The sequence below is a fragment of the Microcebus murinus genome, chromosome 7 (assembly GCF_040939455.1).
Source record: "Microcebus murinus isolate Inina chromosome 7, M.murinus_Inina_mat1.0, whole genome shotgun sequence".
In the NCBI taxonomy this organism is placed as follows: Eukaryota; Metazoa; Chordata; class Mammalia; order Primates; family Cheirogaleidae; genus Microcebus; species Microcebus murinus.
Window position 1 is genome coordinate 13,027,174 of NC_134110.1, and position 72,089 is coordinate 13,099,262.

General features: G+C 37.6%; 1 long non-coding RNA gene across 2 annotated transcripts; it reads right to left on the reverse strand.

Moving 5' to 3' along the window:
- Positions 1-22,870: 22,870 nt before the first annotated feature.
- LOC105871249 (uncharacterized) lies at positions 22,871-40,643 on the reverse strand. 2 transcript variants are annotated; one of them, XR_012920011.1, is made up of 5 exons: positions 40,521-40,643; positions 37,255-37,352; positions 27,712-27,771; positions 27,386-27,544; positions 22,871-23,911 (listed from the first exon to the last, which is right to left on the reverse strand). It is a non-coding gene; the product is annotated as an uncharacterized LOC105871249 (long non-coding RNA). The 2 variants fall into 2 exon arrangements; XR_012920012.1 differs by lacking the exon at positions 27,712-27,771.
- Between the last annotated feature and the right edge of the window lie 31,446 nt (positions 40,644-72,089).

Consider the following 72,089-nt stretch of genomic DNA (forward strand, 5'->3'; position numbering starts at 1 on the left):
TACTAATTGAGAAAATCCGTGTAAAGTGACCATCACTCAGCAAGCATCAGAAAAACAAACTGATTTTATGTGAAACTAGAGAAAATTAGCCATTTGATGGTGACATGATTTCCCATAAACCATGAAGAAATGATCTTAATGTTAACATATAAGTTTTTTGTTTTCCATAACCAATTTTTAGTCTAACACTGGTTGAGCACTTAAAATGGAGAGGTGTTAATGGAATATAAGATAAACAGCATGGGCCTTGTTTTGAAAGAACCTGCAGGTTGGTGAAGGAGACACAGGGTACATGTAATGTGGAAATTGATGAAAATTGAAGGAAAATAGTGAATTTGCCAATGAGAATGCAACAAGAAACTGGCAGAAGTTTCTAAGTGGGAATAAAAGCTTTAAACTATAATGATATTTTCTGAAATAAAAGTCAATACATATACTCTGAGAAAAGCAAGCATGGGAAAAAAACAGGGTCAAATATTTGAAATCTGGACTCTCCTACAAAGTTCAACATTTATAATTTTAATATATATTACATCATAGTAATCATTACATAAGCCACTTTGAAAATATCTGCCTTATAACATCCATGCAGCTGAACATACATCCATATTCAGGCCAGGTTTTCTCTAACAGAAACCCAAAAATATACTTGGCTGAGCCCTGAATTTGGAGTGCTTATCTGAACTAAAATCAAAACTTTCAAGTTTGTCACTCGGCCATTATTAATGGATGTTTAACACCCTGCTAAGCTGGTCTACCACTCAGCTGTTTTGTTAAAGTTGGTTGAATAACTGGTATTCTTCCTGCTCACAAAGTCTTTGTTAATGTGCATATTGCAAAATCATCCTAAGTAAACAGTCTGTGTCATCTGTATTGAAGGGAAGTTATGTATGGATTAGTGTATAATAGCTTGGGTTAGGGAGAAAAATGAGTCACAAAAGTAGCTGGTTCAAAGGAATAAATAGCAAAATCATTATCTTGATGCCTGACTTAGGAAGCTTTAGCTCTCAAAGGCATAATGTCTAAAATATAAAGACTATTGTGTAAACTCCAAGTCCCATTATGGACTGTAGTTTGGTAGTTTATGATGGAAGACTACAGACCATGCCTAAGTTTAACAAAACATAGCATTTGGAAAAAAAAAAATGGAAAGAAGCTATGATGATATTCAGCAAATTTCTTGTTGCCCAAGGGTAAAAATCAGAAGCCATTTCCATGAAAGAGATATGGTAGGTAGGAATAAATTGTTTTGCGTATCAAGTATAGATATTAATAGACATGTAACCATCTTCCTAAAAGGGGTTTTACCCATCTGTTGTGTCTGTTCTATGTACCTAGTGAAGGGAACACATGGACAAGATATGTCTATTATCAGTGACATTGCAGTCTGGAGCAGAGATGGCAAATAGATGTTATGGATATGTCAATGCCAGTTGGTTAGAAGAGGCTACCTGTGGCACTATTTTGAGAGGTATCCTGAGTATTGTGCTATCCACAGCACCCACTGTTCTCAGCAGGAGAGTTCTGTGATCAACTAGTCATGCCTGGCAGGGGTGCTGTCACGGAAGTGAAGACCCAAGTGCCAAGTGTTTGATCAAGAGGGAGTGGCAGACATGTAAACAAAGGTGTACAATAAATGCTAACATAGCAATGTGCAGGAAGTGCTGTGGGGACACACCAGAGGTGAGGTGAGGGACAGGGAAGGCTCTAAAGGGGAGATGAAATGTGATCTGAGTCTCCAAGGGCCATCAGGTTTACACCAGGGAGATGACTGTGCAAAAGCCACTCCTGAGGAGCCCCAGTAATAGACACACAGACAGAAAGGTGGGAAGGAGTATGGAGTGTTCAAGTACTCACAAGCAGCTTGGCCTTCCTGGAGAAGAGAGTACATACAAACCCAAGTTCCCACGACCACTCTATCCCCAATTCCTGTTAATTTTATTTCCTAACTAGTTCTCAGACATATTCCATTCCCTACATGGAGGGAGCCATCACCTTTTCACCTAAGCTATCACAGTGGCCTCCTACCTTGTTTCTTGCACATCCTCATTTTATTTTTCTACCTATTTATTTACTTATTTATTAATTTATTCATTCATTCAATGACTTTATTGATGAATAATGGTAGCATAGGCATTGCTGTACAAGTTTTTGTGTAGCCATATGTTTTTTATGTTTTATTTTTTATTGTTTGCTTAGATGCCTGGGAGTGAAATTTCTGGGTCATAATGTAAATTTAAGACACTGCCAACTATAGAATGGCCATACCATGCTTTTCTTCCATCAACAATATGTGTAACATCTCCCTCTCCAGTTATTACTTCACACTGTTGCCAGAGGGTTATTTTCAAAATTCAAAAATATCATGTTATTTAACAGCTCTAAAAGATTTCTTGTTGTTCTCAGAGCAAAGCACTACATTTTTAACAGAGCCCATGAAGTCAAGGTAGAGCTCTGGTCCTTATTTACCTCTTCATGTCACCTCTTTATGTCTTCATATTCCCTCCTTTCAGTGCCAGGCACGTCAGCCTCCTTTCAGTTCTTTAAGTACAATTCACTCCCATAGCAGAGGCTTTGCAAACACTGGCTGTGCCCAAGCCTTGAATGCTCCCTGCCCCATTTCCATTTCTGTTCCTCTTCTATAACACCTACCCATCTTTTGGATATCAGAGCAGATGAAATTTACTCAGTGAAACCTTCCCTAACTCTCCAGACCAGGTCAGGTTTCTTCATGATATTTTTGCATTTTATTCACCTTGGTTTATAATTTTGCCTTTATTTATTTAGTATCTCTCTCTGCCAATAGAATCTAAGCTTCCTGAAGAAGGGATCATGTCAGCCTTTGCTCACAATAGCACATAAGAAACATTCAGTAAACACATGTTGAATGGAGGAAAACTCTCCTCCACTGTCACCACTTCTATTGAGCATAGTACTGGAAGTCCTAGCCAGAGTAATCAAGCAAGAGAAAGATATAAAGGGTATCCAAATTGGTAAAGAGGAGATCAAACTATCACTTTTTGCTGATGATATGATCTTGTGTCTAGAAAACCCTAAAGTCTCCACCAAAAAACTCCTAGAATTGATGGATAAATTCAGAGAGGCTCAGGTTACAAAATCAATGTACATAAATCAGTGGCATTTCTATATACTATTAATAATAACAGTCAAGCTGAGAATCAAATCAAGGACTCAATACCATTCACAATAGCTACAAAGAAAATAAAATACCTAGGAATATACTTAACAAAGGAGGTTAAAGATGCCTACAAGGAGAACTCCAAAACACTAATGAAAGAAATCGCAGATGACACAAATGGAAAAACATCCCCTGCTCATGGATTGATAGAATTGACATCGTTAAAATGTCCATATTTCCCTAAGTCATTTACAGATTCAACACAATTCCTATCAAAATACCAGCATCGTAATTCACAGATCTAGAAAAAATAATCCTAAGCTTCATTTGGAACCAAAAAAGAGCCTGAATAGCCAAAGCAATCTTAAGTAAAAAGAACAAATATGGAGGTATCACATCATCTGACTTCAAATTATAGTACAAGGCTATGGTGACTAAAACAGCAGGGTACTAGCATAAAAGTAGAAATATAGACTAATTGAACAGAATAGAGAATCCAGAAATAAAACCATCTACCTACAACCAACTGATTTTTGACAAAGCAGACAACAACATACACTGGGTAAAGGAAAACCTAGTCAATAAACAGTGCTGGGAAAATTGGATAGCCACACGCAGAAGAATAACCAAGGACTCCTCTCTCTCTTGACATATACAAAAATTAATTCAATATGGATTAAAGACTGGAGAGAGATGGTTGGAGAGTTGATGCTGGGTCAGATCACTGAAAAGCCTCAGACATCTTATGATGGAATTTGCCCTTTAACTTGTGACTGATGATCAATTGAAGCACTTTGAGATGTATAGAGACATAGATATATGTTTAAATCAGCTCATTGCAGCTTCTTTATGAAGAAAGTATTTAAAAAAGTAAAGATTAGATGCAGAAAATCTGCTTAAGAGGTGGGCACTGAGAGAAGAGTTCACATCAAAATAGAATTAAGATGACTGTTAGTTTGCTAGCTTGGGTAGATGGGTATAAGCCAGTCATCGAAACAGAGAGAAAATGATTACTGTACAATTGAACTTTTTAGTCTGACACTCAAAAAAGAATCCGGACTGGGTATAAATAGCTATATAGATTACCATGAAAACCATAATCACCTATGAAAGAAAAAGTACAGAAGAATAAGCCAAAAATGAAACCTGGGTGATCCTAACATGTGATGAGTCCCAAGGGTAAAACAAAACAAAATAAAAACAAGACACCAAGCCAAGAAAACCAGGGAGTCAAAGGAAGAGTATTTCAGTAAGGAGAGAGATGATCACTATCACCATATGAAGACTTGGCTCTCAGACAAGGACTACAAAAATCCATGGTTTTAACAAGAAAAAAAAAAAGTAGGTTGACAGGATTTTATCTAACAAAATGTTGAAGCTAGTGGTACAGGATACTTTATGATTAATTTTCTGTGGTTTAGTAGATGCTTTATTTTGGGTGCCCCTAAGAGTTTTTAAGAGATAATTTAAAATAAAGAAAAACTTGAAATGAAAAAGCTAGACTTCTTAACTCTTGCCCAAGTTTTTGTCTTTCTTTCTTCCTTCCCAATCTGTTTTGACATCAAGACTACCTTGTTTTGTCAACTGTGCTGGAGACAGATAAGGATGGCAGGTATGCGGCTTACTATTCATTAAGTCTCAGGTTGTCCTGACATCTGCCAATAGCTAAAACACTTTATTTTTAAGGCAGAATTATCTGCTCATTCACTTTTCTTGCTTCTCAAGTTTAGAGACACAGCCAAAAAATACCACTATCACCAATAACTCAACTGCATTGTAGGAAATAGTCAATGCATTCTTTCAAAAGCCAAATTACTTTCTATTTAATTTTACTTTTTATTTACTTATAAATTACCTTTAAAGAAAACTTACTAGGCTAATTTAATCAAGTTTATATTTAATATTGTTTTCTTATAAACTATCAAAAATTAAAAATCTTATAGCCAAATAAGTGATAATAAATTTAGGATGGGACTCCACAGACATTTCAATAACTTACCTTGATTGAACAAAACTTAGCAAACCTAAATACCAATAATGTCCTCATAAGTTGGGAAAATCTCTTTAAAATATGAAAAAAAAGTTGAGATTTAATTGACAAAGGCTCTTTTAATATAGTTGCAACTGATAATTTTATAGATGTACTATAAAATTACATAGGTAATATATAGATATTTTCTAGCTTAATAGAATATTTAAATTAATCATTAGGTACAATATAAATTAGACAATTATTTCTACAAATCAATTATTTTTTCAAATTTTTAAAAATTCTTCTCACTAATATTTCTCACTTTGGGAATCATACTTCTGAAAGAAATAGTGGTAAAGTATTCTTTTGAGGCAGAATTTAAAAGTACAGGTAACCATAAAAAGTTGGAATAGGTATATTTCAACCCAGTTGGCAATGAAATGAAATTCAAATTTAGATTTTTAAATGAAGTCATTATAAAAGTCGACAAAAGATGCCCATATACCTAGTCAAAGATTTCTTTGATCCAATGATGATCTGAGAAGCAATACATATATGGGTAAAGAACTTGTGTGCCCAAACCAAACTACCTGAGTGTGAATCAATCTCTCTCTCTCTCTCTCTCTCTCTCTCTCTCTCTCTCTCTCTCTCTCTCTCTCTCTCTCTCACACACACACACACACACACACACACACACACACACACACACACACACAATCCAAGCACCCAATAGCCATTTAGGCAGCAAAGATAAAAAGGAGATAAAAAGGCTAAAATTCCAGAGGTAAGGGAAGCACAGAAAAATCAGCCTCTCATTTGACATCACTTTTCTCTTTCAGGCAATTTCTGATTCCCAAGAACAGTTGATAAGCAGAGCAGAAAGTGACAACTGAGAACCTGAGAAGCTGAGCAAAACTTCCCACCGTCTTTAGTAGCTGGGGTGACATTATTGAAGTACAGAGACCATCAGGTAAAGGGGCTGTGATTAATAGCCAGGGTTCTCAATTAAGACCTCAAAAAATATAAGCCCTATCGTTAGTGAGGAACTGGAAATAAACTATTTCTTACAAAGACCCAAGCTCTACTTTAAAACTGCACAACTGATGATTGGATGAAATGAAGATAATATTCCACTTCCTAAACTGCTTGATAAGCAAAAAATAAAAGAGGACAACACCGCACAGAAAGAAGACGACACCTTCCAAAGTTTCAGATCGTCTCTAAGTTTTTAATACATGACATTAAGCATTCACTTAAAAAACGTATTAGGTGCACAAAGAGATAACTTACAAAAATCCAACAGAAAAAACAGCATATAATAGCAATGGACCCTAGGAGATTCAGATAATGGTGTTACCAGTCATGAATTTTAAAATAACTACTGATAACTGTTAATGTGTTCAATATTAATATGGTCAAGATATTAGATGAAAAGCTAAATAAAAATTGGATAAGGAATCAATATAAATTCTATAAGCAAAGGATAAGATAACTAGAATTAAGAACTCGAATGATTGGTTTATCTGCAAATTGAATACAGATGAAAAGAAGATTAGTGAACCAGAAGATAGATTAGAAGAAAATATCAAGATTGGAATACAAAAAATGAAAAGAATGAAAAAGACAAACCAAAAAGAAAAATAGTGTGAAAAAGATATGGAGCACAATAAATATGTTTATCACACATGTAACTGAAGTGCCAGAATGGGGCAGAAACCATAATTAAAGAGATAATGCCTAAGAATTTTTCAAATTCTTAAATAAATTAGGAAATTGATTAAATAAATCAAACCAAGACATGATAAATACAAAGAAATGGCACTTGGGTACACCAGATCAAAACTTCTAAAAGTCCAAAGCAAATAAATAATCTTAAGAGACGCCAGAGAAAGGACATAATCTTTAAAGAAGCAACAGTAAACCTGAGAACAGACTTCACAGAAACAATGACATCCACAAAACAATGGACTCAGATCTCCAAATTACTAAAATAATATTTCAAGTGACAACATAAAATTTTACACCCAGTGAACTGTGCTTCACCATTGAAAACAAAATAAAGACAATCTCAAACAAAAACAGAAAATTCATTGCCAGCATGTCTACCCTAAAGCAAATATAAAAGAAAGTTCTTCAGACAGAAGAAAAATGAGCCCAGACGGGAACCTTGAAATACAGAAAAAATGACACCAAAAAAGGATAATATGTGGGTAAACAGAAATGATTATGAGTTACATAAAATAATTATAATAATGTCTTGTTGGATTAAAAATATAGGCTTAATTTCAATACATCTCACCCATTACACAAATAATATATAACATTAAGTTGACATATTCTAAGTTTCTTGAATGGTTCAAAAAGTGTTAAAAGTACAATTTTTATTAAGAATGTATGTTGGTATGTCTAGAAAACCACAAAGAAGATAATTAAATAATATATAAGAAATATCCGAATAGGAGGAACATGGAATCATAAAAAATAATGTAAAAGAAGGCAAAAATAGAGAAAAAGGAGAGAAAAATTGAACAGTATGAAACAATATGAAAAATAAACAGCAAAGCATAACAGCTAAATTATTGTAAGTATAATAAATGTTCCAAATAAAAGATGTTTGTCAAACTGTAAGAGAAAATTTATATATGCTGTTTACCAGAAATGTCATGCCAAAAGGGACTCTTTTAGACCTATGTATAGGCTTCAGAAAGGAAGAAAGGCTGAAAAAAAAATTTTAATCTTTATACACATCATAAGAAGTTATACTGGGAGGCTGAGGTGGGAGGATTGCTCGAGGTCAGGAGTTCAAGACCAGCCTGCGCAAGAGCAAGACCCCATCTCTACTAAAAATTAGCTAATTAGAAAGAGATTAGCTGGACAACTAAAAAATATATAGAAAAAATTAGCCAGGCATGGCGGAATGTGCCTGTAGTCCCAGCTACTTGGGAGGTTGAGGCGGTAGGCTTGCTTGAGGCTAGAAGTTTGAGGTTGCTGTGAGCTAGGCTGATGCCACAGCACTCTAGCCCAGGCAATAGAGTGAGACTTTGTCTCAAAAAAAATAAAATAAAATAAAAAAGAAGTTAGAAAAAAGTAGAACATTGTACCAAGGATTGAGAGAACAGGAAATAATAATAATAATAATAATAATAATAGCATTAACTAATAAAATAAAAGTCACAGAATAGAATCAAACCAGCCAATTGTTGCATATTTGAAAATAGTGTTAAAATTAATGAAATCCTGACAAGATTGATCAAGAGCAAAAGGGAGAAGACACAACAATGAATATGAGAAGTAAAAATGAGACATTGGTACAGATAGGCACCAAAAGGCATGTTTAAGAATGTCATAGAGACATCATTCACAAAAGCTCCAAACAGGAAACAATCCAAAAGCCCATCAATAGGAAGGGTAAGTGAGTTATGGAATATTCCTATAGTGGAACACTATACAGGTATGAGAATGAAAAGAACTGCACATCTTGTTTCATGGATGAATCACATGATTATAATGATGAAAAACAGCTGACATAGAATAATACCTACTGTATGACTCCAATATATATACATTTTTTACTAATAAAAAACTAATCCATGGTTTTAGAAGTTTGGTTACCTCTGAAATGGGACCAAGAAGTACTTACTCTTCTTTGATGCTAGGAATGTTTTATGTCTTGATCTGGGTGATGGTTACATGAGTGATTTCTGCAAAAATTTACCTATGTAATCACTTACGATCTGAGGATTAGTATGAATTTAAGCTACGCTTAAAGAAAAAAAACTTTAAGAAAACAAATCCAGAATACTATGCTTATTTTAACAGTGTGACATGATAACTTTCATTGTTAAAAATAAGAAAAATGTACAAAATCCATTTGGCAAAATTCCACCTCAATTCACACTCCAAACTATCATTTGAATTGTTTCCAAACAACATTATAAGTATGATTTTAAAGCCAAGTAAAGTATCATTACAATTGCCATTAAAGGAAACAATACTCCCCAAATATTTTTAAATACTCCCATATTTGCTATTTGTTCAGTATGTTTAAAGAAATGCAATATATGATCATGATAAAAATCTACATAATCCAAAATTATATATGTGTATATACATGCATTATATATGTATGTTTATATACTTATATGAATGCATACATATGCATATGATTGATATGTATCCATACATATACACTCTAAACTGTATGTGCAAACGGTACAGTAACATGCCATATTCTTTATTGCAACTTGTAATTTTCACTAAACAAATTCTTTTAAAATTGTTCTTGTCAACTGATGGAGACAATCTTCATTTTCACTTTTACTGATGTATTTTCCTGAGGTGGTGGGACTTTAAATATCTTCCTCAGTGGCTGGGCCACAACAGTCACTGGCCTTCTTTAGTGGTGTACTTAATCCCATTTATCTCTGCTTCCTCTCCTCCCCTCACAACTCCCCTCTCTAACCACAAACAACCATTCTTTTTGTTTGAAGGTTTATAGCAAAATCGGTACTGCTGCATGCCAACAATGTATTTAAGATTTACATGCATTCTAAATTTACATAAATAGTGTTTATGATACATCCCATTCAACACCTTACTTTTTCACCTCCGCACTTGTTTGGCATCATGTTTCTGCATGTTCTCTCTTCTGTTTCTACCTGGCACTCCTTGGCGTGCATCCACCACATCTTTCCTATTCACTATCACAGTGAGAGGCAGCCGGAGACTGCCTCCAGCTTCTCACACCACAAATAACAATGGAAGAAACACACTTATGCATATGGACCTGAATATGAATTTTCTTTAGTATAAATGCCTAAGAGCAGAACCACTGGTGTATGTGGAATGATTATATTTAATTTATCTACATGACATCAGATTGCTTTGCAGAATGGCAATATCAGGCCATGTTCCCACCAGCAGGTCATGAGGGCTTCCATATCCCTGCATTGCCGTTCATACTTAGTATCACCCAGCACTCCACACTTCGATGATTGAATAGGTCAAGTGATACATCACTGTTGCTTTAATTTGAATTTCCTTAACTTGTAAATTTTTAGATTTCCCCTTAGAAAATTTGCCTATGTATATCATGGTCTATCTTCATCTTAGGGTTGAAATATCTTTTCTTGTTGATTTGCAGGAGCTCCTTAAATAGTCAAGGTACTATTTTTGTGAATGTTTAATATCGTAAATATCTTCTGTTATGTTGTTATCTATCCCTTATCTTTATGCATGTTATTGTTTTTTAATATCAAATCTTTATTTTTCTGGTACCTAATCCATTTTTTCTGCTTCATGATTTCAATGTTTTATTTAAAAGTTATTCCATATCTCTGAGTCACAAAGATTCTCATATTTTCTTTCATTAATATTTATTAATATTTCATATATTTATCATAGAACATATGTGTTACCTATATGGAGTCTGTGTGGTATAAAAATATGAATCTTCAAATGGTTATTCTTCATTCTTCTAAATGGTTAAATAATGTCACATCAGACGAATACACTTCAATTTATTTAACAGGTATGCAAAATTTATGGTTCACATGACTTTTTTAGACTTTATTATTAACACTTTGTAGTTGCTAGATCAATGTGTATATATTTTTTGCACATTGGTTTCTTTGAATCAATATTGCTGAACTGCCCACCAAAGTACAGTTCCAACGGTGATGTTTAATAAAAGTGCATTTATGTTAATATTTCATGGATATAAATTTATATACAATCAAAAATTATCCACAATTTTACATTATCTTGTGCTATTAAAGATTCTTAAGTTATATTTTATTTCACCACTCATGCTGGATGGTTAGTTTTTACTTGAGATCCTTGAGTTTTTCTTGACAATTCTTGACATGTCATATCATATTATATTTTATATCATTTCCCATTTTACAAAAGGGAAGATAGTGGGGCAATGATGGTAGAAGTGTTACCAAAAAAATAAAAAAGAAAGAAATATTTTGAAAACATAGTAATTCATGATTATATTCCTTCCCACGGTGGGGTATAAATAAAAATGAACATCTGAACACTCTATATTGACATAAGAAATACCACTTGCAAAGCTATTATCCAAACTTAATCATAATCACAATTAATTTTTGTAAGTGTTTTTACAAAGTGCTCTTATCAAATAGAATGATGGTAATTATTACCAAATATTTTGGAGGTACTTGACTATAATTTTGGCCCAAAACACAATATTGCTAAAACCAGAAAGCACTTAGCAGTTGGTTCTATTCTGAAAGACAGATTTGAAATTATTTTGTGGGGAAAAAATATACTTGGCATATAAACATATCACTAACTAACTCATTTTTAAGCAAAATCAAACATCTTATTTCAGGATAAGAAAAACCTCCCATGTGAATAAAATATTTAGTGGCTGAGTTAAAATGAGCCTACTGATATATTTTTATTTTTAACAGCACATTCTCTAGCATGGTAGGTGGCAACTGCTGTCATTAATTGCTGGTGAGGCTGGAAAATAATGGAAATTCTCTGGGCTATCATTTGGCTGCATGTCCATCGCAGTAAGTATAGGATGTTGGTTACAAAACCGTGGGGTAGTTATTCAACGGAATGTTCTGTGGTATTATCAAAGAGAATATTTATATATGTTGAAAAATCATCAAAATTTGTCAGTGAAAAAAGGATTAAAAAAAATTTAATGTACACATTTTGCCCTTTCTTGTGCTCTTCAGTGATTAGAAGGTTATACACCCTGCCTCCTCCCTACTCAATCCTGAAACAATATTTATACCCCAAAATGTGCCACTTGTCTATCTTGTTTTTATTTTCTTCCTTCCTTTGTGCTTCTTAATAATTTCAGATTTGAAATCTAGATTATCATTGGTAAATTATTTTTATGTTATTTATCTTCCCTTTCAAGAATTATTTGTAACCTGTTAATTACATTACAGTGCATATTTGAAAAATATCCTAAGGTTTATGAGTTTCATTTCTTTCTACTCTCTCGTTTATATTATATCTTCTCAGTTCTTGTGTCTGTTATTTTGATTCATGTCTCATTTGGTTGGAATATGTCCTTAGGTAATTTTTTTTTTTCACAAAAGTTTCAAATGATTTCTGAGACCCTGTGGTTCTGAAAGCATCACTTAGCTCTCATGTTTGAAGGAGTCATAGTTTCTCTTACATGTGGAAACCTTGGGTCATAATTTTTCATCCTCAAAGCAGAAGAATTTATAAAAAGGAGAAGTTTATTCAAAACTTATCTCTTCGCCCTTTTTCTGTAATCTTGTTTTTCTGTGCTAATGTTAAAAACATTTTTTCTTTTTTCTTCAGATTCTTAATTTTCATCAAAATATGATTAGATTTAATTCTATTTCCTTTTATTTTTCTTATCTCCAGGAACTTGGTGAGTTTTTTAATCTCACTTTTTTTTTTGAATGTTTTTTTTTTCCTTTTTTTTTTTAATTTTGGTATATTATGGGGGTACAGATTTTAAGGTTTCAATAAATGCCCATTTCCCCCCCTCCCCCCAAAAGTCTGAGTCTCCATCATGACCATCCCCCAGATGGTGCACATCTCACTCACTATGTATGTATATACCCGCCCCCCTCCCCCCTCCCACCTGCCCAATACCCTATTACTGTAGCACCTATGTGTCTACTTAGGTGCTACTCAGTTAATACCAGTTTGCTGGAGAATATATCTGGTGCTTGTTTTTCCATTCTTGGGATACTTCACTTAGTAGTATGGGTTCCCCCTAGAAACGGACACCGACCAAAATCAGGCAACCAATATGACAGAAAAGGAATTTCGTATGTGGATCTTAATCTCACTTTTTTGAAGACTCGCTTTTTTTCTTCACATAAGGGAAATTTCCTTCTGTTCTTTCTCATTGTTGTTTCTCCATCTACTCTATTCTTTTTCCTGTCTGTAATTCCTCTCCACTTTCAGCTTGGCCTCATATACTGAGATGACCTATTTGAAAACCGATTTCCTTCGTTTTCAGCTAGAAGGAAGAATATTGAGTGTATACGCGGATAGAAGTGATGTTTGTAGTCAACCACTTCTTAGTGGAAATTTTAAAATTTACAAATTTCTTGAGAACCTTTGTAATTATAAGAAATTTCTTAATGAAATTTCTAAAAAAACACCTTTGTAATAATAAGAAAAAATATTTTCAAAAATAAAGAGAGCCCTTGAACAGGAGGACGGACATGTAAAAACTGCAAGAACAGCTCTTCATTCCAGTGATTAGTAACCAACCCTGGCCACATTATTACAGGTATTTGTTGTGTTTCACAATCCAAGAGAGATGTTATAGCCAATAAATACTTTAGTAATGCTAATAATTATGGTGATGATAGCAGAAAACAAGCTGTGGGTAAAGTTAGAGAAAAATGGGGATTATGTTGCCTGAAGAGATAATATTAAGGTGAGCTCAGAAAGATTTTTTTCAGTATAAGAGGAGCTTTCATACTGAGATCATATATTCCCAGTTTATGATATCAACCCCTAACAGAAAATTTAAGGTATTATAGCTTTTCCTTGACAATGGGGATTAGATTCCATAAATTTCCCACAGTGGAAAATTTGATGATTAAATATTCTATGATTGACATGAAAAATAAAACTGGAATAAATCTCTGAAAGCCCTCAAAAAATGTCTTTAACTACAATAAAGTAATAATGATAGCACAGTAAATAATGACATGGTTGATAATATCCAAACCTTAAATTAACACTAATTAATGTTAGGCTTTTAATTTCCACTTATTCCTTTTAACACACTAGAAATATTTCAGAATCTCCCTTTAATTCTCAAAATGTGTGTAAAGTAGTTTGATTTTATTGTATTAACAGACATATTACAGTGATAGATTTTTTGGTGTGGGTGTTCTTGCCTATATCTGGGTCTCTCCTAAAATAGTGATGCCTTTTGGATTCTATGATCTGACAATTTTTGTGAACAAACTTCCCAGCCTCCACCATGTTGCATTCATTGACAATTTTTTGGGTTAATTTCAACAAAGATTTCCTTCTTATAGATGAATCTAGAGAGTGACTCTAAGGGCTGTCTTGGCTTTTCCTCATTTTTCTTATCTCCTTCTCTGTGATCTTCCAATCGTTTTTCTTACCAGTCCCTAGATGGGCCAGATCATTCAGCCCCTGACCAGCCAGGTCAGTGCCATTTGTGGTCACTGTCCACTAATCTATACATATTCCCTGCTCAAGCCATTTTTCCTGCCACACAAAGTACATGATCAGGTACATTACTCAAAGCTTTTCTATTGGGAAGATGTTATCTTACCACTGCCTTTCAGATCACCCTTGCCTATGACTATAATGCAGCCAACCATGCCCATCCATTTCAGTTTGTTCCTGTGTATTGAGAAGACCTATCTGTTAACCAACTTTGAGAGTTACTTCCTCCTTCAGTTTGTTGTACAGGATCCCCCATAGGAGTTCTGTGAGAGCTGAGACCAGGCTGTCATGCAGCACACTCACGCCCTCTGGTTCTGCCTGGGCTCCATCTCAGATGCTCCATGTCCATGTTATGATAGGTTCTTGTGCTGCCTGGCTGGGTTTGATGAATTTGTGACTTGCATAGAAGCCAGCTCATGATGGGAGTTCTTGATGCATGGTCACTTGGTCTGAAACATCCCTGTTCTTTCAGAGCACAGTAGGATGATAGTGTATAATTTTTTATTGCCAATGGCATGCCCTTGTTGCAGAACCCCCGGGCTCTGCACTGTGATTTACCCACAGGGGTTTGTCATGAACTCATCTCTGCATCACTTTCCACCACTGACACCTGACTGCATGGCTCATGTGGCAGGGATGCCTGAACCACAGCTTGCACCTGGGGCAGATCCTCTTCCTGCTCCAGATCCTGCTCAAAGTTGACAAACTATGGATCAAACTATGGATCAAACTATGGATCACACTCATTGTGTGAAATGTGTTATTTTGATTATATGTATCAGGCCATGCCCTCATTGACTGCCCATCTAATTTGTCTCTTGGAAAATTGTCCCAAGAGACAAAATAGTATATAATAGTATTAACTATTATTTAATAGTATTATTAATAGTATTAACCATCTATTTAATAGTATTAACCATCTCCACAATTCTCTGTGAGTTAGCCCATTTCGTTTGCCACTCTGATATTCTCAGTCATTACAAATTGCTCCTGGATGCTGGTGGTTGCATGTCACCACTTGATATCTATTGCTCTGGGACTCCATCATCCCCACTGCTGCTGAATGAGCAAGGCTTGTGTCAGCTTGCAGAACAGAGCACCTGTCTCACCAGCACATTTGCAGCAGCCTTGTGAATGCTGAGTCCTGCGGGCCCTGCTGTGGAACAGAACCTTCTGGTGGGTATCCAAGCCTCAAATCTTACATCCTTTCCAGCATGGCCACTTTGCTGAGGCTTTATTTCCTTCTCCCACCATGTGCCACAGCCATTCAGCTTTGTAACTTCACTCAGAGTGGGGGCCAGCTTGTTTTCCAAGCTTTTAGGAGCCAACCTCCCAAAGCATTTGCATCGATCCCTGCTGTTAAACCCCATTTCCTAGAATGTCCCCTTCTCTCCACCCAGTCCCATATTCCAGACACCTTGATCAAGCATCTTCAAAATAAATCTATAGGTACTCTCATAGTTTCCACCAGAATAGGTGGTTTTCTTACAGTTCCTTTGGCTTATCCTCCTCCTTTGGCTTAATGCATCCCAATGCTATGATCTAACTTTAGTTTCTGGCTGGGGAGCCAGGAGAGGAGGTTGGGGGCACCTCTTGACATGGGCTCTGTGACATTGCGAGAGTGAGAACCCGTTAGTATCTCCCCACACAGTGGGAATGCTGGCTCTTAATAGGGAGGACTGAGCCACCTTTTCAGGCATCAAGGACTTGTTGGGAAGCCCCAAATCTTTGGGGTACATGAGGTTTACTGGGGGCGAATGGCTTGTGTAAGATAAAGAGGAAAAAGGTGGAATTTAGTGGGGAGAGCCTCCTGCTGCAAAGCACATATGACAAAGCACAGCCAAGACAATAGGGATCTCCAGTGTGAAGACTGCCCATGAGAAGGGTCCAGCATTGTGCAGAAAGCACCAGGCCCCAATACCATCTGCCATGCTCAGCATCCCATAGGGCTGTGTGGGAGGAGCTTGGACCAGGCTCAAGAGCTACAGTGGATCCCAAAGGTGCTATACCTGCATGCTGTCAGGTGGCAGCATTCCTTGAAGTTGAATGACAAGTTCTGTTTTCAAGGAAGATCTCAGTGACACAGTCGATGACTCCCAGAGCAAACAAGATTCTCCCAAGATGAGAAGCCAACAGGAATTAGGAGTTAGTAAGGAAATATCACATTTGGGGCTTGCATCATGTGTTTACTCTAAGGCAAATGCTTGTTGAGAGGAACAGTGAGCAAAATAGCCCAACATATGTTTCTTTCTCTCTCTTAGGAATTTAATATTTAATTTTTTAGAAATTAAATAAATGCTCACGATTCAATTGCAGCATAAATATAAAAACTGACGTTGTTTTGTTCAGTATTATTCATTCAACATCAAGTATTCTTTAGTATCATATATTCAAAGTTCTGTATTTTAAGCCACAATGAGATATCACCTCACCTCCTTTTAAATGGCTGTTATCAAAAGGACAGAAAATAACAAATGCTGGTGAGGACGCAGAGAAAGGGGAACACTTGTACACTGCTCGCGGGAATGTAAATTACTGCAAACCATTATGGAAAAGAGTATGGAGGTTCCTCAAAAAACTAAAAATAGAATTACCATATGATCCAGCAACACTACTGCAGGGTATATATCCAAAAGAAAGGAAATTAGTATATCAAAAGCGATATCTGAATTCTCATGTTTATTGCAGCACTATTCACAATAGCCCAATGTCCATTAACAGATGGATGGATAAAAAAAATGTGGATGTAGCTATAAACAATGGAATAGTATTTGGCCATAAAAAAGAATGAAATCCTGTCATTTGCAACAACATGGAATGAAATGGAGGATATTGTGTATGAAATAAGCCAGGCACAGAAAGACAAACACCGCAGGTTCTCACATGTGAGAGCTTAAAAAAAAACAAAAACCCTGGAGGTAATGAATAGAATAGTGGTGACCAGAGGCTGGGAAGGGTAGAGGATGGGAGTGGGGAGGTAAAAAGAGGTTGGTTAATGGGTATAAAAATATAGTTAGATTGAAGTGGATCTGTTGGTAACTAACCCAATAAGGCAACTATATAGTTAAGAATAATTTATTGCATATAGTATATTTCCAAATAGCTAGAAAAGAAGATTTGGAAAGTTCCCAACACAGAGAAATATTATTCTTAATGTTTGAAGTGATGGATATCCCAATTACCCAGATTTGATCAGTGCAGACTGTATGCTTATATCAAAATATCATATGTGCCCAATAAAGATGAACAACAATTATGAATCCATAAAAATTAAAAATTAAATAAATTAAAAACAGAAAATTACATCTAATTGGGACCTTAATGCTTATCAAGTTGACCCTCACATTTCATAAATGAGTGAAATGAAATTCTGCTCAATTTGCTGACTATAAGTAGAAAGCACAGTTCTTTGGATTTAAGGTTGCTACTACTATGGTAGACCCAACCGAGTGCTAGCAACAGAAAATTAATCTGAAATCAGCCACAAGAGCAGGCAGTTGTCCTTTGGAGAACTTCTTGGAGAACTCATTTTTCACACAGCTCACAAGCGTACTGTTATACTAACTGATATATCAATTGGCTATAGCACACAGCCCATCCCCACTGGAGAGGAAAGAGGGGCTCTATCAAAAGGTAAACGTGAGATGGCAAAACATCCTTGAACAGCGGGCAATACCTCCCCACGCTGGATGGTTGAGATTCCCTGAACTGTGGAGGTCAGGAGAAGTCAGAGCAGAGCTCGGTGACTATTGTAATAAAGTCACATGTGAACTTAGCTTCCATGTCAACTATAAACCTTTCTTCTGCTATGAATACATTACCAGTTCCTGGGGGCTACAGTTCTTAAACATGTCGTCTTGGAAAAAAATGCCTTCGGAATTCTGTGCTTTCAAATAGTTCAGCAGTTCAAGCTTCTATCTTAAGTTTTATTTTCCTTCCATTAGATAGCAAAACATGAAATCTTGCTAATGGTTTTTTTAAAAAATATGTCGATTATAAATATTGGTTTTGTTTTCCTTGCTAGAGTAACACTTTAGGGAAGAACAAGATTATTTTTTAAATGGAAACAATTCAAGACATGGAAAAAGTTTCTGGCCATGACTGACTTGGCCAGTGTGAGCTTCCTGAGCAGCACAGCTCTGCGTAGTCCCCTTGCCCAGTGGGATGGACAACTCTTTGTAGCTCACAATTATGAGAGAGGACTTGAAACTCATTTTTCTGTAATTCTTTTCCCTCTCATACTTGTTGAGGCTTTTAAGTTACAAAAAAAAAAATGATCAGACAACAGCTTGGGTTTCTTCCTACCAAAATCTACCACATCTAATCTGGCAAAAACATACAAGATAATACTAAATTTCATCTAGACACTTTTGCCTTTTTTGTCATTGTTTTTGTTGTTGATGATGTTTGGTTTTGCTTTAAAAAAAAATCCCAACATTGAAGCTACATCAAAGAAAAACACCTTCATTCTTGGTGTGTATCCCAAGCTATCCAAAAAATAAATTTAAAAATTCTCTGAATTAGTATATACACTATCAACTAAATTGAATCATGCATATCTTTTAACTTAAAGCACTAACAAGTTGAAATATCACAAAGGAGTGAAAGTACTGATATTATAGGAAAATGAAAAAGGTAGCCTCTGCTGTTTATATTCTTGAATATTATATAAACAGAATGAAGAGTCAAAGGGTGGTACTTGTGAAAATGTGATGATCTAACTCTATGGCCAGAATGTCTTTGGGATATATCCTAATCTTTTAGAATTGTTCTTTTTTAGGGGGCAAACATAGTAGTGACAGTTATAAAAGAAAAAGAAATAGCTCCACTGTACAATTTTTAAGTGCACCTTTAGAGCTGAGCATTTTTACAGAGGGTAACTTCACATTTGCCAAAGAAATAAAATCCTAGAATATAAATAAGAAATAAATATCATCAGATTAATGCTATATAAATACATTTGCTATAGGTTTCATTAAATATTCATGATACACACATGTACAGGTCAAATTACCTTTAAATATTAAATTTCTTTCCAGTGGTGGAGATTTTCAGATTTCTGCCATGTTTATAAGGAGCAGAGATGGAACCCACATGTTATTAGCTGCTGGAAAATTCAGCTTCTGGTTTAACTGGGTCCCTAAGATTAGCAAGACTTCACTCACAAAAAATGTGAAATAGCCTCAAATGTCTTGTTCCTGTCCTACAAATCGCAACAGAAACTTAAAGATGTATTAACAACACAAGCATTTTATACATATTCTTAAAGAATAAATGGACTGTTTGGTGCCTCCTACATAATATGCCTGAGACATGTTACACAAATCTCATTTAATACAGCCAGACCAGTGAGGTAGGAATGATTATCCTTTCACAAGATGCAAGTGATAAAAGAAAGATTCAGAAAGATAACACAAGTTGTGGGTGACCACAGAAAATGGCAGAATCTGGGTGGGAACCTGGTTCCACAGGGCCCAGCAGTGCAAATCTGTCACTGGGAATGCCATTGGTCACCCAGGCACTAAGAATCCCAATGTTTTCAAAGCCCTAGCAAGTTGAACAAGTTAAGCATTGGATGAGGCTCCTTCATGCACTGCAGTAGGGAGACTCTCTGCATTCAAGTGTGATAGGTATGGATTGGTGGCACCTATCACTTACCATGGGTCGATAGTTCCTGTATTCAATGCGAAGGCCCATTCCCACTGTGCCTCCAATCGACGCTTTTGAGGCTTCTCTAAATAGACTTTACATAGAGTTACAGAGCTGCTTTGGAGAGCGTGGAAAATGTATTCAGCATACAAGTTTAAACATATTCCTAGGTTGACCAAACCATTTATCGTCCAAACTGGGACACATTCTGAGCTCTAATAATAATTATGCTGGGACGATAGGAGCCAACCAGGATGCTCCCAGGTGAGTGAGACAAATGATCACCCTGCCTCTCTCCAGAACTATGCTATTTAATCCTCCATGCAGAACTATATTTTAGAAAATTTATAATTATCTTGATAAAAGCAGAGGTGAATGGTTTGTGTATATTAAAAGTGTTATTTTGATAAATGTAAAAAAGTTAAAAATGCCACAGAGTTTATATGCCTGTTTCACAATTCTTTATTTTTTGATATGCCAATTAACTCAAAGAAATCAGCAGTGGTCCTGAACTCTCTGAACCTCAGAGGCACTCCACCCGCAGCCCTTAGACCTGACCTGTTCTCCCAGGTTCTGTTATTGCAAGTTAAACTACTTGCACATTGTCACTTCAGCATCACCTCAGACTCAAAATAGGTAAAACCAGCTCCCCTAAGACAGGTTCATCTTCCTTTCACCGCACTAGGGACATTAGCTGACTGCCTGTGCTTCCACTGTCTTTGGGTCCAATCCTGGCTTAGGGTATCACAGCGTGACACTTTGCAACCCGTCGTCTGCGAGGGAAGTACAACAGAAGAGAGATGTAAAGGAGAGCCAGGGCCAGAATCCCTGCTTGGTGGCCTCTCCCAAGGCCTCTGCTGCCTGTGATTTCTCACACTCCACGGGCAGGGTGCACAAGCTGCAATGTCGAAGAGAACGCTAGGAGCAGGGCAGAGAGCCAGGCACCTGAGCCTCTGCTGGCAGCGTGGAGAGACTCAGGCAACTGGCTTCTGAGGAAGGGGAGGTGACAAGGATGCATGCTGGTTTCCCATCTGACACTTACCTGCAGCACCATCTGTAACACCTTCCCAGAGCCTGGAAGTCCCATGGCCTCTGGGGGAAATGGGAGCCCTCCGCTGCAGCCACATAGTCTCTGATCTCTGAGCTGACTGGTGTCTGGGGGAGCACTGGCAACCCCAGGTCATTAAATCCCATCGGGCAAAAGACACCCTTTAGACTCCTCCAGCAAGCTAATTCCCAGAGCCTGTGTAAGGGGCCTCTCCCACAGCTGCACCCTTCTGCCTGGTTGAACGAATCCTTTCCCACACAAGCACTTGCATTGATACTTACACACATGTATGCATGCACACGCATACACACACACACACACACACACACACACCACGTAATGTTCCACAACTTTTGTGTAACCACAACTTTAATCTGAGTTTCACAATATTATAAGGCCTCCTTTGGCACAGAGTACACCTTTATGGAAGGAAAAACAAGAACAAATATTGTTCACATTATGATTTTTACAACAAAGAAAATGCAACTGGTGCTGAGAGAGGAGATGACACAAGAGGAGCAGCAGGGACTCCCATGAGGCCATGAGGTGATGCCCAGGCCTGTAGGTGATCACTTCTCTGAGGACTATTGTGGCAGCAGGGCAGACAGAGGTCCCTACAGATCCTGGAAGCTCTTGGCCAGCCTCTCTGCTCACCAGATAGTGTCCCTTGTCTGTCTAGTCTACCTGACCTGCTGGTATCCTGGTGGAAGCAGGTTCTGATAGAGCCTGACTGGTCCTCCCAGGCTCAGGTACCCAGGAAACCCCACCCAGGCTGCTACAGGAAATTTCTGCTTGTTCAAGCCACTGTATGTCTAGCTCTCTTCATTACAGAACCCCAGAAGCCTGTATCTAATTAATACAGTGGTTCTACACATATTTTTATGCTTCATCTTTAAAAATAGGGCATTGTTATTGCATTTTGTTACACATAAGGGGACTGAAATTCAGAAGGTTAAGTACTTTCTTAAATCATATAACTAATAAGTAGAATAGCCAAAAAGCTTAAATACTTTTTTTTGGCACACCTACATGTGGAAACTTTGCTTAAACAATTGAATATTTGGTTTTAACTATATTCTCCAATTATTACTGAAAAAAAAAAAAAAAGTGGCCTGGATGTAGTAGCCATCGAATTTCCTAACTACCATAAAATTAAGAAATTCTTTAGCAAGCAAAATATTGCTTTTTGAATAAAAACAATCTATTATGTTTAGAGGGGCTTGTAGCATATCTTAAAATAATTGGTACCATATCAGAGCTGAGGATCATGGAGAATCACAATGTTGACAGCCTTGTCTGGCAAATAAACAAATAAATAACGTATAAAAAAAATTTTACTCTTATGACTAGGTTTTTGTCCTTAAGACTGAATTATATTCTTCTCCTAAACTTTAACCTTCTGAAGTACAGAATCTCTGTAAGATTAATATTTTTATCTACAAAATTCATTGCACAGTTCTCAGAATAGATGCTTAAAATATGCTTATTCACTTGTACGGTATTCCAGTAATAGTTGTAGCCTGTGAATAAAAGAATAAAAGCATTTGCATGGTGTCTCAGAGTTTATAAATCACCTTCACAAATGATGTTTTAGGTATCATCATTATTATTATATTCCATATAATATATATAAACTAAAGTTGAGAAAACTATAAATGGTTTCTCAAGATGACGAGGTTATTAAATGCCATATCTTAATGAGCCCAACGTGTATCTTTCCACGCCAGATCCTATGATCTTGCCTGTGTGCCATCGCAGACTTTGCTGAATTAATGGTCGCATCAATCAGTCAGTCAATCAATGAAACCATCGGAAAATGAACAGTGAAATCATGTTGTAAAGCAACCAGCTAATTGATGATCAAGTGCCAAGGTTATCATTTATGTGTTCTTTATTTTTTTTTCAGACAAGAATGAGGCAGATGACAAACAAAAACACAAAAACATGACCAATAAAACCCAGATTCCACCAAAAATAATAGTCAAGAACACGTCTCTAGCACGATCCACATTGTTGTCAGGGGAATGTACGTATATTTGCACTCAAACAGGTTCATACGTGCTTGCTTGATGCAAAGGACTCACCAAGAGCTGAAGGGTTTGGCATCACAGTCCAAGTGGTTTCTTGTTGGCAATGGACATTGTCATCATAAGGCTGGATTTAACTTCAGAAGTACTGCGGTGCCATCTGGCTCCAAAGAGCAAATCTATTTTTATAATATCAAATTTGCAATAAGGGAAAACTACACACATGCTCAGAGTTGGAGGAGCTTCCATTTTTAACACGACTGACTTTCACTGGTCTTCCTGGGGGCCTCACACTGGGTGGGCTCTTTTCCTCTGCTCCGGGCCTTATCTCTGTTAAGTTGTATGATTAGGATCCCAAAGTCACCGAACAAACAGGGTAGGGTTCTCCATAACAGACCTTTTGTTCGTATACATTTCACTGGCTTTCGTTCGAGAAGTCAGAGAGTGGCTATCATCTCCACACTAATAATATCCTTCAGTAAATGATAAAGTCAAGTCCAAAGTAAACGGAGAAGCTTTATCAGCATGTCAAAGCTATCCCCTTACAGCTCTGTACTTGCCAACTGTGCATCCTTTTCCTAGACAAAGACTTGATGCACATTAAAAGGCACTTACCAGAGTGGGTGTTTGTTTGCCAAAGGAGAGCAGCCTGCCCTCTGATTCCAGGCACCTCGATTGTCACTCTCATCAGAGGAAGAGAGGGATACTTTACAGCCAGGCTCCTGCCTTGATGATCTCTTCAATCGAGGCAGGGGGAGAGTCAGAGCTTCCTGCCAAGTTATTCCTTCTCTTTCTCCTTGTTTATGCTAACTGATGGACTTCTCAGAGGGAAAGTATATTTCTCACTGTGAATAGAGGGTACGCTGTGGTCGACCAGTTACTCTTCCACCCTGTTGTCAGAGAAGATGAGTCAAAAGGGATTTGTACACCCAGTTAATTCTGACAGATGGCCCTTCCCCTGTATTCTGAGAGAAGTTCAAAATCATTCCACGTTTCCCTCCAATCCCAAATTAAGCAAATTAGCACACTGGCCCTAATTGTCAGCAAGCAGATTTCACGAAAACGGACACAGCGAAAAAGATGAAAGATGCAAAAGATTTAGAAAGACCCATATCTCACCTCATTTACAATTCTGCACCTCTGCTCACACTGTTGACATACAAATGATATTTATCTATAAAGCGGTGGAAACAGTGATCATTTTTCCTTTCCTTTCCTTTGCTATTTTTGTATGCATGTGATTTATCACCCTGTGACCAGGAAAGGTTGCTGTATGCAGGTATATACTTATACAATTTGTGCAAACGAATATGTGACTATATAGAATATATATTCATCATACACCCAAATAGCCTGTGGGTCTGTGTAGCCCGCAACAGGAACAATGGAGTCCGCCTACCTTGAGAAATAACAATATGTTGCAGATTTTCTTGGCTTTTTTTGCAATTGTACACAAACACTCCCCTGGGAGTGGATGGCTCAGGGAAGGTGTGATGGGATATGAAGCCTTTCGTCATAAAATCCCCATATAAAAATCCTGCTAAGATTGATGGGGACTGAAGTGTGTGTAACACTGTTGCTGTGTTGGTTTCATTCCAAACACAGCATGCTTCTGCATGATCTGTCATTGCCATCAGACCTGAAGGAAAGAAAAGCATCAGAGAGAAACCTCTCATTGCCACCTATAGGCTGCAGACGGAAGGTCCAGGTGACAGCTGCATGGCTGTGGGAAGCAGCGGGAAGAGATGTTCTGGAAGTCTCCAGTTCGTATTCACATTTCCACGGCCTCATTTCTTTCAAAAAGCATTCCGTGTGCCAGCATTGGGCCGGATTGTTGTGAAGAATGCAAAGGCGACAAAGGAACATATTCCTCATCTTTGGGAGCACATGTTCTCAGGACTTGACAGATGCTTGGGACAAAGAGGCCTTCCTGGAGGAGGTGGTATTTGAACCCTGCTAAGTTCTCTAAAGGACCAATAGGCACTTTCCAGGTAGAAGAGAGGGACTGCATTCCAGGTCAGAAAAATGGCATAAGCAAAAAGGGCACCCATGTGGAAAATATACTATGTGTTCAAGAAAACACAAAAAGTTCTATGTGCCTCTGGAAATGTGCCTACACTACATATCAAGGTGGCATGGGGGCGGTGCTGAAAAGGGGAGTCACACTGTATAAGGAAGAGTCAGACTTAAAAAGGCCCCAAGTGCCATGCTATGGTACTTGGAGTTTATTCTAGAATCAAGATCACTTCCTCTTCTGAAACCACAGTGTCACTTGATCAGGGGACTATTGCTGACCCATTTGGGCCACAAATGCAGTTATTAGTAGCCTGACCGTCAAAGTGAGAAACAACAGATTGAGAGAGACAACCGTGATGAAAAGGAGGATATGGCATCATGCTCCAAACTCTGCCACATTGCTCCAAATCATCAATTTCTATAAATGTAAACTCCGTGCCATTCTGAAATTGTCATCGTGCCAGCATTTGTCCCTCTTAAATGGGATCAGTGTTTGCAAAGAATGAGAACGCTTACTATTCCACCATTGTACTTGACATATTTTGGGGTGTCTATCTAACTCACACTTTTCCCTTCCTTGGAAACTTCCCCTCAGCCCAGGAAAGGTCCCTCAGTGGCCATGTGTGAGTTTTATCATCCTGCTTCTTTGGACACTATCTTGGGTGAGACCCAAGTTAGGCCAATCAGGTTCTCTTTTTAAGGAATGTCTTTATTTTAACAGAGAAATACTGGGAGCTGAGCTAACTAATAGTATGTCTCAAGAGAAAGTTCCCAGAATCAATTGCCCTTTGAGGTCCCATGACTGACATGTTTCTACTCTTTCCGAGGCCATTTGATTCAGTTCCTCCATAACACCTTCCGTATCCTTACATCCTTTTTTTTTTAAGCTAGCTCAAGTTCTTTTATGCTGATAGAAAACCAAAGAAACCACCAATACAGTTTGTTTTATTTTTATCTTTTATTTTCTTAATCAGTATAAATCTTCTTGGTGATTTATTTTCCCTTGACAGATAATGATGAATTCCCAAGAGAAAAAAAAAATGCCCTATTTATTTTAAGAGCAATTGCATGAGAGGACAGAAACCATCCAGCCAAAAATTAGATTTTAAGTTCCCTGAGGAAAGTGACTATATCATGCATGTTTTTGGTATCACTCCTATACAATGCCATGGAGTAGTAAATAACTAGCTAATTCCATCATTCTACCACTCACCAAGTTGGGCCTATAAAAGGCCCAATTGTTTATAAAGATGATTTCGCTCAGTAATTTACCCAAAGCAAGATCCTAATAACCAAAATCTTAAGAATTGGGGAGATGTATCCATTTCTGCATTTAAGTTCACACATATGGAGCTGGCTTTGTCTGTTTCATTAATGAGCTTAAGAACAACCAGTTGCATTTTGCATCTACCTAACAGCTCAAAGAGAATTCTGAGCATTGCCAACATCTTCATAAACTAGCTTTGTCATTAGAGATAAGTTGTATTCAAAGAAGACATTCGGTAGCTCTCACAGTGGCTCAGTTTTCCAAATGAAAAGGTTTGCCCATCAGTGTGATTCCTTCTGCCCTCCCAGCTTCCCTCTTCCTGAGCCACCATCTGGATAGAGATGCATCAAGGCATTGCCAAAAACTGCTTCATCCAATGATAGGTGTCACTCCATGACAGCATCCATAGATTAAGCTGTTATTCAAGGGTGGCAACAGGGCCAGAAGAAAGGGTTCTATAGACTTTAGATCTGGTAGTGATGGAGATCTGGTGGTTGAGCTATGTATGGTTTATAGGCCAGCCAAACTGATTCGCATACACCCTAATCTTTCTGTCCAATGAACCTCTGTGATTGGAGAGAATCAAGAGCGAACATCTTGCCAATGTCCAGGTACCTGAGACAAGGAGCTTGGAAAGCCTTTGCTGATTAGGCAGCTATGACATAGTTCAAGTAAAAATGCAAGTGTCAATTCTGTAATCTCACTGAGGAATGAAATATTACCAGCTATCATCCGTTATAACGATTAATTCTGCCATCTCACTTTTGAAAGCGTTTCAGTTCCGAATCTCCTTCCCCTCCATCAGAGAGAGTAGGAGATATGTTGAGAGAAGATTGTTAAATCCCAAGCTGTGCAATTTTATCTGGCCATCTGAGTCACTCAGAAAGCCCCAAGTGCTCTTCTTTTACATGTATTATAACAAAACAAATTATTCTGGTGTCGCAGACCTTGAATACCTACTAACCTTGATAAGCACTTACATCTAAACAAAAAGAGAATCAATTTGCATTTTCCTTTCTGCTGGCTAACATAATGCTTCATTTTACAGTTGCCATTAAGGGTTATTGCTATCTTTACATACCACATTAGGCAGTTTTGTGTCCATTGTTCATGCATAGTTCCATCAGAATGTTTCAGGTTGAAGGCATTTTCACAATGATGTTGCTTTTGTCCTGCTCCAATGCTATTATCTTGAATGTGTTTATCCCAACAGGTCTCTTCAAGACCTGAAAACTGTCCTCTGTGAAAACATGTCAGTCATCACTTTCACTCACAACTGGAATTAATGCTCAAGGTCTGGAGGCATGTGTGTGCAGGCACATGCACACACACACACACACACACATGCCCTCGAGCACACACACACACACACACACACACACACACACACACACACACTCGGCTTACCTGGGTGGCCAGATATGTAAAGCTGCAAAGCTTCTTGGATTGACCTTAAAGAATTAAAACCTGCATAGGCAGAAGAAACCCCTTGAATAAACCATCGAATTTCAAACCATCTCGCCAGGCCGACAAAAGCTTCAAACCATGCCATGCTCAGCCTTTGAATTAGCATTTTCTGTTCTGATCTCTGGCCTTTTAATTTTCTGGGGCAGAGGAAACAAACCACAAGCATTCATTAAGCAAACATGTATGTATAGGAAGAAATGGGAAGCATATTCCTTCTGGAAACCACAAATTCTTCAGTTAGAATAATTGAGAAATGGCCACTGGCAGGTAGAATAACACAATTATTATAGACGTAACCTTTTGGGAGGTAAAAACAGAAAGTCTTAACTTAGAAAGATAGATGCACTCAGTGAAAAAGAATGATCACCAAAGACCCATTTCACAATGTAAAAGCACATAAGGAGTGGCTGCAGAACACCATTCCAACATTGACAAATAGCTTGGTCAGAGATCAAAAATTAAAGCGTAAAATATTGATATTTTAAAATTGAGTTTTCATAATAAAAAACACAAAAGAACCATTTTCTCTGGCATATTTGGCAACCACATTTCAGTGCATATTCAGCTATTTTTCACTCTGCCTTAGTCCTGAACTCCTTTTATGTCCTGGTTCTATTTTACATCGATAAAGAGTATGTCTAGAATATTTTTTACGTTTGCAAAAACCTGAATCTTGAATGCCAAATACTTAATTTCTTCATTACTGATGAATCACATTGTGTCATGAAGGAACTAGCTTCTGAGCTCCTAATGGACAGAAAAAGTATCTTTAAGTTTTGTCCAGGGCCTTGTGTGAGGCAGTTAATGATGATGGAGGAGATGCTGATAAATAAAAGTAACATAAACACTGGCAGAACTATTGATCCTTGGAATATATGGGCATCCCCCAAAGAGTTTAGAATTTAATAGCACTCCACTCAGAAACTATAGGCAGATACTTTATGTGTAGTCCAGTGAAAGGGAAGAAAATCCCTATTTATAAAACAAGGAAATGTGGGCTCTTAGCTAGTGTCTGGAGGAAGCCCTGGAAAAGAAGATGTGAATGAGGTCTTGCACGTATTCTGTAGGATTTTACGATCTGGGATGGTGTGGACAGGAAGGCATAATACAGTAAATAAGTGTTTAATTCTCTTGTACAAGTGTAAAAATTATTTTGATACTACTATCTCCTTAATCCTTGTGATTTTCTTTTGAGCCTCGTGTTACTTATAAGCTTAGTCTACACTGGGACATTTTGGGACATTGGGAGATTACATGAGAGTCAGGCAAGGAGGCTAAACATGGAATTCCAGTTTCCCTAATCCTAGCATTCAACATCAGGGAGAGCTGTGATATTCCACAGGGTCATTACAGGAGTGCAGGTGGCCCATGGGTATTTCTAAATTCCTCCCCAACGACTGCAAGACCCAAGCAAGACTGCTTAATTTAACTGTGCTTGCTTCACCTCTAAGCTCTACCTCAGGTCAGCAATGCCCCTTAAAAGAGGGGAAGAATATTTATGGAATTCCATAAACAGCAATTCAAAAAATCTGAAGACCAAGTCCCTGTCATTCAGAATTTCTCTATGTCTGTAGTGCACCCTCTTGTCACAATGCTAAATGAAAGTTCACTAAAGAAGGTAGGGAAACATTCACTCTGGTAAAATGGCAGTGATTTTTTTCAGAAATAAAAATACTTTTATGTTGACTCGTAGCTCCACCTAGGACTTTAATAAAGTTTAAGCCGAATAAAAAATTGTTTAGGGGTGAATATTTGTATCATCCAAAGACTTTTCCTTTTACAAAAGAGTTCCCTACAGAATGCTCCTAAATGGTGAACTCTCCTGGTGCCTTTAAATGGTTGTTTACAGATCATTAACTACCCACAGAAAGGCTGGTGCAGAAAAACTGCCAAAGTATGAGAATTTCCCATTGATTAACCAAAATTTAAGGGAAGAATGCCTGAGAGATGGAATTCAGTTTGCCAGAAATAAATTTTCATAATGAATTTTGCAATGTAAAATTGTATGTGAGTCATCCTCATATAAGATTTCTTCCTTGCAGGCAAACAGAAACCAAATTTTAAGGTTATTATTTTTAATGCTGAAATATTTGGGCATTATATGCAAATATTACAGTTTGCCAAACTATTACCCAAGTGGTGGCATTTAAGTGGTTTCCAAGTTTTTTTAGTTCCATATATAACACTATTATTAATATCCTAGTACACAAAGTTTTGTCCCCACTTCTGCTTAACTCCTTAAGAGTGACTTATAAAAGTAGAACTTATGGATAAATTGCACACAATTTTTTAATGTTCTTGGTGCAAATTTATCAAATGCTTTTCAGACTTCTAGCATACAATTCCTTTACCGCAAGGCCTTCTTACTAAGTCTTCATCAGAAGTTGAGTATGAGAACATTTTGAAAATGGTTCTTAAAGTTTTAGTTGAAAATATTATTTTTTGTGATTTATTTTAAAATACTTTGAATACAATTGAAGTTGAACGCACCATTATTTTGATTGTTCTTTGTATTTCCTCCTGTATTCTCAATACTTTTTTTATTGATTTGTATGAGTTCTTCACATATTAAGGATAACAATTTTCCTTTCTTATCAGTCATAAGTATTTTCTTCTACTTAGATGTTTGCATGTTAATTTTGTTTGTGGAACTTTTAACGTGTGTTTTTTATTGTTTTTCATCAGTTTTGACTTAGAAAATCTTTTCCCCAGAAACCACGCAAAGAAGTCATTTATGTTTTCTTCTATTGTTTTCTGTGATTTTTTAAGTGCCTTTCCCAGCTGGATAAGTAAGGCCACTCTCATAATCTCTGGAATACTGTTTTCTCCTTCATAACGGGGAAGTACGAACTATTTTGCAGAGTTCTTCGCATTCTATAAAATGACAATTGAAAGCTCTTTGTTCTTAGAAGGTGACAAAAATGGAAGTCAAATAATAAATATAGCCAACAAAATCTGACATGCCAAAAATAATTCCAACATATCTTGGCCAAGCAAAGCAAAGCAAAACACATCTTCACTAGCTTTAAACAGCATAGAAGTCAATATGTTTTGGCCAAATGTAAAATAATTAAATTTTATATGACCTTCTTCTTTGAACCAAACTTTATGGTGATCTTTACCCTTTTATGTTTGTTGTTTTTGTTTTTCTCAAAAAACCTCCTACAAAAAAATGTGCAAGTAGAGGTTGCCATGTCCCGGAGATGAGCTGATTTTTCTGAACTCTTTGCACTCGTGATCTTAAGAAAAGATTTTCTCCCCCACAATCCACCACTCCCATTCCCTTCTCACTGCCCAGTTTAATGTGACTTGGACTGTCTTCTCATGTCCCCAGCTCCTATATGAATCATTTTCAGCACTGAGTTCTGATCATTATATACAAGGTCACTTTTTAATTAGAACAATATAGTAAAACATATGCTCAGAAGATAAATGAGGTACAAAGCTAGCTGTGCTACAGTGAACCCTTTTATTGGAAAGCCCTTAAAAATAATAAGCGTCATGTATAGTCCAGGGGCCTTTGCAACATATTTCAGTACAGCAAAGTGCCTGCCATAGTGAATGAATGCCCTGTTATAGTGAACAATCATTTGGCAGCATAGGTTATTTTAATGGACACATCACTTTAAACGAAGCCTTCGCCATCTGTTCTGCCCTCTAATTACAGATGCAAAAAGAACATAATTCACAATTGCATCATAAAAAAGTAAGATATAAGTGATTTAAATGCATGTGTATCTTCTTTATTCAATGCAGCATGCAGCTGTTATGTTGTTTTCATGTTTCAAACACAAATGAGGATAGAAATCGCTCTTCTCTGATGGAGTGAATTCCCTGTTACAGGACATTTTGGGGTGTAAATAAACGTAAAAATGTGTGCTCTCATAATACCTTCACATCAAACGAGAAGGCAAAGCTATTCTGTATGGTACTCTGTGATCTGGTACCACGTGTGATGAAGTGCATCTTTATGTTGAAACCTAATTTTCAGTTGATTTTTTTATCGGGCTTTGGCATTTCAATAACAGCTCACATAAGTGTACTTTCCTATTATAACCAGGAAATGTAAATGGATTGTTATAGCAAAGAAATCCTCTTTCAGAATAAGGTGAGTATACTCATCACTGCAATATTAAAGAGGCAACCATTGGCATGAGCCCGTTATTTCTTACATGAACCATTCTGATTACCCAAGACTGACTCTTTGGAAAAGAATAAGCCAAAAAGTGGAACTCCTTCCTTTATTCCTAACGTCTAAAAAATGCTTCTTCAAGACTTCCTTGTGGATTTCCAATTTAACAAATACTCATTTGGGGGAGACTATATGCAAGCTTCAAGGTGAACTTAACTCCTCATTGAGAATCTGTAAAACGTCCACTGTTATTTGGTACCGACAACATCATAATGTTTCCAGAATATAATTTTGCCTCTTAAAGAAAAAATTTGTTAAATTCATTCTATGTAGCTCAGTTTGCTTTTGAACAATGAAGTTAGATTGCAAAATAAAATTTTAATTAAGTAAAATATTTACTTCATAGAGCAAACTGCTTGGGGGTGGTGCTAAAATAATGAATTGATTGGCGGAGAGTACAAACAAATATCTTAAACAGCCATACAGATTATTTAAAATTCCATGCTGTAGCCCTGTTGGTGATAAGAAAATATTGCCCTGCTAAAGTTCTTCTCTCAGCTTTGCTATGGTCTTGCTAAGAATGATTTATACTTCACATAGTCATTGCTAATAAACAGGAGTTTGGAAGGTGTATGTGAAGTACTTTAAAAAGTTATTCTCCACCACCAGTATAATTTGCATTTCTAATTTGCCTAGCAACAATTTTATTTTCACAGATTAATCAGAACTAAACAATAGTTGGAATAGTCTAAGTATCAACATTGTAATTATCATATCCAAAATGTATAAATGTATAAGATTGTATATGTACGCATTGTAGCCAATATATAAACTTATAAATGTGTAAATTATTTATGGACATATATATGAATATATACAACAGAGACAATAGTCAGCAAAACATAGTACACCCAGATCAACTGTTTACATGTAGCAGTGCCTCACGTTGGTCAAGTCCTGTGCAGACTGTTAGATATTGTACATGTTCACTCTGCACACCATTTACAAAGAATTGAAGCATGAGACTAACCTGGATTGTCCTTGAGAGGTTATATCAGAAGACAATAATTTTTAGGAGGTCTTCCCAAATTCTAAAATTTCTATAGTGAGTAGTTACTAATTTTTTGGATAGCCAGAAATGTTTATATTTTAAAGTCCAAAACGGAAAAGATTTTGAGTGGCGAGGTGTCCTGATTCATTTTCAAACCTACTGTTGAATTTGTGTTCTCACGAGACTTGATTCTAGTTGGTGTAGACCCAGTTTATCATTTCCCTTGTTCACAGATTGATTAAAATCATAAATAACCAATGAATTCATTTATATCAATTACTTCATAAAATAGCTTGGTAACAACTATTATTCATGAAAATTATGACCATTTTTAAGAAGAAAAAATAGCACAGGATCAGAAATTCTCATCAAAATCACCGGAACATTGCCTTATGTTTCAGTGGCACTCTTAAGAAAGTACTAGAGGGACACTTCTTTATTCCAGGCATTCCGTAAGCTCAGCTAGTAGCAATAGGAGAGAAGGACAATGAATTAAAAAATAAAGTGTGTTAATCATTTTAAACTTTATTTTGAGATCATATTTCTTCTACCTCTTTCCGATTTTTAATTAAGAAATAAACGATGAACTAGGAAAACTCATGTTGCTTTCCTTACACTGATTTTTATTTTACTTCTTAGTGAACTTTGAAGTCTGTTTAAGAATGTTTGAACTGTAGCTTGAAAATGGGTTTGAGGAAAAATTTTTGGAAAATAGTTAAGAAAATCCATTAAATATAATTTTTAGGATTTTGTTCTTTTTCCTTTTTTAACTCAATTAACCAGTTGAGTGGGTTTACCTTCAAAATGCAGACTATATACTGGGTAAACCCATACTGTAGACCATTAGGGTTGATCAAACATAAAAATGTACAAATCCAGTGTTATCAACCCATATATACATTTTTAACTTTTATTTTTTAAGTTCTTTTTGTTATAGACAATACGTTTTACTAAAAAGAATGAGTTACATGAAAGATGAACTGAAACAAACCATAACCATGTACTTGATAATTCATCCGCACCCAAAACTCTACATTGTTTTTACTTCAAGAGAATTCAGGGGGGGAAATGCCAAATCAATATTTTTGAACATGCAGCTTTCTGGACAAGAATGTCTCAATAGTTATTATTCAAAATGATTAGTTCTCTTTATTTAAATATGTGTCATTTGCCCTTGGAAAGAACAAATGACTCACCAGCAAAATATATTTTACCTTGACTCTGTTTTTCCTTTAAATTGCAAATAACTTCTCTTTTCTAATGCAGTTTTTAATTGCATTTAATTTAAAGAACAAACTGATTTGTAAAAAACTTCTGATCAACCATAAATTCAATTTTAGTTTAGACATTTCAGGGCTTTTACTTGCTAGTAACTTTAAAATGAACTTAAAAATAATTGTATTTATTGAATAGAATGTAAATGGAATCCACTTTTGGATCGAGGATGCTGATGGAAGGTCAAATCAGGAGTGAGGGGAGGTATGTCCAGGTAGTCATAGATACTTTCTCCAAGCAGAGAACAACCACATCCTCCCCCACTCGAAAGAATGTCACATATGATGCATGAGAAGGGATGACACCCACTTGTATATTAATGAAGTACATCTGCCTTTGCTCTGAAAGGATTAGCTAGTTCTCATACTATAAGTCCTCTCCTAAGATCACCCAATAATATTAGTACTGGAACCATGTCATGATTTTGATCACTGATATCCACTGACATTTAGAGATACATGGACAGGAGTTGATGATGATGATGATGATGATGATGATGATGATGGTGAAAATGGTAATGGTGATGATGATGATGATGTTCATGATGGTGATGATGGTGATGACCATGAACATGATGATGAGGATGACAATGATAATATTTAATGCTTATAATATATAACACTACCATGTGCTATACTCTGTTCTAATTACTTTACTTTTATTATTCCATTTAATCTTCTCAACAACGCTGTGAGAAAGTCACTGGCACATCAAAAAAGTCACACCACCAGAATGAGAAACTCTAGAAAACAGCAATAGTTCTGTGAAAATCTTTAGCAGCTCACATCAGGTCACCTATACCAGCCTTAATCCTTTCCATTGTAAATCAAACCCTGCTTAGCTAGTACTTCTAAATAGAATCAATGGAGAAAAACAGGTCCAAAAAATTTCATAATAAACTGAAACCCAAAAATATGATCACTGTAATAATATTGGTGGGTACATAGTGTATATACTAAGCAACCTAATTCTCAACAATTGAAGTAGCAGACTAACTCAAAGTATATAACTAGGACAGTAATAAGAACCAAAAACAAAAAGCTTAAATGCAGCATCTCTGTACTGAAAGTAACAAAAGTCAATTAATATTCACTCAATATACACTTGCTATGTGTAAAGCATCGGATTAAATGATGTAACAGAAAAAGTTAATATCCATCCTCAAGGAGCTTAAGATCTGGTTAGAGCGCAACATGAGCTCATAGAACTATAATAATATCAGACTAAAAAAGTAGCATTTCTAATTCATTAAACGGAAAATACCAAATAACTTTCCTCTTCGTTTATAACCTCTTTTACAATCCCTCTCCCAACTGGATGGCAGTCATCCTCCTGCTGGGCTTCCATAATCTGTCAGAGCTCCATTAAAATATGTGCCTCATCATACTAAGCCTCTCTACACCTCTATTTTCACATCTATGAAATGGAATACTTAGTACCAATTTCATAGGGTTACTGTAGAATTAAATGAGTCAATGGACAATACATTGCTCAAAATATTTCTTGGCACATAAGAAACAATCAATGATAACCAGTGATAATGTTATTATTGATAATACCCATGTCTTTATCCAATTTTCTGACCCGATATATAATCTTCATGTGATTGTGTTCATGATTCTAAGAAGCCCCAGAAGACTGTATTCGATATTTTAATGTGTTTTCTCAAATGAGAATAGTGATGTATATGGTAAATGCTAACGGTGCATTAGTGTCCAGAGAGAAAGTATCCACAGGGCTCTTATGGGGGTCTTACAGGTTTCAAGGCAGTCTTGCAGAGGAATTGAATTGAAATGTATGAGGGAATAAAAAGTGGAAAAACAAGGTTGAAGCATAAGTCATAGAAGCATATAGAGAAGAGAGGTAGCTGCAGCAGCAAATTATATTAGGTAAGTGAGGAAAAAGAAAACTCAGGGGGTTACTGCAGTAGTTTAGGCATAAAAATCTGAGATCCTTCACTAAATGGGGCAACAGAAATAGAAAGGATAAAATCAGGTCATAGAAGGAAGAAAGAATCAATAGGATTAGATCACTGTTAACACACAGGAAGCAAGAGAAAAAGAGAAGAAAAAAATTCAGAAGCAAGGCTAAATTTTTGAGTTTGGACAACAAAGACAGTAAGAATAATGCAAAAGGGGAAATGAAAGGAAATCAGAGCCCTAAGCAGAGACAGGCATTGAGTTTGAGGTAGATCAATGTTGAGATTTGCAGGTTGTCAAATTGGACGTGTTTACTAAGTTATTATCATGTGAGGTTGAATCACGGAGGAGAAAACAAAGCTAGAGAACTAGAACCAAAAATTGGTTCTCTCATTCAATTGATCCCTGTCTGTGTAAAGTTGGCATCAAGGTTCATAAGTAGTCATAAGCCTTTAACAGAAATCTCTTGGTGCCAACATCAGCAAGAAGAGCAATGAAACCAATTCAACCTTTCTTTTTCTGATTATGCACCCACACCCTTGGTTTTACTTAGTTTCCTTGCATAGAGGAAGTCCTTCTGCCTTAGGATCAAAAAAGAAGATCTTTTCTTTTTATCTGCACCAATAGTCTAGCTCTCAGAGATAAAGTGAATGAGGGACAAAGGAAGGGCTGACCTGCTCAAACCAGCTCCCAGGACACAGAATACGGTCACAGTGGCACCCACAGCCTGTATTGGCATAAATACAAAAGGATTGATATGCCCATTTTACCTAAAGGTTTTGTATCATGCAACTAGAACTAGAGTTTTTGTCAGGAAGCATTACAACACCTTCAAATAAGCCAGAATGCAAATGTTTATTTAAAGGAATTTTTAAAACTCGGACTCATGTTGGGGACATCAGGCCAATCGCTGAATCCCATGGGGCCATCTACATGCCGAAGCCACTGCCTGGAAAGTCAGTTTTTAATGGTGCGGTCACAAAACTATGTGTCCTCAAGTGGAACTAAGAAAACTCCAAAGACACATCAATTCCAATTCCATGACACAGGCCTAAAAATAGAGTGGAGGAAATGCCTAATCGTGGATACACGTCAAATTCACTGACCTTTCTAGTATCTTAAATGAGATTATACTCTTCAATGTCCAGTTGTTTTCTTAAACGCTGTCTCATTTGTTTTCCATGATTACTTATAATGCAGGTCACTGTTAGGGAGCAAGAGAGAAAGAGAAAAAAAATCATTCAAACCTAAGTCTAGTTTGACCATTTTACAGATAAGAAAATTGAGGGAGGTGAAATTGTTGCCCCAGTTCAATTAAGAAGGCACAGACCAGAGCTGAGGTCTCCCCAGAACCCAATCCATGATTTTCCCATAGCCTCATTACTTCTCAGGTAGAAGATCTTCAGAAGAAAATATTGAGACTTTTTCAACTGCAGAGTCTGCAGGATAACCCAGGGTGGTGAGATCTTCCCGTGCTTTGAGTCAAGGCACAGCAAGTAAATGGGGTGGGGAAGAGAAGTAGGAGAAACGAGTCCAGTTACTTTCTGTTGGTGAGGAGAGGGGCTTAGAATGTTCCCTCTCTACCTTAGGCATTCACTGACACTAAACGCCTGTGGGACCACGTGCCTTTTGGAGAGCAGTGGGCCAGAAGAGGTGTACGTGGACACAGAAAAACACAGCAAATTTTCTATTAATAGTAGCTCATGTCTCACCATCATAGGAAAATTTTTCAGATGAAGCTCTAACCTTTTCTCTTTCCTACTCTTCCAAACTGGGGTTTCTGGATTTGGTATCCAGCTATTTTTTTTTTTTTTCTCTGCTACAAAGAAGCTTAGCACTTCATGTCTGAGAGCTGCCAAATGACACTCTACATTCCAGAGCCCAGAGAATGGTAGAGCTAAAGAGCCAATGGCCTTGAGACCAGGAAGGGGACAGTCCACCAGGCAGAGGCAGATGGGCACAATTAGCTTCACACCACTATTTCCCCAGAAACCAGGCCTGGGCTATGAAGATGGGAGGGGGTGGCATTCTGAGATAACTAGTAGGCTAGTTACAACAATCAAGGCTCTACTTATGCAAAAATAAACATAAGTATACCCTACAAATAATGAACTCAGGAATTCCAAAGGTAAAACAGAAGACAATTGCTGAAATCCTTCTTCAGAACATGAAGCATTTACCAATACGTCAAAATTATTGCCACATGACCATTTAAAAGCAAACCATGGCAAGTTACACAAAAGACTTTAAGTTCATGAGTAAATGCATCAGCTACAGTGTTTTCCTAAAGAGAAGGTTAAACCTCTATGAATGTGAAGCTCATCAGTACTTTCTCTATTTTCAAGAAACTTGTTGCCCAACTTGCAACTATTAGTTTTGGGGGTAGATGTGTTTACTTAAAAGATTCATAGAAAAGATCCAATCTCAAATCCTTTCTTATCAAAGGAGAGATCTTTAAGTCTTAGCTTCAAGCAGTGTTCTCTAGAATGAAATTGTAGCAGAGTTGTAGAGAATGAAGTTTTTGAAATACCTCGGATCTGTAATTTCTCAAGTATATGCTCAAATAATGCAGTGAGGTGTCATAAGCAGAACGGAGTTCTAAACTTGGAAACTTGACGGGGGGACGAGAGGGAAAATGCAGCCAAATGTTAAAACCAGCTAATGTGTGATTGATCTGAGTTCCACGGTTGGTGGTTAAATAGAGCTCTCCTCTGGCATTTATGTCTCAGCTCTGACTTTTCCTCAGCCTGGATAAGGGGCCTGTAGGTATTTGAGCCTCCACACCTCCCTCGCTCTGCACGTAAAATACTTTTGGATGCCTCTTCAGAGCCTGATGCTCTAAGCTCTTGGCGTCCACTCTGCACATGGAGAGGCCTGACTGGAGACAGATGCTGATGACTGCAGATGGCTCAGACATTATCTTCCAGTGAGTCTCTCCAGAGAGGGAAAAGACAGAACCAGAGTGGCACTCTGAAGTCAGAGGACTTAGGATGACTTTCAGGCAGGGCTATCTTTCTGCAGCCCAACTAACTTGGCCGTAACCTCTCAATGGGCTCTGTGTCCCATATTTCAATTCTTTCTTCCTAGACACAAAAACAAAAACACAAAAGAATTTACCTATGCTGATGCTCAAATAACAACTAATTATCATAACAACCAAGTGCAATAGACCACACAGCTGATGTGTTCCTGCCTTCAGCACCTAAGATCCTTGAATTCTTGCATTATTAATACTAAATGCTTGTCTTAAAGTCTGTTACTGAAAGGTTCTCAGGGAAGCATTTTGCCTTGTGGACTTGTAATAATCAGAAAGATATCATGGTGGTTTTTAAAAATCTTTTAAATAATATAATTGCACATGTTTTCAGTCTTGCTTCCTGCATCCATTTTATTCTCCCTCTAGGACCATTTCCAGGGATCTTGAGAAAATGAAAGAAACCACTGTGACCAAGCTGGAATGCATGAAAACCATACCACCTTCTCACAGAGGACAAGCAACAGGTCCCACGAATGACTCCACACTGGTCCCTCATCTACTCCTTCCTTGAAGCCTCATGTCCAGTCTGCACCCTCACGAGGATGCCAGCCCAACCTTACCCTTGCTCTCTGGCAAAAGGAAAGAGAGTTATACCTCCTGGGGCCCCGATGTGAGGCCTGGGAGGAAATGTTGTCTTTCTGGAAATAGCAAAATTGTGTGACTACATTAAAGTCAACACTATTTATCTTCACCTCTTGTCCTATGGGCTAACAAAGGGGCACCACTGTTAGGCCCAGCCCCCGTGCACAGCTGCAATAGAAAGAAGGCAGGGACTGGTACTTTCAAGTGTCAACCTTTTGTGCCGACTACTAGTTTATGAGGCTGATGTCAAGCATTGCAGTCAATGAAGTCTTTGTCCTAGGTGTACAGGGCAGGACAGTGGAAAAACTGCCCTCTCTTATATCCCAGGCCCATCCATCTTCCCTTCACCCTGTTTCTCAACTTTTCTGGCTCTTGAGCCGACAGAGAGAGGATCCCTCCTGGGTTAATGTACTGGAAAATTGCTCTGCATGTATATGAGGAGGTCCCTTCCAAATGAAAGAAAAAAGAAAGGAAAAAAAAAAAGAACTGGGAAGAAGAGTCATTTTTCCCACTGAACTTGTTGGCCTTATGCTTGTGGGTCTGACCCTGATTTAGAAAATCTCAATGTCCTGCTAGGAGGTTTATTGTGAAGTTTGGCAGAACGCACTTCCGATTGAATTTTTTTTTTTATTATCTATAATCACAAAGTGGTTTTGAACAGCTCCCATCACCCACCCCACCACCAACTACCCTGACCCCAAATGTGCGTGTGTGCACACACACACATACTCACACACATGCCCAAGCCCTTACCTTTGAAGAGGCCCATCCACTCACGTCCAGTTTGCCTTGGAACAATCTATTCTCCTCCTTGGAGCTGGTTTCCCCAAGGCAATTCCCTATAAATAGCAAACATGTTGTTTTCATACAGCTACATGGAAGGTTGGATTGTGTGAACTTTGCTGTGTGTGGAACCCAGAGGAGGCTGTGTTACGTGATATCACGCACTTGCTTATTTTAACTTTTTTCCAGCTAAAAATAACATCCTCTATCTCAAACCTTCTTCTCCCACTCCCGTGTTTTATTCCCTTATGGGAAGATTTAAGCTAAAACAAAACATCACGTGAATGGTTAAGGCATCAACCGTGAATGCTCCTGAAATAAAGGCCTGCAGTGGCACCAAGAGATTTTATAAAAACTGAGCCGAGTCCTTCTGGAAACTTCCATCCAAAAAATCATGGGAAATGGGAACACAAAAGTCTGGGTAATTGTAACCAATACAAAATATGCACTTTAGAAGCCATCAGACACACAGCCAGTGTTCTTTCAGAAAATAAAGAAAAAAAAAAATTAGCAATTTAGTACATTTTCTTTTTCCTTTAGCCTGCATTCCAGAAATTACTTTATGCTTCTAATTGATTTTTAAGTTGGCCACAGAAATTAGAGGTGGGGCGATATTTATACGTAAAACTCTACTTCTTGGGTTGAGAGGAGAAAATAAAAACTGGGATTTTTCAAGGAGAATGTATGTAGAAGCATAAAAGTGATTCAATTTTAAAAAGTTAATGAAAGAGTGGAATCGATGTTCAGAGCTCAATGTCCCCTGGATGGTGTGTGCTGTCCTCATATTGACTTTAATTCCCTCCTAATTGAATGACCAAATTGTCTTTCCTGTTAGGAGGCTGATTGCACAATTACAACGGACTTTATATTCTGGTTATGATGTCAAAAGCCTAGGAGTTTCTGTGAAATGATTCAATTCTAGCACATAAAGAATTTTCTGGGTTTCTTTTTTTTTTTTCCTCTCTTCATCTTTCCCATTCTATACTTTCCACCCAGATTATTCCCCATCGAAATCCAACTTTCTTTTCTGTAGTTTCAAATGCTGTCCCACCAACAACCGTGGGGCTCATTTAAATATTTAGCAAGATTATAAAAAGAAATGGGGTGTAGCTGACAAATCACGCCCAGGAGAGGGCAGTGGGGTGGGTGTGTGTGTGTGGGGGGGTGTTAAGTCAAACACAAATGTTAATAGGAACCCCTAATCTCTTAGCCTGTCCCCTTTTGTAGAAGGAGGTCAGGAGCACTTGGTCCACAGGCCTGCTCCCTAAAGACCCTTAACAAGCAGATGTTACTGTAACATGCTCAGGGAATCAAGCATAAATATGACCTTTGACCCCGGCTGTCAGCTGATCCACTGAGTCTCTTAGAAATATACTCTTAACTTTTCTAAACTCCCACTCTTTCCCACCAGCCCCCTCCGCCCGGCCCGGCGCCTCCGCCTCGGGTTTCTATGCCTGTGGCTCTTGCTCCGGAGCTTGCACAGTTGCTCTCAGCGTGACCTTTCTCTTCACGGAGGTCAAAGGCCCCAGACCTCGGGCGGGCCTCTTTTCTTGCTAAAGGCCAGCTGATGAATCATTCCCAACTTGAAGGGAACAGAGGAAAGGGGAGGGCTCCCAAGGCCTTTTGAGAGAAACAACTGTGGTCTATACATCAGCATTTACACTGTTCTGACACTTCCAAAACTCACGTTCCTCTCTGGGAACCACAGGGCGAAGGGACCCGAGCAGGGACAGGGAGGTCTCACCAACCAGGATGGAATAAACAAGAGCAAGAACCTGATACCTTCGAGGCTGTGTAATGGGACGCTGTCCAGGAGAGAAAGAGAGAGAGAGAGAGAGAGAGAGAGAGAGAGAGAGAGAGAGAGAGAGAGAGAGAGATGCAGGCCCTATTCAACACACACAAATCCTCCCTCCAGATTTCAGTTTCCACAGCCACAAAGCAAGAGAAAGAGATGACATGCATGTGCTTTTCCCCCACTGCAATGAGAGTTTGGTCAAGAGGATTTTGATGAACAATTCAGAATTCTCTTGCTTATAATTTAGAAAAATATAAATATTTTAATTTTTTAAAAGAAACCGTATGTATGTCGCCTTTAAGACAAGCCCACATGGGTAGAATGGGGAGGGTGGGGGTGGGTTCGGAAGCTATGACAGCTGCCTGAATTATCTAGAAGGCATTTAATTTTGTATTGCTTTATCTATCTTATATATGATGTTCTGGTTTTGACTTTTAATCTGTGAGCAATACATATTTTATCTGAGGTCATCCAGGGAGTCCTCGTGGCCTCACAGGAGAGCAAGTGTTTGGAATGGGTGCTGAGGAGCACAGGGTGCTGGAGTTAGGGCTCACCCAGCCCATTGCTCAGGTCCCCAAAGGAAAGGAGCCCTAAGGAGGGTCCTAAGGCGAGCCATGGCTACCGCACTGCCTGGACCAGAGCCTGATTTTATGGTTTAGAATCCACCAGGTCTACAGGTCTTCCAGGAATTAACTGTTGTGATTTCTCTTTTACCATTTCAAGAAATTCAAAGAAGAGCTAAGAAACAAGCTCTGCTACCCAACATAATGTGGGTTTAGAAAAAAATTTGATTCATATTGTCTGTTGCAAAGCTTTTTTAAAATGGCTTCAAATTAGGCTTTACCAACTTCAAATTTCTCCTATTAAATTGTTTTTTGTAAGATGTAAAATGAAAAATGGAATTATATTTCTATCTTTGCTTAGAAAATATGTTAATGCACAGAAATGCTATCATGCTTGCTTTCTCTTTCCATCCCTTTTTTGCTTCTTCATTTGTCCTTTTGGAGGTTTTTTGTGGGGAGCAGTGGGGGAATGGAAAACATGCTGGGGATGTTATTTTCCAGACATTAGTATAAAAAATATAAGCTGAGAGAGCGAGGAAACTAGTTATGCTCAGAATCTCTGTTACTGGGCAAGGCAGCCCACAAATGGCACCTCTTCCCCATTTCTATTTTGGTAACTTTCTACTGCCTTCATCTAAGTTCTTAAGATTTTTCTTCCAAACATCAAACCACTAAAGATTATGTTCCCTTGCTTCTCTGATGGCATCTTGCTCAGGATAGTTGCCTAACTCAGGAATTCCCAAGCTTGGCTAATTATCGGAAACACCTGATGGTTTGAAAAACATGCATATTTCTGGACCAGATCTCATTTTAACTAAATAAGAATGTCTATGGATTTTTCTAGGGAATATGTGTGTTTATATATTATCCAGGTAATTCTCCTTTTAAACTAATAATTATGCAACTTGACAAATAAAATCTATATGTGGCCGGGCGCAGTGGCTCACGCCTGTAGTCCTAGCTCTCTGGGAGGCCGAGACGGGCGGATTGCTTGAGTTCAGGAGTTCGAAACCAGCCTGAGCAAGAGTGAGACCCCGTCTCTACTATAAATGGAAAGAAATTAATTGGCCAACTAAAAATATACACAAAAAATTAGCCGGGCATGGTGGCACATGCCTGTAGTCCCAGCTACTCGGGAGGCTGAGGCAGGAGGATCGCTTGAGCCCAGGAGTTTGAGGTTGCTGTGAGCTAGGCTGATGCCATGGCACTCACTCTAGCCTGGGCAACAAAGTGAGACTCTGTCTCAAAAAAAAAAAATCTATATGTTTATTAATATGTACAAGAGGCTTTGAAATATGTATATATCTGAGAATGGCTAAACCTAGGTAATTCATGTATGCATTATTTCACCTATCATTTTTTGGAGTGAGAATACTTAAAACCTATTGTCTAACCAATTTTCAAGAATACATTACAGTACATTGTTATTAACTGTAGTTACCATGTTGTACGACAGATCTCTTGAACTTACTCCTTCTATCTAACAAATTTTCTATCTTTTGATCAACATCTCTCCAACGTCCTTCCCCACCCCACCTCAGCTTCTGGTAGCCACCATTCTACTCTCTGTTCCTATGCGTTTTAGATTCCACAAAGAAGTGAGACCATGCGGTATCTGTCTTTCCATGCTGGGCTTATTTCACTTAACATAATGTCTTCCAGGTTCAGCCACGTTGTCACAAATAACAGGATTTTTTTCTTTTTAACGGCTGAATAGTATCCCATTATGTACATACCCCACATTTTCTTTATTCATTCATCTCCTGATGGGCACTTAGGTTGATTCCCTATCTTGGCTATTGTAAATAAATCTGCGATGGACATGAGGAATACAGACATTTCTCCAACTTACTGATTTCATATCCATTGGATATGTACCCAGAAGTGGGATTGTTGGATCATATGATAATTCTATTTTAAATTTTTGGAAGAACCTCTGTACTGTTTTCTGTAATGGCTGCTCTAAATTACAATCCCACCAAAAACGTGTAAGAGTTCCCTTTACTCCACATTCTCATTAACACTTGCTATCCTTCATATTTTTTGTAATAGCCATTCTGACTGGAGTGAGGCGGTATCTCATTGTAGTTTTGATTTTCATTCCTCTGATTATTAATGATGTTGAGCATTTGTTCATATACCTGTTGGTCATGTATATATCTTCTTCTGAGAAATGTCAGTTCAAGCCCTTTGCCCATTTTTTAGCTGCATGATCAGCTAAGTTTGAAATTGACTCCTCTAAATAATTGCCAAGTTCAATGGCACAACCATGGCTATAGAATGATGTGTTCTTTTGCAATAAAATATATGTATCAGTCATCCCCTTATACTTGGCTGAACTTTCCAGAGCCATAAATTGAAGACTGAATTACCACTTAAGACTTCCACTGTTAGTTCAAATCCTTACCACTATTTCCATTTTTCTAACTCCAAGAGGTTTCCTTATTTCAATGTATTAAAATAAAGATCTGATCATGTCTTTATCTTCTTGATGCTAACATGCTGATTGGGGCCTCTTTCCATTCTTCTTCATGGCTCTACCCTCTGGAGAAGAAGAAAAATCCCAGGAAATAAAATCTCTCCATATTAATAAGCCATCTGCTGCCTCCAAGATGGTATCACTGACAATGGATCACCAAAAGAACCATGGTTTTAAATCAATTCACAAAAAATACATCTCTAAAGGATCATATCCCTGGTTTTTCCAGATTTACCTATTTAGCATTAACTTTTTACAGGTCAATATCATTAGCCATATTCTCCACTGTATTTTACTAAGAGAATGCCACCATGTCATCTTTCATTCTCTTAGGCAGATGGCTTCCCATTCTGGTGTCTTGGCCCAAGGTTCAGTTCAGCATATGCAAGAAGTCTTCCTTCCTCTCCTTCTTGCTCTTTTTCTCTTGTCCCACCTCCATCCACTGTTTCTTTAAAATCTCCTAACTTGGACACAACTCTGATCCTAGCCATGATTGATCCCATCTGGAAGATAGGGGACTATCACACCTTGAACTCTATATTTAACTACATCACATAGTTGTTCATTTATATTAATTAAAAACAAATTTTTTAAAAGTATACAGTGGCTATAACCTTTAAACCTATATATCTAGTAAGACTTTTATATACCTATATACCTGATAAGAGTTTTCATTCTACTAGGATAGATTAGGCAGAACATAGATAAACATAAAATAAGATAATAAGAAGAAAGTGTCATGACAGAGGTACTAACCAACTGTTACAAGAGCTTGGAGGATGTTATTATTTGAATTATGTCTTAAATAAGACTTAAGAATTGAATTCACAAAGATATGTGTATAATATCCCAATAGAACAGAAAAAACGAAAACATGAGGGCACAAAAGATGTTCAGGGAATGTTAGGAAGTTGGCATTGCCAATCACATGAAGGAGGACAAGAGAAAGGCAAGGGAGGAATTATTAAGATGTAATGATCTCCCATAATTGAGGAAATGTGAAAACAAAATACATGATCAGCTGTCTTTTACACTATTGAGGGTGGGTATCCTTGCTGGCTCCTGCTAGAATATCAGTATCATGGAGGGTTTTTGATTCATTTGTTTGTTTTTAGGGTGAAGAACATTCCAGACTCAAAGTCTGAGGACCACAATATTATCTATAGCTTCCAAAATCAATTAAGTCTTTACAGAAAACTTTTGATCCTCCAACCTTATGAGATTTTCCAGTAATAATTTTAAAGAAGACTGAGATCCAATCATGGCTTCCCCACTCCTTGATATTAGAGTGTCAGTTAATAGAATGTGCCCTGATGCTATGGTTTGGATATTTGACTACTCCAAATCTCACGAGATTTTTAGGAAATTAGAGAAAGAAGAAAATTTAAGCAAAAAACAAAAACAAAAAAAAAGACATAATAATAAAAAAATAAGACATAACAAAACTCAGTGAAATTGAAAACAGAAAACAATAAAGAATATCAATAAAACCAAAAGGTGGTTCTTTGAAAAGCTAAATAAAATTGAGAAACCTCCAGCCAGGCTAACCAAGAACAAAAAAGACTCAAATTACCAATATCAGAAATGAAAAAGATATCATTGCTACACAATCTATGGGCATTAAATTAATAATAGAAGGACAAAATGAGCAAATCTATGCCCACAAATGTTCCACCCTAGATGAAAAGAACTGACTCACTGAAAGACACAAATAGGGAAATATCACACACACAAAAATAAATAGGAAACCTGAATAGGTCTACATTTATTTAAAAAGTTAAATTAATAGCCACAAAAAAGGCGCCAGGCCCAGATGATTTTACTGGCAAATTCTATGAAACATTCAAAATGAAACAATACTAATTTTCTAAAATCCTTTAAAAAAATAGAAATAGAGGGAATACTTTTTAATCTCATTATTTGATGTCAGCATTACCTTAATTAGGTAATTATCATTATCCTAATACCAAAACCAGACAAAGACTGCATAGGAAAATGATAGACCAATATCTCTCATGGAAATAAGCACAAAAACTTCAACAATATATTGACAAATTAAATTCCACAGTGTATAAAAATAGTTATATGTTGCAAACAAATGGTATTCATTTTAGGTATGCAAGGCTGATTCAACACTTGAAAATCGATCAATGCAACCCATGACATCAACAGGCCAAAGAAGAAAAATCATATGATCATATAAATGTACACAGAAAGAGTACTTGACAAAATTCAACAATATTCATAATAAAAACTCTCAGTAAACAAGATTAGAGAAATTTTTTTAACTTGCTAAAAACATCTGCAAAAGTTCAGATGGAATAACAGCATACTTAGTGGAAAAAGGCTAAACAGTTTCCCCTGGAGATCAGGAGCAAGACAAGAATGTCCTCTCACACTGCTCCTGTTCAACATTACACTGGAAATCCTAGCTTGTGCAATAAGAGAAGGAAAATAAATAAACAGTATACAAATAGGAAAGGAAGAACTAAAACTGTCTTTATTTGCAGATGACAGCATCATCTATGTAGAAAATTTGAAAGAACCTATAACAATAAATAAATAAATAAACAAAATACCTAAAATCAACTTGTGAACTTCCTAGTTCATAGTGAAGATATCAAGGTCACAGGTTCAGATCAATATACAAAAGTAAATTTCTTTCCTATCTACTCCCAATGAACAATTGAGATTTGAAAACTTTTTAAAATATCATTTACAATAGTACCAATATGAAAAAATATTAAGGCTTACAAAATATTCACAGGACCTATATACATGGAGAAGGACAAAATTCTCCCAAGATGTTAATTAACAACCCAAGATATTAATTCTTACCAGTTTGTTCTAAAGATTCCAATAATCTCAGTTAACATTCACAATCCAATCAGACTATTTTTATAGATATTGACAAACTGCTTCTACAAGTTATATGGAAAGGCAACAGACCTACAATAGCCAACACAATTCTGAAACACAAACAAACTAAGAAAAAAAAAAGTTGGGAGACCCACAATACCTGACTTCAAAACTTAATAAATGCTACAGTATTCAAGAGAACATGGTATTTGTGGAAGAACAGATGGATAGCTCAGTGGAACAAAGTAGAGAGCCCAGAAATAGACCAACATAAATACAGTCAACTGATTTCTGACAAAGTTAGAAAGGAAATCCAATGGAGAAAGGATTTCAATAAAAAATGATGTGGGAATAATTGACTATCTAATACACAAAAAGTAAAATGATTGATTTGTTGATAGATAGATGAATTCCAAATAATGTATGTGATAATCTACCTTCACTGAGATGGATTATAATTCTCTACCCTTTTAGTATGTGCTGTGCACAGTGACTTTCTCCCAAAGTGCAGTATGGGAAGTGGGGGGAAACAATAGCTATATAGTGGAGAAACTCGACAAGGCATGCTGATAGTATTAATAGATATCTTTGATATGATGTGATAAGAATGGTATTTTACTTCTGTAGTCTGTTCTCTAAAACCTATAATCCCAGTCAGATCATAATAAAAACAAATCAGAGAAATTCCAATTGAGAGGCATTCTATTATACAAAATATCTCACCAGTACTTCTGAAACTTTCAAAGTCATTAAAAAAAGGAAAATCTGAGAAAATGTCACAAGAAAAGCCTAAGGAGACATGACAACTAAATGTAATATAAAAAGGACATTAGGCAAAAATTAAGAAAATATGATCAAGTATAATTTTAGTTAATAAATAATGTATCAATATGAGTTCATTAATTGTGACAAGCGTATCATACTAATATAAAATGTGAATAATAGGGGAAAATAAAAGCAAGATACATGGGAACTCTCTGCACTATCTTTCCAATTTTTCTGTAGATCTAAAACTAATCTAAATTAATATTAAAAGAAAATTGGGATGATGACTCACTCTCTCCAAGCAAAAGATTAAACTATTTTGTGCTTTTCCCTTGGCCAGTCTTATGAACCACTCAATTTATTTTTTTCTCCACTGAATAAATAAATAAATACTTTAAAAGAAAAATTTTAAGTTTTAAAAAATGGACTGATGACCAGATCCTTAACCATGGTGACCCTACCAGGATATTTTCATAAGAAGGCCTTTCTGAGCACTCAGCTAGTTCCCTACATGATATCCTTGCACACAAATAAAAAAGCAAGTACAGCAAACTGTACTTTCTTATTTTCATCCAGAAAACCATGCATAAAACCCTTCCTGTTTAGTAGATTCCATTTTTATTACAACAGAAAAAGGGGGAAGTTGACATCCAAAAATATGACCTTTACGAATAAAAAAATTCATTATTTTAAAAAACAAAAAAGACATAGAAATGCTGTGGACACTAAGAAAGCATGATTGCAATGTAGCTAGTCCTTTTTGTTCCTATAACCTTTTCAGGAATAACTTGGAATATAACCAGAGGCTCTACTAGAGTTGAGAAATTTTCATCATCTTTTTTGGTCATTGAAAATGTTTCCATTCGCTAATAACTTAGAAAATACATCATTCATTCAACTCAGTTTCCTCAACACTCATTTTGACACAAACACTGTAGTTTGAGCTTGGTATTAAAAAATGGACAAAATTATTGGTCTCAAATAGTTCGTGAGTATAATGCACTGTGATCAAGGGTAAAATGTGCACAAAAAGGGGATAAAACCCAGGCCCCAAGGAACTTATGGGCTTGGAGGATGAGAGGCACTTTGGTCACCAGGAAGCCAAGAAAACTGTGGGAATAGAAATGGGACCTCAAGTTATATCACCCATATCTCATGCTGTACTGAATTTCCTCCTTAGCAGCAACACATATACAGTGTACCTACCCGCTAGTCTTCCAGGAAGTGCCCTGGCTTTTCCTCTCCTGCTATGTGTTATAATTACAAAGTAGAAAATGACCTAAAGGAGTCCCTGGTCCTCAGGCAGCAGTGATGATCAAACATATACATTTATTTAAACAGCATTGTTTTCTTTTTCTACAGGCATATCTTCTGAATGAAAACTTCAAGTACACTATATATTCAAGACATCTTCTGATGATATTGTCTATACTGATTGTGAATTGATTCCAATAAAAATGTTCTTAGAGGGCTGGGCGTGGTGGCTCACGCCTGTAATCCTAGCACTCTGGGAGGCTGAGGTGGCCGAATTGCTCCAGGTCAGGAATTCGAAACCAGCCTGAGCAAGAGCAAGACCCGTCTCTACTATAAATAGAAAGAAATTAATTGGCCAACTAATATATATAGAAAAAATTAGCCGGGCATGGTGGCGCATGCCTGTAGTCCCAGCTACTTGGGAGGCTGAGACAGCAGGATTGCTTGAGCCAGGAGTTTGAGGTTGCTGTGAGCTAGGCTGACTCCACAGCACTCACTCTAGCTTGGGCAACAAAGTGAGACTCTGTCTCAAAAAAAAAAAAAAAAAAAAATATTCTTAGAGGAAATATGCACAAAAGTTGATGAAAAGTTTATACTCTTAGACATAATAGTTGTGCTTCTAAGAAAGTTTTCTCTGTGATTAAAAATACTCATTGAAAACACCTGGAGGATATGATAATAATAAAAAATATATTTTTTAAAAATCTCTAAATTTTTATCACAAAAAGATTACATTATTATTATTATGCTATATCAAGAAGCCATCAAAAATCTTGTTTTGAAAGAATATTTAAGACATGATAATACACCACGGCATGATGTTAAATAGAAGCAAAGAATCATGAAAAGTATGATTTCAAACACACAGGCACACAAGCAAACACACACACACACACACACAGAAATATATAGCATAAAATGCAAAAAAAAAAAAGGAAATGCACCAATAGTTGATCAACAGTTCTATGGATAAAAAGCAAACATTTTCAGTTTGTATTTTCATAGTCAATGTGTATTTTCTAATCCTTTTTCTCTTGAACAGGAACTACCTTAAATTTTTCCCATAATAAAAATTTTACATATGTCTAAAAATCATATTTGTTGTACTTTTAAAAATCAGATTTACTCAAAAGAAAGTAATTATTCAAAATTAGGACTCTCCTATGCAGTTGCTGTAATCAAAAATTATTTTGTCAATCCACAATAAAGAGACTGATGCTTGGGAAAATACTATCTTGCTTTTTAAAATTATGACCTATGCTCCATTTCATGGATAGGGTTGCCATGAGGACAAAATGTGTTGAATATATCAGTCCTTTGAAAAAGTGAAATGCTAAGTATTGTTGTTGTTGTTGTTATTACTCACTTGTTGTAAGTGGAGGCTCTAAAATATTTCTCCATGGGTCCTTAACCTAACCAGACCTAGGGGTTTATTAAATTACCCACCTCCCTTTCACTAATTCCAATAGATTTCACTTTATTCATAGGGAAGCATTAAAAGAAAACATTATACTGTTTCGTTTTTTGATTAGTTTCTTTTTTGGGGTACGACATAGATTTTAATGAATGGGAGGGAAATAAAAAGATGGGGAAGATCTTTCTTCACCAGTATTCAGCCTTGACAAAATTGCTTTGGAAAATGAGGTTCACTTTGTCCTCGTCCTTCCTTCTTCAGCCTCACACCGAGGCCGAAGTTCACACACTTTCTTTGATCTGCTCTTTTGAGCAAATTTGAAGTGAGATGTTATTTAGAAGAAGAAACTAATGAGAAGTTATTTTCTAGTGAAAACAATCGCCAGGGCATGGAAACCCCACCCGCTAGCAAAACTCCTGCTAATAAGGAGCCCCCAGGAAAGCGGAAACACAAGCTTTGACCCTCTCAGAAGAACTGGCCTTAAGGTGACTGGACCCAGCCCCTTGGACACAGTCGGTTAGACTGTCACATCAGGGTCAATAACAGAACTAGGAACAATTTTTATCAACTTATTATTATACAAATAATGCTCATTAATAATTGCTGCCGTTCTTCCAACACATGCTTCCACATGGGCATTCATTTCACTGGCAAAATTGGGATTATCTCCAGATTCCAGTTGAGGTGTTTGAACTGGCATAACTTGAAAAGATATGAGATACGGGATTTAAATCCAGGTTTGTTGACCCCAAAGCCGTTAATCGTTCCTATACGGTTGAATTCCCTATTGAAGGAATCCTCTGTGTAGGAAGAGTGGTAATTGACGACCACCTCCTGTTCTCAATCCTTGAGCAGACCCCACCCACGTGCAGGGAGAAGGGTCGTAAAGTGGGTGCTGGGTGAGGGCCAGGGAGAGGAAGGTGCAGCAAGAGGTTTACATGGGAGTCAAACTGTTGAGAGGTCAAGAGTTAAGAATGTGGCTTCTATTATGCATGCTGTTGGATCCAAAGCGTTTCTTGAATTGTGCCTGAGAAAACGAGGATTTCCGAGCTGTATTTTAGGGAGCCGTGTGGAGAATTGCTTAGAGAAGGGCAAGGCTTGAGAATTCAATTAAGAGATTAGTCTGAACAGAAGAGCAGTCGTGTGGATCTGAACCTGAGTCATCTCGGTGGGAAGGAAAAGTCTATGACAAACGAAAACAAATTACCCAAGGTGCATTGATAGGAATCAGTGACAAAGTAAATACTGAGGCTAAGAGATAGGTAGGAAAGAAAGAGGATCTCTGAGACTATGTAGCCATGAAACTAAAATGACGGTAAAAATACTATGAGATAAGAAAACCAGGAGTTGGGGTGGAGAGGTTGTAATTCCGTTCTGGACTGGAATTGATCACTTTAAAACGTTACAACTAAGAACTAACCTTCTGAAGACCAGTGAGCTGTCAAACCCTTTGATATAATTTTGGTCATATTCTCTAATATGCTGATTTACAGGGGGAAATATAACATCAGTTATTAGAAGAAAGCCTAACTGTGGCTAAGAATAGTTCTAGGCTCATGAGGGGATTAAGCAAGAAAGGAACTCTATGTACTTAGAAGTTGGCTATAACTTCATGGGAAATGACAAATACTTGAGAAAGGACATAAAGGAGCAAGTCCTTGGGGATGCAAAGTAGGATCAATGAGATTCCTTGGTTCCACATTTTTAAAGCCCCATGAGAAGAGGGAATAGGCAGATGGCTCTTTAAAGCATAGCATTTTCTTTTTCATCTAAGAAAGAAAAACTACACTTGCCCTTAATTTACCCTCAATATACCCATAAATAGAATCATGCATGTCTTTTACTAAAGTACAACTGTCAATAAGTGTATTAATATTTAAATTTTCATTTCTTGGATATCATCCTAATATAATGAACACATCAATCTATTCAATGTTATTTTCTGACTTATCTGAACAAAAAGCATAATAAAATAACGTGGTTATTAAAGGCTTTTTTCCCAATAATAATGATGAGCATTCAGTTAATAACTTTATATGCCTGTGTATGTGTATATATATATATTATATGCATACATATAATATATATATATTTCTTAAGTAAGATTAAAGACACACATAAAAACGCAACAGTCAGTCACTATGATTTATTGAGAAGATTCCTTTTATGGATTGTGTTGACTGACGGCATCCGAGTACATGGCATTGTCTCTCTTTCCAAAGTGTTGACTTCTGAAGTTGGCATAGAGTTCAAAAAAGTCTTGCTCTATCAAGTCTGCAGAATCCAACACGATAACAAGGTCATAAAGTAAATGAAAACTTGAAAACAGGAACCACATCTTCTTAGAGTAGGCAAAGATCTGTAAAAGTACTGCCTATACCTCAAAAGTGTTGGTAAGCTTCTATTTCTATATTGTAGGATAATATCTGCATTCATGGACTGCTAAATTGACAGGTGCATTGGTTCAGCACTTAACCATTTGCCCCATGCTTATGCATCAATGTTCTTTGAAGAGTTTCTCTGCTGTTAGTTGACAACCCACTTTCCCCTTCTCATGGAATTTGTAATATTCAGACACTTACACTTACTAGTTTATTCAAATTCATTAACTCAAAAAAAAAAAGAACTAACTAGACAAATATTTATTGGGCACATGTTATATAAATCACATCAGACAAATTAATCTGTTAGATGACTTACCTGGTTGTTTGACCAAACTCACTGGAGGGATTTGTAAAAATGGCTCAACTAATTCTGTGTATAGAAACAGCAATGTAATCAATATCTGAAAAGACCTAGATGTTTAATGTCAGTGGACAAAATTATCTGGGAGTTTTATACAGAAGATCAAACAACTTTCAGGTTATTTGTTGTCACGAAGGTAACTGACATAATGTGTCAATAAATCAGCTGTAGAATGGGGACCTGGAAAGGAGACATTTGTTCTTGAATAAACCATTGGTGACTGGGTGGGCATACATTAGTTCTTCTCTGATTTGACACGTCCTCTAACAAATTGCAAAACATACTCTAATAGGCTTGCACTGCCATATGGCAGGTGAAAGCTGCCTTCCATACTAAATGCCACCAACACGGAAGATTTCTGTTACATAATAAAATATGCAAAATACATAATACATATTCTTTAAGTGGGATTATAATCTCTGCCAGATTCATATGTTTTTCTATCTGTTTCTAGAGTTCCTTTCTATTAAAGTTGTTACTTTCATTCATTTATTGGCACCTACTATGTTCCAGACATTACAATAGTATCTAGGGGTAGGAAGATGAGAAGAACATGGGAGGAAATGATACCTAAACAAATATCTAGTCCAGTATGCTTCATGCACATGGCATTGTGGGAAAGTGAGGGTGAGAAAGACAGTGCCAGGAAATGCCAGGATGACTTTCCTGGTCATAACTTTCCAGGATGGTGTTTCCAGTGGCCCTTTGAGAGCTAAAACTTGGTGAACAACTCCACTAAGGTGGAGGGAGAGAGAGAGAGGAAAGTAGAGTGACTCATCCTAGGCCCTTCACCAGATAGCTAGTGACAAACTTGGGTCTAGAATGTCAGCCTAAAACCCAAGTGTCCTGACTTCAGGTCCAGTGTTATTGCCACTAAACCATACAGCTCCAAAACAATTTAGAGTGCCTAATGTCTCCTCTATCTGATTTTGCACTTAACCAAAGTCTTCAGTACTTTAATCCATAATTATTTGAGAAGATAGACTTCATTTTTCAGTCTTTATCCCAGTGCTTTACAGAGAACCACTCATAAAATATATGCTCAAAAAATATTGTTGAATAAATAAATAAGTAAATGGACTAAGTAATGTAGGTACAAAGCAAGGCTTTGAGAAGGTAGGCAGGTAGATAGATGACAGATGTAGATACAATATTTAAATAGAAATCAGTAACACTTTTTCAATCTCTCAAATTATTCTAGAAATCCATTGCTAAAGCTGATCCTACTAGAGGTGTTGCTTTTATTATTCTCATTCAAGATTATAATATACTGTAGATTTTAACCATTGTTGCCTGCCAATCCCATTGCCCAACTTCTCTTGTCATCTAGATATTATATTATAGACTATCAAGGAAAATCTTAGCACCAAAGTCTTTTGGCAGAAGAAAGGCCACACATTAAGCTAAAAAATATGGGTGAATGAGCCATAATCTAGATGATGATGAGGAGGATGATATTATAAAGAAAAGACACAGACTGACTCAAGTTTTGCACTTTTAATCATGATATTTTAGGATAGCGAAAGCACTGAGTCTCACATATTTTTAATAATATTTTAAAGGAGTCACCATATCACATCCTCATTTTCTTCCACTTAATACATATGAAGAAATAATGAAACAACTTTATCAGACTAAGCACAGCAAAGGAAGAAAAACTTTTGTGGGAATTTTGTGCCTTCCTCATTTATTCATATTACAGATTGGAATTTGTAATCACTTGAATAATTATATTTTTCAGGTTGGTGTTACTGGTAGTACATCTCACTTGCATTAAAATTTTGATTGATCCGTTAAATTTTTACTTTTCTAATAATAATTTAAAAACTAGCTGCTAAGAGAACATTATTTTTCTTTACTCTTCACACATGTATGTTACCAATAATATTTTTTTTCTTACAACACTTTGATAATGCTTCTAAAGACTCACAATATTTTTCTTATCCCTTACTCCTAAGAGGAAAAATGTTTAAATCTCTCAGATAGAATTTCTTCAGCTCCCGTAAGGAATTTCACATTCTCAACACCCTTGCATTTAACTTAATGTTTTTCAGATTTCCAAACCCTATTACCACAATGCTAAACAAATAACTACAGTTCAAGGGTCAGCAAAAGGGACCTATTAGGTGAAAGGTTGAATAACTTGAAAGAAAAGACTTACAATTTTAAGAAAGAGGTTTAACAGGTTTGAGACCTCGTGTGCTGGCAAGAGTCAACCTATTTGGGCTCTTCATCACCAAGGTGTTAACTTTTTAGCTGCTGGGGATTTGAGCTTTATTAGGTTTTCTCCTTCCATTTGCTTATTAAGTTAGAGGAAACATTACTTCGTGGCCAAAACAATATTTCAGATTTTATGAATCAGCCTGCCTTAGGGAAAGATCGAGTTAAATTTGTACCCTAAATTTGTTCTCATATTCATAACCAAATTAATTCTGTAAACATGATTCTTAAGAAACACATTGAACCATTCAGGTTAAAACAGATGTTACTCATCCACTTAAAAAAAAAAAAAAAAAAAAAAACCTCAAATGTGATTCTTTATGTATCTACTCAGAAGACAGAAAGTGACCAGGGCTATGCAAGGCAAATGAAGGACATATACAACATATACAAAGAGTTTTACTACCATATTTAAATTTTTCTTTCCCTCTTCCTTCCGTCCTTGAGATTTTGGCAGAAAAGAGAAAGAAAATTTTGCTAAATCTGTTTTCAATGACTAGATGGCCTGCCCATGACTTTGAATGAGAAATGATTAGTTCATAAATGATTAGCACTCTCTCATAGTATGAGAGAGACGCAAAATAAATAGAAAAATTGAGAGCCGATAGGTTTTCGCAGAAATGAGAACATGGAAATTTGGCACTGTTGAATTCATTCACCCATTCTCCATTCATTAAACAATGACTAAGTGGGGCCCCCAAATGTGTAAGACAGTGCCAAATACAGTATGTGTGTGACATGCACGAAAGAAAGAGCCCTTGGAGACTGAGTGCATATTAGGAGAGGGTTTATTTCAGATGATCGAATGCAAATAGACCCTAAAATTCAAAATAAGTCCAATATTTTTAGTTGTGCAAACTGGGCTGTAAAAACTATTACAGGAACAATGCCTAGGTTAAAAAGAATATAGACTGGGATTGCCCAGGTTAAACTGTGGTCTAGATGTGTATATATTTGGGTTTTCATCCCCAAATATTCATCAGCTGGGCCGATTTCTACTTGTAGCTGACAAAAACCAGCCAGTAGCCCCTCCTTAGCTTCATGATAATTCCTGCAGGCACGATTAAGTTATACAACTAAGTCGTTTTTACCACTGGTACTGGATACATTTTCATAATCCAGTTTAATAGTAGGAAAAGTTTCTTTCTACCCTAGAGGTTGATTTTTACTTTGTGCAACCCCAGAGATACAGGATGATGAGGGTGGGGTTCATTTTGTTCATCCAGAAGATATCTCTTGTGTATCTAGATTTTTAGACAACGTTGGTTACACTTCACCTATTCTTTCTTATTCCATTTTCTCGCTTTATTACAAATACATGTACTTATGTCTCAATAAGGCCCATTTAGATATATGGGCTACTTTAGAGCAATATGTTAGTCCATTTTGTGCTGCTATAAAGAAATACCTGAGGCTGGGTAATTTATAAAGAAAATATGTTTATTTAGTTCACGGTTCTGCATGCTGTACAAGAAGCAGAGCACCAGCCTCTGCTTCTGCTGAGGGCCTCAGTGAGCCTCCAATCAAAGCAGAAGTCAAAGGGCAGCAGATGTGTCACATGCTGAGATCAGGACCAAGAGAGGGAGGGAGTGGTGCCAGGCTCTTTTAAACAACCAGCTCTCCAGTGAACTTTTTAAAGCAAGAACTCACTCATCATGGCAGGGAGTACACCAAAACACCTCCCACCAGGCCTCACCTCCAACACTGGGGATCGAATTTCAACATGAGATTTGGAAAAGCCAAACATCCAAACCGTATCAAGCAGAAACCGTCTTACTGGTTTTTGGATCCTTGAATCTTAGCACACAATAGTGATGAGAGGTCAATAGTTTTAATTGAATATGCTCCAGAGAAAGTAGATCACAACTGTATAAATGACTTGGGCATGGAAGGTCACTTAAGACTGGAGCTTGCCTTATGAGTATCTACAGAGCAGAAATGCAGCTAGGGCCATGCTTTTCCAACGGAATTGGGTGAAAGTGAAAATACAGGTCTGTGTTCTCAAGGTTTTTCTAGATCTTATCAAGTCCCCAGAAGGTGTGTGCTCAGCTTTTGCTTGGCTGACACTTCCAGCCTACTATGCAGCCAGAAACCTGCCTGAATGGTGTTGGTAAGACACTGTTTGGATAGGCCAATCTAGGATCAGACAATAGGGAGGTAGGATGACAAGGAAGGCGGTTATCCTCACCTTAGAGTGGCCAGGGCAGACCTGACTAACAGAGGAACTTCCAGCAGGTATGGGCAGTTAGTGCCCAAGAAGCATGTCCAATGTTTTGACCTTACCTGCTGAAAAGGAAAGAGCAGCAATTACTAAATTTACAAGCAGCCCTTGCATTTACCATGAACTTACATTCCTGGAAAAGGAATTGTAATTCAAAATGATGCAAGGAGAATCTGATTTTCCCATTCAAACAGTGTTCTAACAGGGGATTCTGTGTCTGTCCAATGGCCTGTTGCTTGATGACTTACAGAAATGACAGCAAACACCACATTCAATTAAATGCATAACATACCTGAATGCTGGAAGGTGCAAAGCTTTCCAAGGTGTGTGTGGAAGGCATTTAAACTGTGGGTGTAATGACAAGACTCCCTCTTTAACTTTTATCAAATTGTATTTCTTTAAGAAAATTCCTTCAGAGGATAACAGGGAATAATGTGGAATTTAAATAAAACATTCAAAGTTCATATTGGCAGAAAAGATGTGCAAGACAAGCAGAGACAAAAGCATGTCATGATGTAGGAAACCCGAGCAATGCAAACGGCACTATGGCTGGTGCGAGGAGCTCAAGTAGGAGCCCAGATGCAGTTGGACACAGAGTCGATGTGCAAATCACAGCCTTGAGCCTAAGTAAGCCATAGATAAAAACATGAAAATATTAGCCCATGAACAAGAAATCTAGGTTCTCAGGCTCTCAATTGAAAAGAGAAAAAGAGAGGGAAGGAAGGAAAGAGGGCAAGAAGAAAGGAAGGAAGGGAAGAAGGGAGAGGGAGGAAAGAAAAAGAGAAAAAATAAAAGAGGGAAAGAAAAAAAAAAGGGAAGAAGGAAGGAAAATTAAGACCCTCCAGCTAAGCATACCAGATTTACTACTTCCTAGCAAGGGTTTCTTTTCTAGGGTTTCAAAAGGAAGAGGCAAATGAAGTGTGGGGAGAACATAGAGATGTCAGATACATTTCTGTAAAGCTGTGAGTATTTTCAGAGTATTAAGTTTAATGTGCTGAATAAAATGAGACAGAAAAGAACTTTAGGCTTTATAGCTGTTAGTAAACAAAACTAAACAAAAGGTGAAAAAAATTTTGCAAATGTGGTGAAGACAATTGAGAGACATCATCACACATGCTCCTTTAACCCCAATGTGGTTCTAAAAGAGAGTAAGAACAGAGAGAGAGAGAAAGACTATTGAACAGACATTTCCCATAATTTCCAACTAGATCAGAAATCAGGAAACCCAATAAGATATAATTCTTTCTATATTCTTTCCTAATAGGGAAACAAACCAATTCTTTGTCAGAATGCTTTGAAATTGATGATTTTTCCCATTAAAGAAGTATAGTCCCAAATTCTAAGCTATATGGGAGAGTGAGCTTTCAAAAGTAGATAAAAACACCATGATTTTAAATTATTTTTTAATGTTAATAAAATTTTATAAATTTTTTTAAAAAATTTAAATTTTATAAAATTTTAATAATTTTTAATTATTTTTTAAGTTATTTTCTTTAAAAAAGAAACTTTACTTTTGGGTTTAAACCATGTGTGCCTATGTGTCTGTGAACTTTGCACCCTCTCTCACTACCTTTATTCTAGTCTTTGGAGGAGAAGCAAGATTCCTATATGGATGCAGTCTGTCTTCTAGAAGACCCAAATTGGGGATGACAGTAGTATGGCTTACTACCAGCATAAAAGAAGAAATCCAGGTGGTTCTGGTAAAATTATGCAAAAGCCTGATTTCTTCCTCCTCCAGACAGATAGCTAGTCTACATCTCTCTACCTCCCTTGCAGTTGGGTGTGGACAGATGACAGTGATCATACTAATGGAACATAAGCAAAGTGATGCGAGCCCCGGCCGGGCCTGGGCAATAAAAACTTCTCAGGAACAAGCCTCCACGCCCTTTTCCTGATCTGCAGTGAGCTTGGCAGGCACCTGCTGAAGATGCTGGAGCCACAAGCTGGACAGCACCTGGGCCTCTGACTTGCTTCTTGGAGGGACATCACCCTGAAGAAATGCCCACTTGGAATATAGGTGATTCAGAAATAAATTCCATTATATGAAGCCACGGCCATGTGGGAGAATTAGCATTTACGTTAGCCATCATCACCTTAACAACACTGTTCTCCTTACCTCTCCCCACTTTTCTACTACCAGACACTTTGGGTCTCAGTGGCATCTGCATCTGAAGATCGCTAAGTAGCTTAGAAACTCACCGTCATGTCTGATGCCTGTCACAGAGGCACTGCATGAAAGAAAGATACTTTTTAAAGTCCCTGCTCTGTTCTAGCCACTTTCATAGTTTTCCAGTACCCCCATGATTAGCGTGTTAAGATTAGGGAAATGAGATGAGGAAATACTACGGGCTGTGCACTGCAAACCTCTAGGAAGCGTGATTCACATAGATTCACATCTACAGAATGCCCTCTAAATTTGCTCAGTGTGCATGCTGCACAACCCCAGGTTAATTGATAGGTAGTATCAAGAGAAAATCTCTTTTTCTCTAATGAGGCTTTTTTGTTCTTCAGTACCTAGAAATCTTTCTCTGCTTTTACCTTCCTGGAAGCTCTCACTCCTTGGGAAGTTTCAGTCCCATTAATGGGCTTTGTGACACAACTTTCTTCCAGGCATGGGAGTCTGTTTACCACTGGGTTGCTAGGTCAACTCCAGGATGGATTTTTCCATTTTTCCAGACATAAAAATTATATTCTTTTTCTCTAAGCAAAGGTTTCATTAAGGGGCTTATCAATAACTCAGATATATAACCTGATAAAGACCTGTCAGACAAAGACTGTTGCAAGCAGGAGGAAAGCACGACAACATTTTTAAAAGTGTACCTGTTTCCCTTAAATTATCAAAAACTGAAAGAGGAAAAAAATGAGGCATGATTTATCTGTGTTACATCACCTCGAGTTCTAAGGCAACCAACTTCCCCATTGTCTTGTGCAGATAGATAGACTCAGCCCATTCCAAATTTCTGGTAATTTTCTCATTGGTCTCAATTATCCTCAGGGCATTATGGCCATGCCTCATTGCAAACTTCTACATGAATTGAGGAGTAAGGGGAGAAAAATGCACCCACATAGAGAAAAATAAATAAAATCTTGTCAGCTTAGCATTTTGTTCTAGGCATTGCACAAGTAAGCATCTTACACATTCCCAACATAAGTTGAAAGATTCTAATGATTTGTTTCTAATTGCGATGATTAGGAAGGTGTAGTTAAACAGAACCACAGTAAGTGAGAGCATGAGCCATAAAAAGACTGAGAAAAAATTGTCACACGGGGCCTCCTGCCACTGGGAAGCACCAGGGAATCGAAGCTCCTTGTGGAGATGCTCTAGCACCAGGCACCACTGCGGGAGACTGGAGAAGTGACAGGTCTCCCGACAGCAATCTGGAAACGTGTATGATCTGTCCTCAGAGATCACGAGAGATAACTGGACGGGTCACAGCAGTTTCCACTAGGTGAGGAAGTACTCAGTGTTGAATAATAAAGGCGGAAGTCGAAGCGTGAGAGGTATGAAGTGACCGTCTTATTTGAACTTGACAAACAAGGCTCAAGTTCTCATTTAACTGTGTTAAGCAAGTAACACAGTGAAATATTTCCCTTTCCTCTGCTTCGTTAACTGCCTGACTAAATTGTTAACCTTTATCGAATACTTACTAAGTGCCAGACGCTACACTGAACACTTGGTAATCATTGTTTGATTTAATATCCATCCATCAAACAAACGATATTTATTGAGAACCTACTATGGGGGAGGCAGATAATAAGGAAATGCTAAAAGGGAATACAATAAAAGCGCAGTTTCAGCTCTCCCAAAGCTTGTCAATGTAATTGGGGAAATAAGATGTGAAAGCACACACGTGGGGAAAAGTGTAAATTAATATATTACAGCGTGATAATGATTGGCAGGAGGCAGATTGGGTGGCTTCCCTTTCACATGTGAGAACTTTGCAAAGAACACAAGTGAGCAGACCTGAACATCCAGGCAGGGAACCCGTACTCCCCCCAGAAAGCTGAAGCCATTAGAGAAGATCTTGAAGACAAGTGTATCACTAGGATGTCCAATTTCACATTTACTTAGCTACATAAACAAAAGCTAGACTATGACTTTCAACTTTTCGTGTTTTCCCATTTTCCCACATATAAACAAATTCACCATGGAAAAATTATTTTCAGTAATATATTGACTAATTTTGACACACACACACACAGAAATCCTAGGAGTTTCTAGTTTCACGTTTTAGCTATTTCTAAAGACCAAATGAATCAGATCGTTGTCTATTTTTTCCTTTATTTTTAGTCAAATAGTCTACTTATCTTGAAATCTTGGGTTTAAAATTAAATAAATAAATGTCCCCCCTCCCTTTTTTTTTGAAGTGGCCAGATATTTGAGGCTGGTCCCAATAGGAATCTTTATTTTGTGTGAATTTGTCATGCCAGCTTTTTATTTTACTTAAATGTTTATGTGAGCTAGGCTGGGGCTGAGATTCCCCACAATGTTACTATGTATATAATTAGCACAGAGCTCTGTGTTACCTAAATGCATCGCATGTATGGGACTGAATTTCTCATTTGTTGTATAAAAGTGAAAACTCTTACCTTGAAGGATAATTATTACAAATTCCCTGTAAGGATAAAATACCACCAAGCAGCATACCTCAGGGAATAAATCTGCATCATACTTTCATGAAATTTGCACACAATACAGGTCAGATGGTTAATGAAGCCATAAAACATACTGTGTCTGAAGTACTAAACATCACTTTATTCAGTTGGCCTTGGTGGTTAAGAGAGCAGAAGATGTTTATTGCCAGAAGTCACCCCTCTCGCCTTGGAAGGCCCACTCATAGGCAGCTCTTTGTAAATAAACATATAACCTTTGCAAAGGTAATTTAAAGCTGTGTCTTAAAGAAGATGCTAAGAGTGCAGACAGAGAGAGAGGGGGAAGGAAGATAAAAAATCTCATGAATAAAGTCGAAGGCTGCAGGCTAAGGTGGTTATTAAGTCCCAAGCTGTTTTTCCTTCACTTTTCCTCACCACTGAAATAAAAACAATTATTGCTATGATGCTCTAAAATTAGAACACATTTGTTGTTTTTTAAAGGCAGCTACGCTAAACTTGAGCTCGGCAGTAAAAAGCAGAGGCAAAGAAAACAGTTGTGCCCTGGGACTGCCCTCCCCGGGTGTGGCAGCAGCTTAGGAGGAAAAAGATCAGGCAGCTTGAGTCTGGGTTTGTGCAGACACTTCCTTGGAGGAAAAGGCATCGTAAAAAGGGTTTAAGAAATCCCATTGGATGGTTTCCTAGGGCCCTGGTGTTACAGCACACTACTAAGATGCCCTGCGCCAGGATTGGCAGCTGCCCCACCGGTTAAGAAACCCTTATTTTTCCAGGTGGCCCACCTTCGGGAAATGGGCCGGTGCGAACATTCTAGAGAACCTGGGGTGGTTAACCGAGTTTATTCCCTGCCCTCCTCTACAGCTGTGTGCAGAGACACTTACCTGAATAATCAATTATCAGTGACCAAAAGCCTCTATATTACTTTGGCTAAGAGGAAAAAAAGTCAAAATTTGTGACTCTGGTTAGAATATCAAAGTGAATTGGCCAAATGAGACTTTTATTCCGAAAACGCAAGTGTTCCCGCCTCCCCCAGCCCACATTTTCCTCAACTTCTTTAGATCATCTCAGCCAAAAAAGGTTTGGCCAATCCCCTTAATTATGGAGGTAATTGCCTTAATTCTCTCTTCACTTTACTAATGTAGCTCTGGCTCTGAATCTTAAGCTTTAGCCATCCATTAGATCATTGTAATTGAGAAAACAAACAAACAAAAAAAACCCCAGAAAAACCAAAAATCTGGGTTTTGCCCAGATTAATCCTAACCTTTTTTAACGTGGTGAAGAGTCAGAAGATAGTTCGATCGATAGATGGATGTATACATGGTATATATTAATCATATACTTAGAGTAAAAATAGATTTCCAAGGGAGAAATATTTTCACACATTCCAAGCACAAGTTTTGAGGTTACTCCAATAAGAAAAGCGGTCCTCTGTCATGCAAATATTTGATTGTACTTACAAATAATCCCGAATTCCACCCTGGATGTGTTTTGTTGTTTTGTTCTTGGTTTTTTTTGTTTGTTTGTTTTGGTTTGGTTTTGGCTTAGGCTGAAGGATATGTGGGGGCCGTGAGAATTGAGTGCTGAAATTTCCCACCGTCCCTGTGTTTTGCACTTCTCCGTGGGTCACGAGTCTTCCTAGGCTGTGAGCACTCATTCCCCCTCCTGCCTGCTGCCACCCAGCAGTGAAGGGTGAGTTCCAGCCAGGGATGCTGAGAGACAGGGGCCATCCTCCACCCCATCAGCCTGCCAGCCGCCCCGCCTTTTCAGAACAAAGTAGCAAACCGCTGGCTTTTAGTGTGGCCCCTGTGGCAATTCTGAGCAAAGAACCAGCTTTCGTTTTAATGTTATTGTAAAATGTCTAGAGATGCTTAGCTATAAGGCACTATAAAAGTTTAAGATATTATTGTTGAAAGGACACAGTAAGGCCATTCATGGCAAAGGTTCATCCGAGTGCAAAACCACAGCTGCTGAACAAGTAGGAGGAGAATCCAGGAAGGTTTTTGTTGTTGATGATGTTGTTTTTATTTTCATTTTCAAGTCTTTCTGTCAACAATTTTACAGGATACAGCTATTTGAGGCACTACAAAATAGCGACTTTACACCCGCGTTTTTCTTGGTACAAGGGAAATCACAGTTTTATTGAACTGAAAAAGCATAAAAGCATACATCGTCCTCAGAATAATCAACGTTTGCAAGGTGAATTTATTAACCCACAGACAAAACGTTTTGTTTCTAATTCTGGACCTCGATTCTTTCTGACTTTGCTTCATTCCTTAGACATGCTGTTTTGGTGATTGCAGATGCTTCTTTGGCCACATTTTTCAAATATCCATAGGATGTGTCTATAGTGGAAAAGTGAACCGGGTTCATTTTTTGGGTAATTCAGATTCCAAACCCTCTGGAAATTGAAAGCATTGTTTTGAGTTTTCAGTATCATTCCCTCAACAGATACCTACTGAGCATCTTTTATCTACAGACACTGTTCTGGCTTCTGGGGACAAAACCATAAGCAAGCCTGGTGCCTGCCCTCATGGAGTTCATAGCAAGTTGGGGAGTCACACATTCATCAAATCAGTGAACAGAAAAATATAAAACTCTGGCTGCTGCAAGTGCTGTGAAGAAGTAAAAGGGGCTGCATGTCTAAAACAGGGCACATGACCTAGCCAAAGAAAGATTTCTTGAGAAATAATAAGAGCAAGCCATTATTTAAAACACACTACATGTCAAAGTATTGTTCTAAACATGTAGTTGCATTTTTTTTTCTCTCCAGGCCTTTGGGACAGATACAGTCTATTCCTATTCCCACTTCAGAGATGAGAAAGCTGAGGCTGAGGGTGGATAAGAGACTCCCAAGCTGAGATCTGAGTTTGAATGCTTAAGTCAACACGGGCTGGGTTATACCGTCTTAGCAAGCGCCCCCAAGACACAAAAGTGTACTCCTTGAACAGAGACAATTTGTGGCAGGTCCAGACCAGTCTCCAGGTCTGCTGTCCTCCCTGTGGTGGTTTGGCATTCCATGATATTTTCATCTCTCTTGAAAACCCATCTCAACACAGCGCTTCTTGGTTTACTGCAGCAGTGGGAAGAGAGTAGAGAACAGAACAGGGTTCTTGTAGGCTTTCACCTTCCCGTGAAGCACATTGGCTCCCCTTGAATATCTTTGGCCAAAGCAAATCACAGCACCATGGCCAACGTTGAGTGAAATCGTTTTGCGTGGTCAGGTTAGTTCCTGTGCTAACATCAGTAAGCACCAGCAGCATATACAAGCAGGCCACTTGGAAAAAGGTAGAACAAGCCTGACATAGGTGGTATCATGTGTAAAATCCCTTGGTAGGGATTAAGCATGGGAAAGATGGTGAAGCACGTAAGGAGACAGGTTTGGAGTGATTAGCAGTAGTCAGACCGTGCGGGGCCATTCCACTGTGTTCACCACATTGAGCGAGCATTCGATAAATGTCCCCCATATGCCAGGTCTCAGTCTAATCACTTTATTCAATACAACACTCCATCCTCACCAAACTCATTTCACATTTTGTTAAATCTAAGGCACCATCAACTATAAATCAAGCCTCTAGTTTATGTATTATTATGAAAGAAAAGAAGAAAGTAGAAACCACTGCCAATGAAATTATGGCAGTATGCTTTCTTATCACTTAAAGTGTTCATTTTATCCTTGAGAGGGCTCATTTAGACCAACGTATACCAATTTTATCAACCGTTATTCTTGTGTATATATATGTGTGTGTGTGTGTGTGTGTGTGTGTGTGTGCACATATATGCAAAATAAACGAGTTCAGGAATGCCTAATACTTTTTTCCATTCAGAGTACAACTCCACTGAACCAGGTTTTTACTCCAAATCGTTGATGTCAATGTCTGAGTTTTCATTTCCAGCGTTGTTCTCTATGCCATCAAGAGAGACGATGATGAACTCCATTAAGACAATAGCTACAAGCCATGGGTGCCAGACTCCCAGGCCAGCTCTGCAGTAATGAAGAGTCAGCCTGCTCTTGGCTCCTGCTTGAGGAATGCTGCTAAACATGCCTGATTTGTCATCCCTCTCCAGCCCCTCCCCATACCTCTCTGGTTCCTAATAATTAGAAGAGTGCTCACTATAGTTTCTGGATTTTTTTTTCCAAGTCATTAACAACCATTCTGCTAGTTTTGATGCTAAAGTTTTTGATGTTTACACATGTGCAGGCAGCAGCAATTATACCACAACTGCCACCTGGAAAACAGTGATTATAGGATACCTTCTATTACAAGACACAGTCTGATTTCAAGATTGCTAAAATGGGGGAAAATATGGGAATTGAATAAATGTGGTAGTCATGTTTATTGAGTCCTCACATTTTTGGGCAAGATATTGAATTTGACGCTGTATATTAACTCATTTAATCTTTGTAACAAGTCAAGGTAGATGTTATATCTATGGGCACTTCACACAGAAGGAAAAGGAATTGCCCACATCAAGGATCTTGGTGCGAAACTGTGATCTGAAACCTGGTATGTCTAGCTCTCAAGCACTACAATTCATGGCTGAGGGGAGAAATAATTACAAGTGATTCCCAGGTGACAAAGCAAAACTCAAGGCTGTTGCATGATATTGCTGACTTGAAGTGGCAAAACTGGGATTATTATTTAATATTCACTTTGTCTATATAGATGCAATCCTGATCCTCTGTTTATACAAAATTGCCACCTACATTGCAGGTCTGGATTTTAAACCTTTCTCAAATGGAGAAATCGCACAGGTAAAATATGGTCGATTTTCTCAGTGGAATTTGTTGCAATGATAATGCCAAATATGGAGAGCTAGAAATATCGTTTTTGCTGTCAAGAAGATGACTTTGATCAGAACCCCAAAGGCATGCTCCCCAGTAGTGCTCCTTGGTCAGAGATGTGTGAAGGGTGTGCCCACAAGCAGATCTTCTGTGCATTTTTTTCCTCAATATCTCAGGGTCACTTATAGTTGACTCATTTCTGTCCCACCTCCCAACAATCTGTCCTTTCCCTGAACATATTTCTTTCTGAGTCAAATGTGAAGATAGTGAGGAGGTGACTCAAATCCTCTATACCCTGGCAAGGACTTGGGACAGCTTCTGCTACTCCACACACAACTCCAGCACGACATCCACATTACTATGACGTGAATATCTACACTCAGATCTAATCTCTTTCTTGATTGGATCCTGCCAACAAGGTGAAATCACCCATTCAGAAAAGTCTTGCTAGAGGTGAAAAAATACAGTTTTTCTACTTATACTACAGACCCCCACATGAACCTGAAGAGTTCAATCTCAAACCAAAATTGAGAATTTTAAGCTCAATTTCCATTTCCTTTCAGCCCAAATTTGGCATCTTTATGCAAATAAAATAAGGATTTAAAGATGGTTGTAAGAAATATTCATTGGGTATTTTGGACACCAAAAATTTAAAAAAAAAAAACAATAAAAGAAGAGTTCAACGAGTTAAGTGTAAATAAATCAGGAACATATGGGTCAAATTTTCCTTAATGTATACTTGGGCTTAAAATTAAGCGAAACATACTGGGGGGGGGGGGAGGACTTTCTCTGGTTGTGCCGAAACAGGAACATTTGGAAAGAAATTGCCAACACTTGACAAATCTACAGCATAGCCAATTCCACCCATCTCTTGGTGACAAAAACCTGGAGACTAGATAGTTGTCATTAGAGAAAGGATAGAGCATCCTGATTAAGGACATTGGAGAATAATAAATTGTTTTTTTTTCCTTCTAGCACTCAAACTCTTATATGGACACAATTATTTCATCCTAGTAAAAAAAAAAAAAGATGCATACTCTGAAAAACGTTCTGACTTGGCTTCTCATGGTATATTAAAAGCATACTGTAAAGGAACCGACTTAAAGTTTGGAGGTTTAACCCCAGGGAGAGAAAATTATGGTTCTTTCCATTTATCCATGAACCCTGCAGCTGGTAAGGCTGCACTCTGTTAGTAATTATACTGAACAGATGAGGGACTTTTTAATTTTTTTTTTATTTTGACCTGCAGTTAAACAAAATTTGCTTGTTTTATTTTTGGTTTAAAAATGATGAGGCAGCACCAACCCCAGTTTCACCCCAAAGCTGTTGATTTTTCCCCCTCCTTCCTAATTTGTTTCAGACTATGAGTGCTCAGAGCTCCATTTTAGTGGGAAACATTTGCTGCCAAGACCTTCAGGGGTTTTATCTGCAGTTTATTTTGTTAACTACAAGTTTAAGATTGTTGTGAGGTTGTTGTTTTTTTTTTTAATTTTTCTATTTTTTTCCTTTCAAACTTTACAACAGGAAAGTTCATCTTTTGCTTTTAGGCAATAAATGTAAAGCAAAATTGAGGGAAAGATGTTTTTGGAGTCACCCAAGAATCAACAAAGGACTGAAACCAATAATGGTTATGAAGAGGAATAATAATATAATACAAATGAATTCACTGCCTTAAAGGTTTAGAGCCTCGTCCTCACTCCACTCCCACCCTTCCCCTTGTAATTCAAATTTAACACTAATAAAAGAGAGGAACTAGAGATAATTGGCTAGAATCAAGCATTACATATCAGGCATTTCACAAGCTGACCCAGCTAAGCAACTGCAACTCAATGCATTTTAACTTCGGAGTGCAGAACAAAAAACAATGGTTCATGAGGTGGAAAGAATGTGGTACAACACCCCATTGCTGTGGCTGGTATTTATAAAGTTTTGGCAAAATTTCATAACAAATTTTTAAATAATGTGAAAGTGGCCTGTTTCCGGTTTCTACCATGCACCATGCCTGTCATGAGGATGTTGCGGTCGGGGCAAGTGGCCAAGGATTTGCCTGGCAACAGCAATGGAACAGACTGACTGCTAATATTCCTCACATTCATACATTGCTTTTTGATTTTATGTTTCAAAGAACTTTCACATAGATCCTTTCCATCCTCACAAGCCCGGTAGACCAGGCTGGTGTTATGTCACTGATGATGAAACCAAGATTGAAAGACAAGAGGGACTTGATCGAGGGCTCATCATGAAGAAGGATTACTGTAGAAACATTAAACCCACTTTTCTGACTCAGACCAAAAAAATTCTCCATTTATATTCAAATGTGGAATAACTACATTAAATCCTTTTGTCACCATCTTTTCCTTTCTTTCTAGGAGGCTTCTGTGGTCCATCCCATAATCACACAGGATTCTTTGGGTCTCCCCAAGAGGACCACTGGAACAGTGTGAGATCCCTCTGGATATGCACAGCAAACTACTAATCTGAAGCTCTCAATTCACTGATCCATATTTTTCAAAACAGAAAATAAAATCATCTCACATAAAAACCAATGCAAAAAAAATCAGGCTGGTGGAACCTTTGGCTGCTGTCATTTAAACCCAAAACCAATCTATCAGATTTAGCCAAATCCCTATCGTCTTCCACGATGTCCATTTTTTTTTTTTTTTTTTTTTTGAGACAGAGTCTCGCTTTCTTGCCTAGGCTAGAGTGAGTGCCGTGGCGTCAGCCTAGCTCACAGCAACCTCAAACTCCTGGGCTCAAGTGATCCTCCTGCCTCAGCCTCCCGAGTAGCTGGGACTACAGGCACAAGCCACCATGCCCGGCTGATTTTTATATATATATATATTAGTTGGCCAATTAATTTCTTTCTATTTTTATGGTAGAGACGGGGTCTCGCTCAGGTTGGTTTTGAACTCCTGACCTTGAGCAATCCGCCCGCCTCGGCCTCCCAGAGTGCTAGGATTACAGGCGTGAGCCACCACGCCTGGCCCACGATGTCCATTTTATCAAGTTAAAATAGATACTGTGCCCCTTGGGTGAATGGCATTGCATCTGAAGGACACACAACATAAAGGAAAGAATAAAGACTTTGTGGCAAGTAATACCGGGTCTGATGCCTTGTTTCTACCACTTAATAGTTATGTGACTTTGGAAGTGTTATTTACCCTCACTGAATCTTAGCATCTTCTTCTATAAAACTGCTCATTTAATCTTTAGAGGATTCTTGCAAGGATTAAATTAGACAGCACATATAACACATCCACAGAATGTTAGCCCTTTTGCTCTATTCTGTTCTCAACCTTCTAACTCATTGATGCTTGGGTTTTCCAGATGTAGTCCTGGCCTGTAGTTGTGTGGCGTAAGTGTCCTGTGACTAAATTAATTAAGATGCAATCTGCATGGAGTAGAGTGGTACAAAGTTGGATAATGCTGTGATTCGAGTTTTTGCCACAAGAGACCTGAACATCCATTAGTGAGTTGTGGTGAGGATGGAATGGAGTGGGCCAGAGGCAGATATCTGGAGCAGGTGTTACTAACCTTTTTAAATATACTATTTTATTTAGCCCTCTTGACCTGCAATCCTCAACCCCTGGGCTGCAGACCAGTACCAGAACATGGAACTGGGCTGCACAGAAGAAGGTGAGTGGCAGGTGAGTGAGCCAGGCTTCATTTGTATTTACAGCCGCACCCCATCCCTCGCACCACCGCCTGAGCTCCACCTCCTGTCACATCAGCTGCAGCTTTAAATTCTCATAGGAGCGCAAACCCTACTGTACACTGTGCATGTGAAGGATCCAGGTTGTGTGTTCCTTGTGAGAATTTAATTCCAGATGATC